The 71,269-nt window shown below is 36.9% G+C and overlaps 6 protein-coding genes and 1 non-coding gene across 9 annotated transcripts; 3 read left to right on the top strand and 4 right to left on the bottom strand.

The window, feature by feature from the left end:
* The first annotated feature begins 6,814 nt into the window (after positions 1 to 6,814).
* On the top strand, positions 6,815 to 13,398 carry LOC120002090 (probable phospholipid-transporting ATPase 4). 3 transcript variants are annotated; one of them, XM_038850672.1, is made up of 12 exons: positions 6,815 to 7,069; positions 7,172 to 7,233; positions 7,499 to 9,433; positions 9,520 to 9,630; positions 9,830 to 10,106; positions 10,193 to 10,281; positions 10,373 to 10,445; positions 10,534 to 10,743; positions 10,914 to 11,039; positions 11,872 to 11,970; positions 12,122 to 12,313; positions 12,460 to 13,398. In XM_038850672.1, exons 3-12 carry the CDS (start codon positions 7,620 to 7,622, stop codon positions 13,129 to 13,131), a joined length of 3,663 nt encoding a protein of 1,220 aa, XP_038706600.1. In that variant the 5' UTR covers positions 6,815 to 7,069; positions 7,172 to 7,233; positions 7,499 to 7,619; the 3' UTR covers positions 13,132 to 13,398. The 3 variants fall into 3 exon arrangements, with proteins under 3 accessions (XP_038706600.1, XP_038706601.1, XP_038706602.1); XM_038850673.1 differs by having other exon boundaries at positions 7,521 to 9,433; XM_038850674.1 differs by having other exon boundaries at positions 12,513 to 12,719.
* A 930-nt stretch (positions 13,399 to 14,328) lies between these two features.
* LOC120002432 lies at positions 14,329 to 15,206 on the bottom strand. The gene has a single exon (XM_038851212.1). The coding sequence runs from the start codon at positions 15,038 to 15,040 to the stop codon at positions 14,666 to 14,668; it is 375 nt and encodes a 124-aa protein (XP_038707140.1). The 5' UTR covers positions 15,041 to 15,206; the 3' UTR covers positions 14,329 to 14,665.
* A 3,387-nt stretch (positions 15,207 to 18,593) lies between these two features.
* LOC120002705 (eukaryotic initiation factor 4A-2-like) lies at positions 18,594 to 22,064 on the bottom strand. The gene is made up of 5 exons (XM_038851476.1): positions 21,905 to 22,064; positions 20,610 to 20,679; positions 20,385 to 20,491; positions 19,608 to 20,038; positions 18,594 to 19,475 (listed from the first exon to the last, which is right to left on the bottom strand). The coding sequence occupies exons 2-5, from the start codon at positions 20,675 to 20,677 to the stop codon at positions 18,840 to 18,842; spliced, it is 1,242 nt and encodes a 413-aa protein (XP_038707404.1). The 5' UTR covers positions 20,678 to 20,679; positions 21,905 to 22,064; the 3' UTR covers positions 18,594 to 18,839.
* On the bottom strand, positions 21,048 to 21,141 carry LOC120003184. The gene has a single exon (XR_005469304.1). It is a non-coding gene; the product is annotated as a small nucleolar RNA snoR98 (small nucleolar RNA).
* A 2,150-nt stretch (positions 22,065 to 24,214) lies between the features above and the next one.
* On the top strand, positions 24,215 to 24,925 carry LOC120002613. The gene is made up of 3 exons (XM_038851372.1): positions 24,215 to 24,298; positions 24,341 to 24,497; positions 24,582 to 24,925. The coding sequence occupies exons 1-3, from the start codon at positions 24,215 to 24,217 to the stop codon at positions 24,923 to 24,925; spliced, it is 585 nt and encodes a 194-aa protein (XP_038707300.1).
* A 14,621-nt stretch (positions 24,926 to 39,546) lies between these two features.
* On the top strand, positions 39,547 to 46,052 carry LOC120003108 (dihydrolipoyllysine-residue acetyltransferase component 2 of pyruvate dehydrogenase complex, mitochondrial-like). Its single transcript, XM_038852025.1, has 19 exons — positions 39,547 to 39,746; positions 40,244 to 40,337; positions 41,365 to 41,441; positions 41,664 to 41,761; positions 41,854 to 41,894; positions 42,605 to 42,660; positions 42,732 to 42,806; positions 42,921 to 43,013; positions 43,211 to 43,450; positions 43,570 to 43,642; positions 43,855 to 43,955; positions 44,229 to 44,314; positions 44,393 to 44,468; positions 44,791 to 44,858; positions 44,944 to 45,010; positions 45,097 to 45,192; positions 45,302 to 45,404; positions 45,502 to 45,597; positions 45,691 to 46,052. Exons 1-19 carry the CDS (start codon positions 39,708 to 39,710, stop codon positions 45,759 to 45,761), a joined length of 1,650 nt encoding a protein of 549 aa, XP_038707953.1. The 5' UTR covers positions 39,547 to 39,707; the 3' UTR covers positions 45,762 to 46,052.
* Positions 46,053 to 50,690: 4,638 nt separating this feature from the next.
* LOC120002346 (mitochondrial import inner membrane translocase subunit TIM23-1-like) lies at positions 50,691 to 51,639 on the bottom strand. Its single transcript, XM_038851068.1, has one exon. It carries the CDS (start codon positions 51,623 to 51,625, stop codon positions 50,909 to 50,911), a length of 717 nt encoding a protein of 238 aa, XP_038706996.1. The 5' UTR covers positions 51,626 to 51,639; the 3' UTR covers positions 50,691 to 50,908.
* Between the last annotated feature and the right edge of the window lie 19,630 nt (positions 51,640 to 71,269).

Below are 71,269 nucleotides of genomic sequence, written 5' to 3' on the forward strand. Positions count from 1 at the left end.
GAGCAAAGATAGGAATAGAATGACAATCAACCTCAGGAACAATTACACACCAAGAAGTAGCAAGTAGTGATAGAAAGAAAAATGCGCAAAGCTCTCTCAAACAACGTATCACTACCAAGCAGCAAACAAGGTGGCATCCATCGCCCACAGGAATCTAAGTTAGCCCCATCCGCCAAGTTCTTCTCACAACTTTTTTTTGTTTGTTTTTTTTTTTTTTCAGCAACTACACTAATTCAACTACACTAGAAAGCAAGTAAAAGGGAGGAACGAAGTTACCCTAGAAGCGTGACCGTGCTCCTTCCTTATTTGATGGTGTTTAATAGCATAAAGCTAGCGTCTACAAGCCACCCAGCTCCTTCTTTGACACTCGCTTCCCCGGCAACGGCGCCAAAAACTTGACCGACACCAAAGTGTGTGTGTGTACTTACCCCAAGTGTAGGGTATCGTCAAGTAATAAACCGGTGAGTCCGGTATCGATCCACGAGGAAGCAATGCAAATTTGAAGTGAATGATATGCAAATGACTAGCTAACACTAATAAACACAATGAATATCAAATAAAAACAAGTAAAAGAAATGGGCCGAATGACTCGGTAGCATAAGCGATTTTGTAATCAAAGTGAGCACAAAGTGGATTTAAAACAATTAATTAAAAAAAAACCTAGTCTCTAGTCCGTCCCGGTGGCTACTCGGTTCTCATACTCAAGGTATCATTGCAAACACACACAACCATACACAATGCATTGTGTGATACTATCAATCATGCATATGCAAAGAGAATTGGGATATAAGACTTCAATTCATGCATGTAGGCCATCGGGTCTCTTAATCTACGATGAACGCAAAGGGATAAGCACCTAATATTATGGATTAATGTTCCCCCTTGGGGCTCGGCTTGGCTAACACCCTAGTTTCACACTCAAAGATCAATTAACCATAACTCTCCCATGCACATTCCTAAATTAACCCAAAACTCCATCATCAATACACATAATTAATAGCTATGCAATGAAAAACTCAATTAATTAAGGAAATCATGCAATGGGTTTAACAATTCTCAATCGAACACATTAGATGCAATCCCTAGACTAGACAATCCAAGAATACAATCAAATATGTCATTCCCATAGATCCAATCACACAGCTATCACGAAATTAAAAGAGAGAAATCGAAGCTACGATTCTTTGAGCATACCTTGAGTAATCGAAACCTTGCACCCACCGTTCGGGACTAGAAACTAGAAAGAGAACTTAGCCACTCATTATAATGAGAATAAACATCAATTTTATAGATGAAAACCAATGTTTACAATCAAGATCACAAGAACTAAGTAAAATCCTAGAGAGAGAGAGAGAGAGAAAAACAATGGAGGCAAGAAGTTGGAGGAGATGAATTGTGAGAAGGAAGACCCAATCTTAGCGTTTTCTCCTCTTTTTACAATAGAAATTATCTATCTACCCTTATAAAGTCGTTCCCCATTGGTTACAAGCATGAGTTACCCCAAATACCCTTAAAATTCTAGTGCAGGAAAATTGCAGTTCCGCGGTAGGTGTCCGGACGGGTGTCCGGACACTTCATGCATACATCAACTTTGAAGCCTCTGCCTCAATTTGTGAAGAAAGCGTCCGGACGGCACTTGAGGTGTCCGGACGGGTGTCCGGACACTTTCTGAATCCCAGCTTCTTCTTTCAGCTCCAAAGGTGATCAATTCAGTCATTTATGCCCGATTTCCTGCAAAACCAACGGGAAACATGTATAAAGAGTAAAATTACTTTATTTTAACACAAATGCATTACTATAAGCACTAGAACCTCCTAATTAGATGATATTAGGACCTCAAACTAGAGGTCCGATCAGTTCGTGAAAAAGAAAACTATGGGCAGCGGAGAACAACTTAAGCTGATAAAGCTTTTTCAAGATCCATCGAAACCAAGCACGCGTCCACCGTAACCTTCCTCAATTGCCTCTGCTTATGATCCCAGCCCCTTCAAGACTTCTGTGTAGACCTTAATAACCCATCAAAATCGAAGATAGGTCCACCGCAACCCTTCAAAATATCTAAACTTTTATTTTTATTTTATTAAATTTATTATTATAAATTATTTTCTATTTATTTTAATTTGTTACCAATGCATAATACATCTGTATGTAATTTCCCACAACAATTTTAACATCATATATGCTTTCAGTAAAAGTTAAATCAAACACTAACAACATTTCAGACACCATATTTGCTATCATTTTTTACCACAAAAATATATGTTACTATCAAAATTGTCTACCAAACGAACCTGTAGTACCCGGTTTTCGTCCGGCCCAAAAAAATATATATATAGAAAAAATTAAAAAATTGAAAAATACAATAATAATAATAATAATTCAAAAGCCCGTTCTGGAGCCCGTAATCTCACAAAAAATTCAAAGCCTATTTCTTGAACCCACAAACATGCGAAAATCCTAAAGCTCATTTCTTGGGTCATAAGCCCATAAAAATTCAAACCCAAACCCAATACAACAAAACCCTAGGAAATATCTAAAAAATAGGAGAATTAAATAAAATAATAAATAAAACCTTTAAAAAGGAAAGGTGACACCTTTAAGGCTTTTGCAAAAACATTGGAAAATACCAAAATATTAGTTTCTTAGGAGAAAATAAATAGGGTTTGGGGGGACATTTTGGTAAAATGATGAAATAGGGTTTTATAGGGATATGGTATAAAAGAAAGAGAGATGGTGGGAGAGAGGGGGAGCCGCACAAAAAAAAACAAAGAAAAAGGGGCCAACAATAGTGAGAGCCGCACAACACACAAAGGGAAAAGGAGAACCGGGAGTAGAAGAGAAAGGGAGAATCGGGAGAAGAAGAGGATTTTGCTTCCACCAGTGTCGTTGATCTGAGAAGGTGGTAATGAGCTTACCCTTTGATTTGATTCCACTTCTTGTTTTTGTTCTCCTAGTTCTATTCGTGTATTTGTCGGGTTCCATCTTTGAAATAACATTAATCTAAACATATTTTTGGTCACTTTTCTGGTTTCGTTTCTTTGATCATACTTAGCATCTCTTCTGGTTGTATGTTCTGTTTTTATCTCCGCATCTTCTGGTCCTCTTCATGAGAAGGCAGATATATACTCTCTGGTTGATGCTTGAACTTAATATGTTGTGCCGCTGTTTGGTTGCTTTGATCGGGTTAATCTGCTATGTTAATATACTGCATATATCTGGTTAATATACATGCTGATGTCTATATATGCTGATGTTTATATATGTTTATTTGATGACTGGTATATATATATATATATATGTATGGTGTGCGTGGTATGTATATGGTGTGTGTGTATATGTGTGTGCAGAGTGTGTGTGTATGTATAGATTTGTTTATGTGTATATACATATATATATAGTGTGTGTGTATGTATATGCGGTTTGTGTATACGTGGTGCGTTTATATATATATACATTGTGTCCGAGTGAGTACATATATATCGTGTCTGTGCATAAATATATGTGTTATATGTGTACAGATTTCTTTGTGTGCATATACATATAGTGTATATATTTGTGTGTAAATATTATGTCCTTGTGTATATATATACATTCTGTCTATATATGTTGTACGTGTATATATGGATCTGTTTGTGTGTATATACCGTAGGTTTATGTGTATATTTGTACATGTGTTTATATATGTATAGGGAGGTATACATGGGTTGGTGATGATTGTGTATTATATTGGATATGTTTATATGTGTAAATGAATCTTTAAATATGGATTTGGTTTGATATTATATTTGACCCCATTTTTTGTGTGATTGCTTGTTGGATTTGGACCGGGTTTGATCCCACTTTGGCCGAAGGGAATACTTAGAGGATTTGGGCTGGATTGAAGCAATGGGCCTCTCGGGTGAAATTGGATTTTTATACATTTTATTATTTGTCATGTATAATTGTAAAGTGTAAGTCTTGTAATAGTGTAACAAAAATAGTGGATGTAAAATAGAAAATGCATACATGATATTCTAGGATGCTAGAAGCATATAGACATTAGGAAATGATTTTTGTGAATGATGATTGCATTAGGATGCATGCTTAGGACTTTGATCTCTCACACTATGCCATGATGCTTAGATGTATGCTAGAATTGTTTGAATGCAATGAAAATGAATGCAACGCGTTAGTCATTAGAATTAATCCAAGCCGTCTCACCTTAATAAACACACCAAGATTAACTTATGGAACCTTTATGTTTTGTTTAAATACCAAGGAGCCTTCAAGATATTGGGGTTCCATCGGCATTCATCCAAAACATTTGGATTTCGTGGACCCGGAAAGCAAATATGTTTTTAGGGATTAGGAGAATTTATTTAAGGACCCAAAGGGGGTTTAAAGATATTTGGCCCGTCCGATGGGCCTTAAATGGATTCTTTCTTTTCTCATGAAGAATATAATTGTGAGTAAGGCTTGAATTGAACCTTTTTCATTGATTGTGGGCCTTTTTGGTGCATCAACCAAGTTCCCAAAAATCTCTTCTCCAAAACCATCAAAACCCATTCCAATGTTCCTATCTAAATAGCCTTTTTTCCAAATCATTCAAAACATCAAAACCCACTCCGATATGGACTTTTTCATCAAAGACCAAGTAAAACGTTTTCGGCCAAGCCGGGAATGGCCGTAGTGATCCCGTGCACCTTTTTATTTCAACAACCACTTCAAGTGGAATTTTTTATTAAATGTTTTCGGCCAAGCCGGGAATGGCGGTAGTGATCCCGTGCATCTTTTTATCCAGAACCACTTCAAGTGGAATTTTTTATTAAATGTTTTCGGCCAAACCGGGAATGGCCGTAGTGATCCCGTGCACCCTTTTTTTATCAAAGACCACTTCAAGTGGAGTTTTTTAAAACGTTTTCGGCCAAGCCGGGAATGGCCGTAGTGATCCCGTGCACCTTTTTTCCTTCTTTTTTATCAAAACCCATAAAAATAAGATTTTTAAAGTCAAATCTTGGTCTAACATTAATGGAATATTTCCACTCATTTGATAATACATGATTTTCCAGGCATATGGAAAACTCATTAAAACATTTTGGACATACAATCATTCCTCAAATCAAAGTAGAGCCAAATAGGAAAACATTGTTGAAGGTAACCGTTTTCGGGAGTTGTGGGGTGTCTAACACCTTCCCCACGCTCAATAGACCCCCTTACCCATTTTTCTCGTAGACCAAAATGGATGTCCAATTGCATCCTAAAAATCAATTGGTGGCGACTTCATTGTTTTTCAAGCCGGTTGCTTCAGAACCCATAGTGTGGGCCACAACAAATACATCATACTCATACTCCAAAAATTACACTATATTTAGAGACACACAATTTGTAATTGTGATTATTTTCTGCTTGAAACTCTCAATTTATGATCCATATTTTACCCTCAATCCATGTGAAAGTGTTAGATATTAAAAGGCCCTATATATGTGTATAATCAATGATTATCATATATGTCAAATGAATTGATGATAAAATAATAATTATAAATTGAGAGTCTGTAGCATTGCTCCCACTATAAATGACACAACACATTCCCGTTATGCTCGTTATGAGAATACACTAATTAGTTGAGTTGCTAACATCATTGGCCAAAGTGTGTTCAAAGATGTATACAAAACAAATGTTCAGCTGAAAGCCTGAAACACAATAACATAATTTATTTATTTTTCTTGAAAAAGAGTTGTTGTTAAACTTGTTTAGTCTTGATTGACATTTGATTGGATTTGTGGGAAAGCATAATGTGGATCCCACAACTTATCAATTTTATTCGTTGATTCACAACCATACGATCTTATATCTTACCCTATCCAGCAAGAATCAAAAAAGGAGAAGAGAACATCTAATGATTGTGATTTCAGAAGCACGTAAATCAATCATTCCAAAGGAATTTTTTCCCTTATTTTTTTTAGTGTTTAGGGTTTAGGGTTTAGGTTACGTTTGGTAAAACGATTGAATTGATTTTTAACAATTAACTTATAAGTTATGGAAAAAAAAAATTGTAATAAAGCTATGAAATATGGATTTGGGGCTCCGCAATTCTCTAGAGTCTACAATTCATATTCAATGGTGAAGAAAAAGTCATACAAATTTTAAAAATGAAAAAACAAAAATGTAGTATGATGTGGCACATCTCTCAAGCCATTGGATTTCAATTGTAGACTCTACAATTTGAAACTAATTACGGATTCACCTAATCCATGAAATACAATGTAAATTGTTTAGCGAACTAAAAGGTAATGTTAACTTGAATAAAAATATTATGTTAAACTTTATAATATATTAATATTCTATTTTCTGATTTTTGTAATTTTTATTATAAAATTTATTATATTATTGTGAAAATATTTTTTATAAAATAATTAGTTTAATTAAATATAAATTATTTCAAAAGTGGGCCCACTTTTGTACATATAAACAAAAAAAATATTGTTACAAGTTGCGACGTAAAAAGCGGGTAAGACTGTTGAATCGGACACTGACCTGACCCAGAAGAAGGGAGACGGTAGGTGGGACCCACACAACGGCTGGAGTGGGCAGGTTCGTTCGCTCGCTCTAGCAGCTCCAATTGGAAGGAGAAGGAGAAGGTCTTCTCTGCCAGGTCATACTTTGTAATATTAATTCAATAGTAAGATAGACAGATACAAATCCCAAACACGGTACAGGGACGGACATACCTTCCTCAAATCCACGCAATACTTGTTTTGCAAGTATTTAATTATTATTCATTAATAATTTAATATACAACTAAAACTATAAATATAGAATAGAGAGCAGAGAAGAGAAGAGGGCCCCCCGGAAATTCCTGCATTGACTCTTTCTGATTTGTGATTTTATTCGCAGAAACAGAGAAAATTTTCACACATCTCTGTCCTAAACCCCTGTCCTTCTCTATATTTGTTCTTTCTTCCCTCCTTCCCTCCGTCCTTGCCATTGTTGTTCCTCTTTTGTGATCTCTTCCAGCTCCGCTTCACACTCCGGGAATGGCTTCTTGTTCTTGATTTGTGTCTAAGATGGACGAGACTCCTGATTCCAGGTTTTCTTTTTTATTTTTTTCTTGTGTTGGCTTTGTCGATTCCATTGATCTTTTTCTTGGTTCTTGTGGAGAATGTTTGATTTCTTTCTCTCTTTTACGCAGATTGTTTCGTAGTTTCAGCTGCTAATTGTGCGGATTTATTTATTTATTTCGAAGGAATCAAGGTATGATTGTTCCTATCTTTGTCACTTTTTCATCTTTCTTTCTTTTCTTTTTTTTTTGAATTCTGTTTATTTTCTCTAAATCTAATGGTTTCCCGAAAATTTTAAATCATATTTGGATGAGGGGATTTGAAATGATCCCTTTTAGTGTAAATTGGGTATCATAATATTGGTTTTCAATCATAATGATGTTATTACATTCTGAAACTCCCAAAATATAGTATTTCTTTGTACCAATGTTCCACTTTACTTTTGTGGCTGTTCTTAGGGCTTATAATAGGAGTTTTCAGATGAGAAGGCACCAATAATATGGACACTGAATGCTGAATTTGGCGTTGACCGCTGCCGGCTTTTGGCCATTTATAATATTTGGGATTGAAACTTAAGAGATGGCTAGAGGTAGGATAAGGGCAAGGCTGCGAAGGAGCCATCTCTATACATTTTCATGTGTTAGGCCGAGTACAGTTGAGACTGCAGAGCCACATTCAATCAATGGCCCTGGGTACTCACGAATTGTCCATTGCAACCAGTCTCATATGCACCAGAGAAAGCCTTTGAAGTATCGCTCTAACTATATATCCACCACCAAGTATAATGTCATCACATTCTTGCCAAAGGCTCTCTTTGAGCAATTTCGACGGGTTGCAAATTTGTATTTCCTATTAGCTGCGATACTTTCAGTTACTCCTGTCTCGCCTTTCAATTATGTCACCATGGTCGCTCCTCTAGCGTTTGTTGTAGGCCTTAGCATGGCAAAGGAAGCTTTGGAAGATTGGCGTAGGTTTATGCAGGATGTTAAAATTAATGCTCAGAAGGTTTTTATTCATAGAGGAGATGGTGTCTTTGGTTATAAGCCATGGAAGCATATTCGGGTCGGTGATGTGGTAAAAGTGGAAAAGGATCAATTTTTTCCAGCAGACTTGCTTCTTTTGTCGTCAAGTTATGAGGATGGGATCTGCTATGTGGAGACGATGAACTTGGATGGGGAAACAAATTTGAAGGTAAAAAGATCTTTGGAGGTTACCTTACCTTTGGATGAGGATGAGTCTTTCAAGGATTTCATGGGGAAAATAACATGTGAGGATCCAAACCCAAGCCTCTATACTTTCATTGGGAATTTTGAGTACGATCGTCAGGTTTATCCTCTTGATCCTAGTCAAATCCTCCTAAGAGATTCCAAACTCAGGAATACTGCTTTTGTGTATGGGGTGGTAATATTCACTGGCCATGATAGCAAAGTCATGCAAAATTCTACAAACTCACCTTCAAAACGTAGCAGGATAGAAAGAAAAATGGATTACATCATTTATGTCCTTTTCACCCTCCTCCTGTTTATTTCAGTGATCAGTTCTATAGGCTATACTGCAAAGATAAAATTCGATGCACCAGATTGGTGGTACTTACAACCTCAGGATACTGACTATACATTTAATCCCCAAAAGCCTGCCTTGTCCGGACTTGCACATCTGGTCACTGCTCTCATCCTTTATGGGTATCTTATACCTATCTCACTCTATGTCTCAATTGAGGTCGTAAAAGTTCTGCAGGCCACTTTTATAAACCAAGACATACATATGTATGATGAGGAGACTGGGACTCCTGCTGAAGCACGGACTTCAAACTTGAATGAGGAGTTGGGCCAAGTTGATACAATCTTATCTGACAAAACTGGCACTCTGACTTGCAATCAGATGGACTTTTTGAAGTGCTCCATTGCTGGTACTCAGTATGGCACGCGTTCCAGTGAAGTTGAACGCGCGGCAGCAAAACAGATGGCTATGGAAGAGCATGATCCTGAAGTATCCAATGTCACCAGGAACAGAGGAGACCGAAAAGATTTGAGGGAAAATAATGGATTATCAGAAATTGAGTTGGAGACTGTCATCACTTCTAAGGATGAAAAGGATTGGAAAATGGCCATAAAAGGCTTTAGTTTTGAAGACAGCCGTGTTATGGATGGAAATTGGTTGAAGGAGCCCAATGTGGATGTACTTAAATTATTTTTTTGGATATTAGCACTTTGTCACACTGCAATTCCTGAGCTGAATGAAGCAAATGGCTGCTTAACTTATGAAGCAGAGTCACCCGATGAAGGCGCTTTTCTTGTTGCAGCAAGAGAATTCGGTTTTGAGTTTTTCAAAAGAACTCAATCAAGTGTTTTTATTCGTGAAAAGTATGCTCATTCAGGAAAGCCTGTTGAAAGGTAAGTATATCAGTGAAACCTTTGCTAAATTTGCTGATGTAGTGCTCTAAATCTTTTTCATCTTATTGCCTCTTGGATTCTTGCAGAGAGTTCAAAATTTTAAATTTATTGGATTTTACCAGCAAAAGAAAGCGAATGTCTGTAATTGTGCAGGATGAGGGTGGGCAGATTCTTCTTCTGTGCAAAGGCGCTGACAGGTAATGCCTCTGATGAACATTTTCACATAAAAACTTTTAGGCATAATGATGGTTAAACATATGATAATCTATGTGGAAATAGAATATTTAGACCATGTAATGTTGAGGGACTTTTATGTGTTAACTGAAGTTCTTGTGAGGACTAGCCATTAATGCCTTTTATAGGTCATCACTTGGCAACCATTCTTGAATTTTACAGCATCATTTTTGATCGGCTCTCTAAGAACAAAAGAATTTACGAGGAGGCTACTACAAGGCATCTGAATGAATATGGAGAAGCTGGGTTGCGTACATTAGTCCTAGCTTACCGAGAGCTTGATGAGACTGAATATACTGCTTGGAACAATGAGTTCCATAAAGCAAAAACTTCAATTGGGGCTGATCGAGAGGCAATGCTCGAGCATGTATCAGATATGATGGAAAGGGATTTGATTCTTGTCGGTGCTACTGCTGTTGAGGACAAATTACAAAAAGGGGTATATATTTCCAATGTCTTAAAGTTGTTAATGAAGATGCTGTCCTTTTAGATTACTTGAACTATTTTCATTTCTCTGATTTTTAGGTACCCCAGTGCATAGATAAACTTGCACAAGCTGGTCTCAAGATTTGGGTTTTGACAGGGGATAAGATGGAAACTGCAATCAACATAGGGTTGGTTTGAGAAGTTTGTCCAAACCTTTTTTGAAGTTACTATGTCAAAGATTCTGATTAAACCTTCTTCTTTTTTTTTGGCTTCATGCAGATTCTCTTGTAGTCTGCTTCGACAAGGCATGAAGCAGATTTGCATAACAGCAATGAATTCAGACTCTAAAGAGGTATATTACTTTTGTGAAGGTTCGGATTTGGTTTTCAGGAAATTGATTTCACTTGATGTAGACTGCATTTCTTTTTGTTACCGAACAGGCTGTAAAAGAGAACATTTTGCTGCAAATCTCCAATGAATTGCAAATGATCTATCAAGAAAAGGATCCACATGCTGCATTTGCATTAATTATTGATGGCAAAACCCTAACATATACTTTGGAGGATGATGTGAAGCATCAGTTTTTGCGATTAGCGGTTAAATGTGCATCTGTCATATGCTGTCGTGTCTCTCCCAAGCAGAAGGCACTGGTAGGAAATACACGAATATTGTATATAAATTTAGTTTCTTATATTGTAGAAAACTATATATTTTTCTGTCTTTCCAGTGTTTGAGCTTCAAAGATTTCTACTCATGTGTTACATTATATGTTTGTTTCTAATATTGATCTGTGTTCATCCCTTCAACTCTAACGCACCAGGTTACAAGGCTGGTAAAAGAAGGAACTGGGAAGACCACATTAGCGGTTGGTGATGGAGCAAATGATGTTGGAATGATTCAAGAAGCTGACATTGGTGTTGGAATCAGTGGGGTCGAGGGTATGCAGGTTGGACATTCCTGGATGTCCCTTCAGCATAAAATCCTAGAAAAAAGCATTGTCGCATTTATTTGTTTACAGATATTTCTTAGTAAACCATTTTTTTCAATGATGATCACTTGGAAAACTTAGTTGTCAAAGTGGCCGAAACCTCATGAGTTTCCTATTTTGATTGCGTTGGAAAAAGGGACCACAAATCACTTCCTTTTTACCCTAAATTTGCTTGAAAGGCAGCTTGGTTTGGAATTTTGGTGTTGAGGCCTCTCTTTGTTTTTAACTTTTTCGGGTTAGACTAGAATATAAAACTTGAATAACTTCCAACTTTCCTGGTATTATACCAGAGTACCAGATTTTAGACCAGTTTTGTTGGGTTTTTTTTTTAATTTTTTATGTAGAGAATCACACCTATAGAATGTATTCAAAGGTGGAACTTCTCAGAGCTTTCTCTCTCTCTTCTGTTTCACCTTGTGATTTTTGTCATTATAGGAATATGTTATGTTTCTCAATTGTTTTTTAAAAAACCGAATCGCTCTCTTCTCTCTTTAGATTTTCATAGTATGAAACTTAGCCTTCTTTAAGCAAGAGAGATGTGACAAGGCTTCAGTGTGAATTATTACTTTACAATGCCGGAGATAAGTGAGTGTGATGGTTCAATGTCTCATTTTGTGCCTGACTTCATTAATTTTGTTACTTTTCCTTTTTGATGTCATATAGTTGTGACCAGTTTGTAGTTTTCGTCTTGTTAAATCTTGAGATGTCTTAAGAACTGCAACCATTTTTCTTCTTAGATGCATGCTTCTGGTAATCTCCGCAACTCACAGAAATCATGTATCTGTTTCAGGCTGTGATGGCTAGTGACTTTGCTATCGCTCAGTTTCGATTTCTGGAAAGATTACTGGTGGTTCATGGACACTGGTGCTACAAGAGAATCGCCCAGATGGTAATGTCAAAAACCCTTGGTCAATTCTTTCTTTTTCCTTACATACATTACAAGGTTGCATTCACTGCACCATGTTGATACAAGCATCACAAGAAAATGTGTCATGGTTTCATTTCTAATTATTATTTTAACCAGGATGTTTTGCTTCCAGATTTGCTATTTCTTTTACAAAAATATAGCATTTGGTCTTACTCTGTTCTACTTCGAGGCATTCACGGGCTTCTCTGGGCAATCAGTTTATGATGACTGGTACATGCTATTGTTTAATGTTGTTCTTACCTCATTGCCGGTCATCTCACTTGGAGTTTTTGAGCAAGATGTTTCTTCTGAGGTCTGCTTACAGGTAGGTCTCATCATTACTTCTGCAATGTTTTTATCTCATTCTGGTTAGCTATAGCCTATAATCTAAGACTTGCATATAATATATAGTATTTCTTACTCTAAATTAATCAAGACCATGCAACTGTGAGTATATTGTTTCTCTTGCAGTTCCCTGCACTATATCAACAAGGGCCTAGAAATTTGTTTTTTGACTGGTATAGGATACTTGGGTGGATGGTCAATGGTCTCTATACCTCCCTCGTCATTTTCTTCCTCAATATTATCATCTTCTATAATCATTCCTTCCGAGCCGGAGGCCAAACTGCTGATATGGCTGTGGTGGGTGCTACTATGTTCACTTGCATCATCTCTACAGTCAACTGCCAGATTGCACTTACAATGAGCCACTTCACTTGGATCCAGCATGTCTTTATATGGGGAAGCATTGCGTCATGGTACTTGTTTCTGGCACTCTATGGGGTTATCGCTACTGGGTATGCCTACAAAATCCTTGTTGAAGTTCTGGCTCCAGCACCTGTCTATTGGATAACCACACTCTTGGTAACAGTTGCTTGCAATATCCCATATCTGGCCCATATATCCTACCAGAGATGTTTGAATCCATTGGATCATCATATCATCCAAGAAATTAAGTACTGCAGGAAGGACGTTGAGGATTACCGTATGTGGACTCGGGAGTCGTCCAAGGCACGACAAGAAACCAAGATTGGGTTAACAGCTAGGGTGGACGCGAAGATCAGACAGTTGAGAGGGAGACTGCAGAAGATGCAGTCAAGCATAGTTGTCCAAAAGTGCTCGTCCCGAGTCCTAACGAAGTAGTAGTTGTCCATTGTTTCCACTTTCCAGTTTCATAGGGTTTTTGGGCCAGTTTGCAATTTTATACCATGGCCCTTCTTTTATGATTCATTTCTTAGTCTCTACTTATTTTGTAAGGGAGATTTGGCTGAGAAGTTGGAATCATCACACACAAAGCATTAGGGGTGTTGTATGTATGTACACTATACATGAGATTCGAGAGTTACAGATTGTAAGAGTTAGTCAATATATACACATGCATCATTCCTAACATGGTAAAGTTTTCTTTTCCAGAGGTAATAGGAAATTTATTTTGGTCTTTTCATTTTTCTGAGTTTTAGATCAAGTTTTAGTCATAATTACATGAATGGTCAGCTGCACTTCACCAATCACCATGTATGAGATTGACATGTTTTGTACAACTTCACTGCAGCAAACTGTTTTGAATGTGTTTGGTATTGGTTGCTTTTGTGAAACATGACTAGTAGGTTGACACTTGACAAGCCAAGTTAATCCCATCCAACTAAGTATTTAAAATCGTACAGCAGATGCTCGGAGTGTAAATGTAAACAATTCTCGTGCACAATGCTCATGCAATCGACAGATGCTCGGAGTGTAAATGTAAACAATTCTCATGCACAATGCCAAGCATTTTGTTTGCTGGAGGAATTTGAGTTGATGATCAATGATGAACGGGTTACCATCATGGTAAGAAACAGGTTTCTCTGCAAATTAGAGGAAGCTACCTCAAGAAAATGCTTAATATTTGCCTGTAAAATTGATCCCAGGCAATGAAAGCCATACCTGTTGATCTTGCTTTCAAGTCAAGTAGCTAAAATTAAAGGAATTCCGTTCTGTTTAGTGAAATTCCAGAATCAATTTATCCAGGGAAACTGGAATGAAATAGGTAAAACAGGTGTAAGACTAGTAACATACTCAATATGCCCTGGGAGAAGAGAGGAAACTTTTGGAAGATGATCCAATTTCTTTCATTTGCTTCACTCCAAATATGGAACTACTCTCTATCAATTCCCTTCACATACCGCTTTGAATTTGTGGGTTTCAGAGCCAGACAGACTTCTCCATCATCCAATTGTTCCAACTCAGTATGTATGTCCACAATCAAATAAATGCAAGATTGATTCATGCATTTCTGATAATTGAACTCAAACTCAAGTAGAAACAGCAGAAGTAGCTAACTTGATCTACCAAAATGAGGGATCAAGAAATAACAAGTCCACTGATATAACAAACCATAACCATCAGAGTTCCAGGTCACAGAAAGGGGCAAATGTTGGATCATTTTTGAAGAAAATGATTCTATTCCAAACCCTACTAAATCTGTAGACAGATCTTAAGATTATGCAGTCATAGATTTTGGTCCTCTAATCAGCACCCAAACAAGAACAAGTCACAATCAACAACTATATAAGTGTAAGAATTTAATAAAGCTCAAAGATTTTCAAGATTTTGATTTCAATTCACATAATTAATAACACACCAAGATTCAAACTTTATTTAAAACTCAAAAAGAAAAGGAAGAGGAAAAACCCATTTATCACCTCCATCCATAGACAACTTGGGTATAAGTGTCCTTGATCCACCTAAAACTCTTCCTAAAAGATCCCTTCATTTTGCCTTCCACACCATAAATCTTATACCCAGCAACTCTCTTCTTCCTCTGCAGCTCAGGATCACTCAGACTCCATGCTTTTGCAGAAGAAGAAGAAGAAGACCCAAATGTGCTTTTGCTTTTCTTCAACTTCACTTCCTTCCCAACTTGATTTGGTTGACCATAGCTTGCACTGTAGCACCTCAGGTCCTGCATACTGGTAGGTCCAGCAGCAGCAGCAGCAGCAGCCCCCCTGCCTCCATAATAGACCTCCATTTGCATCCCCCCATCCCTGCATGACTTGGATCTGAAATCCTCCATGAAAACAGCGGAAGAGAAAATCCCACAAAAGTTCCGGGGGATTCAAGAATTGGGGGTTACAAAATTGAGAGTAAAAAAGATGAAAAAGACGGTCTCTATTTCTTTGCTTTGTATTGGGTTTTTCCTTTCTTTTGCTTTGTCTATGTGGGCGGTGACGAATGATGATGTTTATGTTCCTATCAATTAGTACTATTACTAATTTATTGTCATTGATTTCCTTTGTTTTCTCCTTAAATTTGGAAAATAAATAAAAGTCAGATAAAGGCTAAAGCTGCCTTGTTTGATGTCTTTTTGTTCGGGTTTTTTCATGGCTAAATTGCTAAACGTAATTTTGTGGCCTACTTGGGTCTTTTTGGACCAATTCAACTTTTGTTGTTAATGCTTTGGACTTTGGAGTCTTGAATGAATGGGGCAGCTAGAAGTTGACATTTTGTTTTTTGACTGGTCTTCAATGGACATGTGCTAATATACATTGGAGTGAAAACTAAGTTCTTCTAGAGAGTTTTTAATGATAATTTATAAAAACCAAGTTCATGTAGTGAGTTTTTAATGATAATTTATTATGTTCCACGAATAAGATTTCAAAAAATCCACTCTCATATATGCCAACAATATTATCCACTTTGGGTTAAGCGTATTCCGTGAATGTATAGATCCCACACGACTTTATTCCTCCTTAGCCTAGTTACTACAGGCTGAAGCCCAACTCACTATATTAGGAAAGAGACTTGTTAATAGTAAGCGATGGGCTTTACCCATATATACCCATCGACATGTTACTTTGACTATTAAATGAAATTGTTTTGTTGTTTATGTGGCATGACAATTGCCAAAGTGGAAATAAAATTTTAAGAAAAAAATATATATGTGCAAATGACAAAATCATACCCATACCTTTTGGATCAAGCGGCTAATGAAAATTCCTAAATTATCATCCATATCATCTATTCTGTACATAGATCCGTTGTCTAGGTGCATCAACTTCAAATTCTTTCGATGACAAAAATAAAATTTTAAGTATCTTTCAGTAACAAAAGATTTAGTTAATCAATTGATTAAGTTTTCTCAAACTTCAAATTCAATCTTCTAAACCATACACTTTCATCGTCTAGGATTTTGGTTTAGGCTTTAATAAAAGTGTTGGCTCAACGTCAAAGCTTAAAATTCAAGCAAGAATCAAGTTAAACCTGTTTATCATGGTTTGGTCAAACGAGATAAAAGATTTAAAAACAATAAAAATATAGTGTTAAAAGCATGCATCATACACTAAGCACTAACATCAATATTATTGATGACACTAAAAAAAATATAATATACACCAAACATATTAGATAGTTATTGCTGAAACCAGAAAATACCCTATACTATGAGAGGAAGAAACCATTACTTACAAAGTAGAAAATTAAGTCTTAGTATTCAGTAATCTTGATTACTAGCAAAGGGAATATGAGAACTCTCTCAACTCTATGTCAATGCATGTACTAACTTGAACGTCAGAAAGTTTTCCTCAAGAACCAATTCGGAGCCTCCATAGCTCATATGTCTCTTGTGTGGGTAACCAAAGATTAGACGAGCAATTACTTCCTAGTAGCTCGTTTGATCATCTTGATATGTAAATAAAACCGAGCAAGTTTTTTGGACGAGATCAATTATATTTATCAAACTTTATCTGAAAAATGATAATTTGTAAGTCGGTGGAAATAGTTGAAGGAACTAATTATTTGATTTATACAAAAAAGAATTTATTTGATTTGACGTTTGGACCTTAGAGGGCGAAATAATGGCATATTATTAAAATAGGCAGAAGAAGTTTGACCAGGTCACCTCCTCCTCCCATCACTGCCATCAAACAATCATGTCTGCTGGCCCTTTATGCTCATGTAATGTTCCCTTGAAGTTAGGTATACTAAAAAAAAACAAATGTAGGATTTATTTTTATTATAATGGTAGATTCAACCTTTTTATCTCTTTTTTTTTTCAAAGAAGCCTTTTACTGTGGGGAATTCTCTAGGCTTGGGGATTCATCCAACCCACATTCAGGTATTGTGTATTCCGGACTAGGCATATACTAAGAAAAAAAACAAATGTAGGACTTATTTTTATTATAATGATAGATTCAATCTTTTGATCTTTTTTTTTTCAAAGATGCCTTTTAATGTGGGGATTTTTCAGGGCCTGTGGACGCATCCAACCCACACTCAGGTATTGTGCGTTCCGAATTAGGCAAGGCCACGACTCTGATCCACGCATCTACGTCCATCAACTCCATACACATTTATTTCAGGATAATTTACTATCTTCACCTCCCTCATTGCTAGAACCCATGGCTCCTTAGAGTTGGGAGAGTGAGTACTCAACTTACCATATAGACTAGTTGATAACTTGGGTCCCATCTTTATATCTTTATATTATTGTGGATGAAAAAGAATAAGTGATGCTTAGTCAGCATATCACGTGTCACATGGAAAAAAAAATAAAAATCTATGTACCAGAGCTTTCTGGAAGTAACCATAAATCTAATATAAATAAAGAGGTGAGAAAATATAATTTCCAGCCCCAAGATAAATCACAACCTAACTTTCAAAGACGTCACGATATTTCAAATTAGACGTTTGATCTTACCACGTCGGTATGGAGGATAAGCTCAGTAGCCAAAAAAAAAGTCTCATCTTTATCACCAGTCGACCTCTATATAAAGGAGCACCAGTTGATCTCTATATAAAGGAGACTAAGGTCAACCTAAGGCACGTAGTACACTCTGCAATGAAACTCTTGAGAATAGACACTAACTTGAGGGTCGGAGTGTCCCCGACCATCAAGGGCCGCCCATTCATTTTGTTCTTATAGGTGTCAGGAGGTTCGCCGTTGCATCACAACCCTCTCTGCTGCTAATGCGTAGATCGTCTAAAAAATTACATCCACAATTACAAATATAAATATGAACCGACTAACATAACAAATCCCAAAATCCCAATAAACAAATAAATAGGACAATATCTCAAAAAGAGGTTTGTCGTTACAACCCTCTCTACTGCTGACGCATGGATCGTCTACAAATATAAATATCAACCGACTAACATAACAAATCCAAAAACCCCAATAAACAAATAAAGGGGTCAATATTTAAATAAAAAAAAAGGCAACCACAAAAAACAAAAAAAAAATCATCAAGACAAAATTGGTATTAAAATTTTTTAGAAACAAACAACTAATCTAAAAAGCAAAAAACGTCCCTATATATTTTGCCAATATAACATTTATCATGTGATCATCATGGCTAACAAACTGTACCCATTCACTACATGAATTTAAGCAAAATATGAAGATGAAACTAATTACAGTAATAGATGCTTAAGAAAACTCAATTAACGACATCATCTTATTGATCTAAATAGCAAGCAAAGCCTCATTGCAAATCAAGCTTCACTACTCAACAATGGCATTGCATAATTGCCAGCAACCGTTGGAAGCAAGATGAGATCAAATCTCAAAGTTCAGGGATAACAAAATTCTGACTTCCAAAGGTTTTTTCAACCCTATGACACAAATTCCATGCTTCAAAACCCAACTGCTCTTTATAAGCATAAGATAAGAGGGGAAAGAAAATCAGTACAAATCCTTAATGCAACAAAATTTGATCTAATAATAACATAAACCCACCACACAAGAATGGGAGGAAAACTTATGTCTCGATTAGGACCCATACAATGAAATTGCCATTATATATTTGAAGAATAATATGAAAATAAGATGGCAAAATAAGAAACCCCTTCCTCCATAAAATTCTAAAATGAGCTCTTCAGAGGAGATCAGCGACATTTGATGGGAGCTCCTCGATGACCACATTGTAGAATTTCTGAATGTCAAACAGCATTCTCTCGTCATCCTTTGTCACAAAGTTAATTGCAACACCTTTTCTTCCAAAACGTCCACTTCGTCCAATACGGTGAAGGTAGTTTTCTGGTTGAGTCGGCAAATCGTAGTTTATGACCAGGGAGACTTGCTGCACGTCAATACCCCGAGCCAAGAGATCGGTGGTGATGAGAACACGAGAAGAGCCAGAACGGAATTCACGCATAATAATGTCACGAGTGTTCTGATCCATATCTCCATGGGTAGCTGAGACAGTATGGTCACGGCTTCGCATCTTGTCAGTCAGCCAATCTACCTTGCGACGAGTGTTCACAAAAATAACACTCTGGGTGATGGCCAGAGTCTCATAGAGATCACAAAGAGTCTCAAGCTTCCATTCTTCCTTGTCAACATTGACGTGAAATTGCTTGATACCCTCAAGAGTGAGCTCATCACGCTTTACCAGAATTCTCACAGGCTTGTTCATAAACTTCCTTGTAATCTCTAAAGCTTCAGGTGGCATAGTTGCAGAGAACACGCCAACCTGAATTTTTGATGGCAGCAGCTGGAAAATGTCATAGATCTGGCGGACAAAACACCATGATTAGAGCAGAAAAATAAATGAAAACGCAAATAAACCTAACATACAATAGCATTTAAACAACTCTTCGAGACTGGGAAGAAGCAAATTTGAGACAATAGTAAAATGACAAACCTGGTCCTTGAAACCTCTTGAAAGCATTTCATCAGCCTCATCCAACACAAACATTTTAATATAATCAGGGCGAAGGGACTGTCTACGAAGCATGTCAAACACACGACCAGGAGTTCCAACTACAACATGCACACCAGATTGAAGAATGCGTTGATCCTCTCTAACACTTGTTCCTCCAACACAAGCATGAACCTTCACGCCAAGATAATCACCAAGTGCTCGCATAACCTTCTCAATCTGTTGCGCAAGTTCCCTGGTGGGTGCCAAAACCAAAGCCTGGCATTGAATCACATCATAATCAAGTTGCTGCAAAACACCAGAGCAGAAAGTTGCCGTTTTCCCAGTTCCAGACTGAGCTTGTTGAATGACATCCAGACCCTTGCAGAATGGAACAATTCCCCTTTGCTGAATTGCAGATGGTTTCTCAAAACCTTCAGAAATTTTCAAAAAATTATTATCGTGTCTTCAAAAAAGAGACAAAATAATAAGAATAAGAGAGCAAAGGCAAAGCCAATCATCTAGGATTCACTCAATTACAGAGCTAATCAGTATGTTCAGCCACCTAAAAACATCGCAAAAAAGAAAGGGTATGTGAACGTAAAAGCATAATTCTCAAATGATAATTAGTTAAATGATTATGAGCTTTGATTAAACATAAACTCCATGCGTCCGCAGATTAACATATCAACTAATTAAGCAAAAAAGTATTCAGCATTCTCTAATTAAGCACAATAAGAAAAGAAGAAAATATGATAAAGAAAGCCATTCTATACCTACCGTATGCATAAATGCCTCTCAAGAGGTTCTCTAGCAACCCCATTGCATCAAAACTGTCATAGACCTCATCATATGATGTGAAGAAATCTTGTCCATCGGTTGAGAGACTGCATCAATTGTTTGAAAAAACAATGATCAAAAATTCATATCTAATAAGAAGTTAAGTGGATAAACTTGTTTTTGTGTGTGTGTGTGTGTCTGTGAGAGAGAGAGAGAGAAACTTACAGTTCACTCATTCTGTTATCAAATTGACGAGCATCAAACTGTGATCCTTCTGGTGCCAATCCTGCCATGACTGAACATATAAAGCATGCATCAGTTAACTACTGATAAAGTGTGTCTTAAGAAGCACAAGATAATAAAAGGGAAATATACACAGTGGCAAAGACAAAATTTCAAGTCAATCATGAGCAGAAGTTAATTCGGTTTTCACAGTTTCATTGATAAAATTGCCATTGTCCATCGAATAATAAAAAGAAAAAAAGCACCATCTTCTAAAGAGAGAACAAATGGCAAACATAATTAGTGATTTCAAGGACATTACAAAAGAAAACACAGGTTATAAATGCAAATACTTCTCTACTTCCTGTCCCGAAATGACCCTTGTTCTCAGGGGAAAACAAAAAAGAGGCCAAAATAGGCCAAAGAATTTTGTTAGAGAGAAAATGTTACAGAAGAGCCAAACTTGCAAACCAAAAAAAAAGGACTACAAGCATTAACTTCTATTTTTCGATGGCTATCTGACATGAAGGAGAATACTCCAATACTCCTTGACCACCTAATCCTCCAAATTTCACCAACACAAGTAAACAAAAATCGAGAATACACCTGGTAGACTTACAGAAACAAGGCAATACCACTTGAAGTCCACTTATGAGAGCATACAAGAAACAAGGCAATACCACTTGAAGTCCACTTATGAGAGCATACAAGAAACAAAGGTGGAAAAGGGTAATGTAATATGGTACTTAAGGTTGCTCCTATTGAACAATTGACAAGTCTCGTAAAAACCATCAAATCTACCACCTAACAAGATTATCACGCACCAAAAAATAACCAAAACGAAAATTCTAACTTAAACCTGTTAAAGGAAGATAAAAAGCAAACCAGTAAAAGTCAGAAAGCAATCTCTTGTCTGCCTATGTTTTCATGAAATAATACGAAAATCATCCACAAGCCCGGATTTAAAATCAACCATTAGCCCATATCTGATTTAATTCCCAAAAGTTAAGCTTTATCTACAAACATAGAAAAAAAAACAAAAGACTGGATCTTCTACTCCAATACTGGCTCCCACTCAGCTAAACTAGTCCCACAATCCTCAACAAACCTTCAAAGCGCAAATCAATGAAAACAATAAACAATAGCAGAAACAAATCAAGCAGAAAACAAAAAAACCAAGATCCCAAAAGACCAAATCATAAGAATCTAAGAAAAAAAACACAGATACATCAGAAAGAATCTCGAAAAACACATCCAACCAAAACAAAAATATAATGGACAAAGAGATGGAAGAAGACCTGATAGTGATCGATTTTTTTTTCGCGAGAAAGAGAGTTGGTTTGTGTGTTTTCAGAGAGCGGAACAGAAACTAGGGTTTATCCCAAACTCCTCGGATCTGCGCCGTGAGGAGTTGAAGGATAAAATGTTGTTATATTCGACCGTGTCTAATTAGGTTTTCCACTATGTATGGGTCTGGTGCCAATCTTTCGTCTGGTTTTCCAGAAATGCCCTTCATTTTCTCCGAATTATTTTTGGTCTCTGTGTTTCTTGAATTATTCATTCCTTGCATGTTTTTTTAAAACTTTTTTTTCCTAAAAACGAAAAATCACCTTCTAAATTAAATAATGCAAATTCTTTTAATGTATTTGAAAAAACTCCAATACTTCTATTTTGTTTTGTTTCAAGCGTACTTGACACGTATAAATTTATCCAATACATACCTGAAAGATACTGAGTACGAAATCTCATATTAAAAAATAACTTTTGTTTTTCAAATTATAGCACATGCAATGATAATTTTTTGTTTGGGACACACGTTTTGCTGATATGGTTGAATATTTTAATGAAGTGGCTAGACCAACAAGATGTATTTAATAGTTTGGTACAATGATGCAAATTCACTGGCTTTATTTTTAGTATAATAGATATGGGACCAAATATTGATTTTTGGTGTAAATGTGAGTGTATTAGAAGTGAGACCACGTGGAGAGCAAACATGGGGCATGACAAATTTCATTCTCCCATGTTGGTCCCAACAAATTTGGACCAAGAAAAGTGCATCATTGTGGTACACTTTGAGCCAACTGAGCCAGCAAAAGTGCTTAACTAGGCCAAGAAAAGTGTATCATTGCAATTGCTCTTAAGTTTAGCTTTAGTAAACTCTCCACCAAAACTTCGATTCTAACTTGAAACTTTTTAAACAAATTATCTTTGGTCATACGTATCTCCGCTTCTTTTATCTTGTTGATTAAGTTTCTAATACTATTATGATAAATTATCAATAAATCCCTCATGCAAGTCTTATAAATCAATAAGAGCATGTCCAACCCAATTACTCAATTTGGGTGGATAGTTTCCCTATTTTAAGTAAAAAAGCTATTTTGGGTTATCAATTTTCTAACACCCTTCCAACCACATACCCCATTTTATCATCACATCAAATATTTTAATATTTTCTAACATAACTAACTTTAACTACCTTCAACTTTAAATTATTATAACAATACAACTAATTGTGTTTTAACATTAATAATGTTGTCATATAGATTAATATAAATTAATATTTATATCATAAATGAATAATTTTAAATTATTTCGATATTATTTATTTAAAAAATAATATTTAAATACTAATTATTTAAGCTACCACTTATTTCAGATACCACATTTCAACTATTATTCATTCACCACCACACATTTCATTTAATCACCACCACACATTTTAGGTACCATTAAGACATTCATTCACCACCATACTTATCAATATCCAGTCAAATACTTATCATCCACCACACATTTCATTTAATTATCACCACACATTTCAACTACCATTTACATGTTTATTCACCACCACACATTTCAGATTTCAATCAAATATTTCCTCACCACCACACGTTGTAGTTTGTTAGTTTCCAATCAAACATTTATTCACCACCACACATTTAAGCTCACACAATAAAGTTTCTTTTGCCTATAAATAAGCTAATTTGTTTTATCATATTCACTCACTTTCAAATGTAACCTCATTTTCACTCCGTTTTTCTTGCAAACTTCAACTTTTCATATGGCTTGCCATAATCGTTTGGTTAATATGTTACTCAAGGAGGACGATGCCATCACTGATGATTTCTCTTTGCTCACAACTTTAATCATGGAGGAGGAAGAAGAGCATCCAGCTGCACGTCGTGGTTCTATGCCAGGTCATGCTGTAATTCATCGTGGTTGAGCTGAAGGTCATGAAAGACTTTATTGTGACTATTTTGGTGAAACACCCATATACCCTCCCTACCTATTTCGAAGGAGGATTCGAATGAATAGTTCTTTATTTCTCTGAATTTTAGCTGTTGTCGAAGGATTTGATCCATATTTTGTGTTAGAAAGAGATGCTCTCGGCGTGCCTGGTTTGTCTCCTCTTCAAAAGGTATCTGCTGCACTAAGGATGCTTGCTTATGGAACATCTATTGATTTTGTAAATGATTACGCATGAATTGGCAAAAGCACTACCATTGAAAGCATGAAAAGGTTTGTTCGGGCAATTATTGCTTTACTTCATGAACAATATTAAAGATCACCAAACAATGAAGATGTGAGCAAGTTACTAGCTATGAATGAAAGACACGATTTCTCTTGAATGCTGGGTAGTATTGATTGTATGCATTGGAAGTGGAAGAATTGTCCAACTACCTGGCAAGGTCAGTATACCGGTCATATTCATGAATCGACCATTATTTTAGAAGCAGTTGCTTCACAAGATCTCTGGATATGGCATGCCTTTTTTGGTTTATCACGATTCCTTTCCTTTATTCAATGAACTTGTAGAAGATTGTGCTCCTCCAATCAACTACACAATTAATGGAAACAATTATTCGATTGGATATTATCTTGCTGATGGTATATATGTATCATGGTCAACATTTGTCAAAATTATTTTAGCTCTGTGAGGAAATAAGAGACAACCATTTGCTAAATCTCAAGAATTTACTCGCAAAGATGTTGAGCGAGCATTTGGGGTACTTCAATCTCGTTTTGCTATCGTGCATGGATCGACACTTTATTGGGAGACTGATACTTTGTCAGATATTATGATTGCATGTGTAATACTACACAATATGATTGTTGAGGATGAGAGAGATAATTATAGTATCCATTTCAATTATGATACAATTGAAGGATACACAACACCAAATGTTTCACATATACTCATCCCAAACACTCTGGAGTACTTTCATACATATTATCATATGAGAGATAGACAAGGTCATTCTCAGTTGCAAACGGATCTCAGTGAACATCTATGGCAACTCTATGGTGGAGATTAATTATATTAATATTTGTGTTAATGTTGTAGTAGTGTTGTATTTGACTACTTAATTTTCTGTTCATGTGTGTTCTATTTCTTTAGTAATTTAAATTACATATGTTGTATTGAACTAGTAATTTAATGTATTGAACTACTTAATTTAGTGTGTTTCACTTCTAAAACTATTAGTAGTGGTATTAGTAGCGGTATTAGTAGTAAATTTTTAATGTAAAAAATTTAACTACTACACCACTTGAGCATACTTGAATTGAAAAAAACAACTTCATGCAGAAGATTCTACTAAACCACATTGCATAAAATTCGGCTAATCTTGGACATAGTTCAAACGATTCTTCCCATAGTCACAAAATAGATCAAATAAAAAACATGAAATAAGTAGTGTGAAGATTTAATATATTTATCAAACTTAACCTCTCAATACAATGTTGTCTTATTTATATAACCTAAGGACAACTGGTGTCCAGTTATATCAAAGCCTAAGGACAGTTGGTGTCCAATGATATCAAAGTATATTAGTTACAAAAATACCCACTGAATACATATATAGATATATGTCTAATACGCCCCGTCAATCTGGACGGGGTGGAACAATGGACAGATTGGTCCGGAGAGAGATAAAACGAGATGAAGCAAGGCCTTTGGTGAAAACATATGCAAGTTGATCCCGGGAGGGAACATATCGAACAACAATATCACGTTGCAACACTCGTTCACGAACAAAATGGTAGTCAACACTAATGTGTTTGGTGCGTTCATGCAAGATAGGATTGGCTGTGAGATAAGTGGCACTGATATTGTCACACAAAACCTTGACGGGTTGGGGAAGAGAAACCCCTAAATCACGTAGAAGATGGCGTATCCAGATCGTCTCAGCCACAGCATAAGCTAATGCTCGGTATTCAGACTCAGTAGATGACCTGGACACGGTGGGTTGCTTCTTTGCTCTCCAGGAGATGAGATTTGAACCAAAAAATACGGCATACCCACTGGTTGAGCGCCTACTATCTTGACACCCAGCCCAATCCGCATCAGTGTAGGCTGTGAGAGAAGGAGTTTTGAAAGTGCGCAAGTATAAACCATGATGTTGGGTGCCTTTGAGATAGCGAAAAATTCGCTTGACTGCCTGCATGTGAGCTGATCTTGGAACATGCATAAACTGAGAAACAACATTAACTGAATAAGCAATGTCAGGTCTGGTCATGGTTAAGTATTGAAGAGCTCCAACCATACTTCTATATTCAGTAGGCTCACAAAGTAACTCACCATCCAAAAAAGATAAAGGAAGTTTACTAAACATGGGAGTTTTGACTGCCTTAGAAGAAGCTAGAGAAAAACGATCAAGGAGATTAGAGAGGTACTTTTGTTGACACAAAAAAATACCATCAGACTTACAAGTGGCTTGAATGCCAAGAAAGAAGTGAAGATCACCAAGATCTTTCATGGAGAAGTGAGTGGAGAGAGTGATAATGAAGGTCTGAATAAGTGTAGAATTATTACCAGTTAAGATAATGTCATCCACGTACAATAGAAGCACAAGAACATCTTTGGAAGATCGAAAAATGAACATAGATGTGTCTAATGTGCTACAAGTAAAGCCATGAGAAATGAGAAATGTGCTAAACCGGTGAAACCAAGCTCGAGGAGCTTGTTTAAGACCATAGATGGCTTTTTGTAATTTACACAGATGATTGGGAAATGTGGGATTTAGAAAGCCAGGAGGTTGTTTCATGTAAACATCCTCAGAAAGATGACCATGTAAGAAGGCATTTTTGACATCTAATTGACGAATGATCCAATTTGCCGATAAGGCAAGTGAGAGGACAAGTCGTATGGTTGTAGGTTTGACAACCGGGCTAAAAGTGTCATGAAAATCAATGCCAGGACGCTGATGGAAACCTTGAGCGACCAAACGAGCCTTGTATCTCTCAATGGAACCATCGGAGTTATATTTAATTCGAAAAATCCACTTACATCCCACAATATTTTTAGTGGCATCAAATGGAACAAGAGACCAAGTGTCATTAGCTAGCAAGGCATTAAATTCCTCAACCATAGCTTTATGCCACTGTGGATCCTTAACTGCTTTACTATAACAAGTTGGCTCAACACTATTGATAGTGGCAGCAAGAGATGGAAGATGTTTTGATTTGGAAATTCCAGATTTAGAACGAGTGATCATTGGATGACCAGATGATGGTGGTGGATTGGGTGGCAGCACCAAAGGAAGAGAATAATGTGTAGAATTAGGAGGAATTGTAGGTGCTGAGGGAGTGGTCGTTGTTTTAGTCATAGCGATAGTATGATGAAGAGAGGAGGTGGGACTAGGAGAGGATAGTGGATGTGATGGAGAGGGATTGGTAGGGGGAAACAAGGCCTGGTTGGTATTAGGCAAGGATGGAACAAATGAAGAATAAGTGGAGGTGAGACATGGGGAATCAGACCGGGAAGAGGAAGAAGTAGAGTGTGTGATGGTAGAGTAGGGAAATTCATTTTCATGAAAGACAACATGACGACTGATATAGACCCGACGTGTGAGAGGATCCCAGCAACGGTAACCTTTGTAATTTGTAGCATACCCCAAAAAAATGCATGGAAGAGATCTAGGAGATAATTTGTGTGGGGTAGTAGGACTCAGGTTAGGAAAACAAGCACAACCAAAAGTTTTGAGGAAAAGATAGTTGGGCTGTTTGTGAAAAAGCTGTTGAAAAGGGGAAATGTTGTGAAGAATTGGAGTGGGCAGACGATTGATTAAATAGATAGAGGTAGAGACAGCATCGGCCCAAAATTGAGGTGGTAAGTTGGAGTCAATAAGTAGTGTTCTTGCCATTTCAATGATATGACGATGTTTCCGTTCGGCCCTGCCATTTTGCTGAGGGGTGTGAGGACATGATTTTTGGAATTGAATTCCAATGGAGGCAAAATAAGTATGAAAGGCACTGTTGTCAAATTCCTTTCCTCCATCACTTTGAAAAGTTTGAATTTTACGACTGAAAAGATTTTCAACTAAGAGCTGAAAAGTACGAAAGCATTGAAACACTTCAGACTTAAATCTCATAAAATAAAGCCAGGAGTAACGAGAATAGTCATCCACAAAAATTACATAATACCGATAGCCTACAAAAGAGGAAACAGGAGACTGCCAAACATCTGAATGAATGAGTTCTAATGGGGCAGTAGTACAATGGTTAGTTGCTTGAAAAGGGAGGCGTTTAGATTTTCCCATACAACAAGATGTACATGAAGCCAAAAACTTTGGAATTTTCAAAGCTGAGCATGTTTGCCGAAGAGTATCTAGGACAGCAGAATTTGGGTGTCCAAGTCGGCGATGCCAAGTCGAACAGGAAGGAGCAAGAGAAGAGGTAGCAGCAAGAGCAGAATCAAAAGGTTGAACAAGTCTAGAGCTGATAGGGTAGAGGTCGCCATTACTGGTGCACTTGAGGAGAGGGATCCCTGTTGTCTTGTCCTTAATACAAAACATAGAACCATCAAAAGAGACAACACAGTTATTATCTTGGCAAAGTCTTTTGATTGAAAGAAGATTATAGGAAAGACTAGGCACATGATAAACATTGTGAAGAAGCAAAGGTTTGACAGGAGTGTGAAGAGTTGTTGTGCCAACTTTATTTATATCAAGCAATTGTCCATTGCCAACTAAAACTTTTTGAGAACCAGTGTAAGAAGATGAGTTCTGAAAAATACCTTCATTGGGAGTCATATGAGTGGAAGCACCAGAATCAGGATACCAGACAGAGTCAACAGAGTCACCAAAAGACATAGCCACAAACGAGCGAGGAAGTTCCGTGGAGGTGTAGGCAGAGTTATAACGATGATGACACTGAATAGCTTTATGACCAGGAATCTCACAGATTTGACAAACATCAATACGAGGGGAGGGTCCAAGAATACCAGCTGGGAAAGATGAGTTTCCTGAGTGTCGCTGAAACTGAGAAGTAGAACCATAACCTGAATTTCCTGGACCAGAATTGTAAGAGCCCGGATGTCTGCCACCAGAGACATTGGTGCGACCAGAATAGGCGGGATTATAGCCTCTGCCACGGCGTCCGCGTCCACCGCGGCGATAATTGCCACGACCTCGATAAGAGGGTTGTTGATCCGATGAGGTGTTGGTGGCAGCAAGGGCTTTTTGATCCAGAGAAGAAGAAGAAGTAATATCCTCCATGCGCAAGCGCCGATCTTCATAAGCAATGAGCCGACGTCGGAAGTCTTCATATAAAATATCACTATCAAGATTAGAGATCATTGTCACAAAATCTTTGTAATCAAGGGTCAAACGAGCCAAGCCTTGAGCAATAAGATCAGTATCTGTGACAGAGAGATCAAGCTCACGGAGTTGATCAGCAAGAAATTTGAGTTCTCGACAGTAGACTTCAGCAGATTTGGTGTCTTTACGAAAATTATGGAATTTTTGTCGAAGCTCCAGTTTCCGAGCCATAGAGATATCACGATATCGACGATGGAGGACAGTCCATAAATCTCGTGCTGTTGTGAGCATGTGAACATCAGCAAGCACCGAACGAGAGAGTGTAGCATGAATCCAGTTGCGAACTGTCTGGTCTGTGCGCTGCCAAATAGAATAAGAAGGGTTTGGCACAACTTGGTGGTTGATAGAAGTCAAAGTTGGAGAGGGACAAGGAATGGTTCCTTCAATAAAGCCAAGTAAGTCATGTTGAATAAGCAGACCACGGATTTGGCTGCGCCACAAGGAATAGTCATCAGAAGATTCCAAAGTTGTGGAGACAATATGAGTGACGTTGGGGGAAAAAGTGGTAGAGGGGATATAAGAAGAGGAAGTGTCAAATGAAGGTGTTGAAAGAGAAGTTGGGAATGGGAGAGGAGAGAAACCAAGGGAGGGAGCGGATAGTGGGGAAGAAAGATAACCAATAGGGGATCGAGCAAGAGTGGGTAGAGGGAAAGAAGTGGTTTGAGCTAGGGAAGGGAGAGAAAATTCAGGTGAAGAAGAGAAGGAAATAGGAGTTAGCATTGTAGATCTGGAAGGATGTGGACTGTTGACCTCTGTGGTGGCCATAGTGGAGGAACCTGATGAAGAGGATAAGAATGAGGCGGCGGAAGCCATGTAGAAGAAAACCCTAAAGGGAAGCCTCCGATACCATGAAGATTTAATATATTTATCAAACTTAACCTCTCAATACAATGTTGTCTTATTTATATAACCTAAGGACAGCTGGTGTCCAGTTATATCAAAGCCTAAGGACAGTTGGTGTCCAATGATATCAAAGTATATTAGTTACAAAAATACCCACTGAATACATATATAGATATATGTCTAATATAGTGTATCCTACAAAACAGCAAGCTAAAATTAAGGATAGTCACAACTCGATCAAGAGTCAAGACTTTGTCTAACTAGTATTTCAACCTTGTGATGCCCATAATAGGTTGCTAAACTCGGAGACATACTAGCAGTGTCAATAGTCATGATTCTTTCGTCTTTCATTGCTTCTTTGGGTCGATATTTTTTCTTTTCAATATCGATCAATTCTTGTTGTTGCACAAATGCTCGCTCATATTGGCTTTCTCTTTTTGTGCATTCTTCATCAAACTTGAGCATGATCATTGTTGAAGTAGTGCTAACACCACCCACTAGTAACTTATGTCCTACCTTTGCCAAAGGCGTTCCTTCGAAAGTGCAGGGTACACTTTCATCTTCTTCTAGATTGATTGTGGACTTGCATTCTTTGTTTTCTTTCTGGCCTTTAATGTGCACCTTATTATACACATTTTTGCTTGTGTTTTTGGTTTGAATTGATGTTTTTTATTATCGAAATGAGATCGGATTATGCAAAAGTTCTATTTTTGTGCACTTGCAAGTATAAATTGAGTTTTGAATTACTATAATTTTAGTGGTTTGACATCTCACATCAGCCTTCTTAGAAGAATTATCCAGGATACACTTTGGGTGATGTTTCAATGCATGCCAACAGTGTAAGAATTGGAATGAATGACCTTTCATACTCTTAAACATTTGTTGAGCCTGCATAATCTGTCCAAAAAGGGTATAGTGATATCAAAAGTAATATGACATATTAATTGAACAAGGCCAGAAGTAACATTCGTACCATAGCTTGCTCAGTAATACCAATCTATTGTCTTGCTTCAATCTTTGCGAAATGTCCACAAAATTTATTCACTTCTCTTTGTAACCTATCCCATTGATGCTGCAGCGATACTTTGGAACAGAGTAGATTCTCACCTTGCTTGTTTTCATTGAAGTATGTGTCAATCCTTTCCCAATAGGCTCCTAGTTTTTGTTGGTTTCCATGCACCACAACTAAACTTGTATTAAGGTAGGCATAAATTAGCAACAAGTCATCCTCAATTGCAAAGTTGGAACTCGTTGACCCCTCCTAGCATTAGAAGGGGTATTTGTAACTGGAGGCATAGTAGGACTACCCATATCACAGTAACTATACTCTTGGGTAACAAAAGGATCATCGATGTTTGATCCTCCACTTAACATATTAGTGAAGTAGCCATGATTTGAGAATCTATCAAAATCAACATGTAGATAGAAAATGATGATTATATCATTATACAACTATGGAATGCATTAGATACAGTTTCAAGGGACGATTCAAATATGTCCCGAACACATAAGTAATGTGAAAGTTGAAACATTTGGTAGGGGCAAGCACCCCATAATCAACCCAACACATCGTAATGAAATTCATGCATTGTAGAACTAATTCATACATGCTAAATAATCTGCAATCAGTTTCAACATACAAATTATATTCTTGCACTTGCATTGTCACTTTTTAAGATGTGGTAAACATGCATAGAGATCATACTTTGAAAACAATTCTAAGTTATATATGACGAAAACACAATTAGCTCTAGTAAAGATCTCATTTGACAAAGATCTCTGGTTCCAAATTGATTATAAATTTGCAATGACAAACATAAAGAGAAATTTGACCCCAAAGAGGATTTGGGTTCCAAATCATAGTAAAACAGGTACATAAAGAAAAGCTCGAGCAAAATCTCAAGGAGAATTTGACCAATAGCTCAAGTAAAACCTCAAAGAGAGTCAAAACAGGTACACAACACAAATTCTGGGCTACCCACAGTACCAAACCAATTAGAGACAACAATCTCATTAGAACAATTACCAAAACCCAAACGTCAATCCTAGCAAAACAAAGACCAAAGCCAAAATAATAAATATTTTCATCCTAATAGCAAATGTCAAACTCAAACTAGTGTAATAATTGTCCAAAATAGAGTCCAAAACAGAGAACCCAAATCTGGGTTTAAAAGCAATATTTGCATAGATTACGCTAGGTTATGGGTTTCAATGAAAACAATGAAAGATATAGGTCACAAAAAGAATTAGAAGAAATATACCTCAGAGAGATCGTTGGAGCAAGTTGTCGGTGCAAAAAAGAGTAGATCGGCTCACACTTTCGTTTTTGTCTCCGAAGGTTTTCGTTTACACAAGAAGGAAGAGAGAGAAATCAATTGCGTGAATAAGAGAATGAAGAGAGAGAAATATGATTTTTTAATTATTTGTCATAATATAGGGAAAACTTTATCTACCCTAGATTTACTATACAAAAATAGAAAAACCAAATTGAGTATGGAAATAGGTTACCTGTAGGAATCAATTAAATGAAAAAGTTTCACCTAAATTAGCTTTTTTCTCATTATAGGGTATGGGTTGGACTTGCTCTAAGGACTTCATTAAAAATATTGTAACAATAATTCCCTAGATTAAAATTTAATACATTATTAAAGTTAGATCTAAATAAGATAAAATTTATATAACATATATGTGCTCTTTCATATAACATATATTTCCTAATTTTTTGAATATGCTCTCTCTCACTATTGTTTTCCTATCATCTACAATTTTCTTAACGAAAATGACATGTAGTCCATGGGAGCCCAAATGTTTATTCCATTAATTTAATCAATGGAATAATTTTATTTCCACTCTTTTATCTCAGAATTCATTATTCAAAATTTATTGTTTTAATATAGATTCTATTGTTTTTTAAAGTACGGTGTAGAAGAATTCATTATTTTAGTTCTGATTTCATTTGTTTTTGAAATTCCATTAAAAAAACAATGGAATTAAGATTTACCTGGTAAAACTCTTCGACAATTGATATTGTTAGAAAGAGTTTTATTTGCTGATTTTAAATATGTAATTTTTTTTTAAATCTAATATGTATTTTGAGAGTTAAAACGTTTTAAAATTTCGTTTAAAAGACTTGGGCTACCTAGCACTACTATTTTCTTAAAAATTGCCTCTGTTTCTTTTAGATCTTCTCTTTCTCACTATCATCTTCATATTATCTGCAACCTTCTTCCTCAGTATCACCATTGTTTATTCTTCTCAAATCCATATCAAACCTCAAGATTTAATAACTTAAACTTGGGTCTCAAGGTCGTTTGAAGAATCGTTCATCCTCACGAATATAAGACGTAAATTCCTTAAGGTTTGAAGATTTTCAAGATTTGTTGTATTATATATTAGTGTTTCGTTGTTAGACATAGATTATCAATTGTGTTTCAGTAGATCAACTGAATGTGCTGAAATAGCAAGTTCTAAACTTTATACTTGTTAACTTTGAAATGATTCAACTGGATAACGCAACAAATCAGTAAACAACCTGTAGGATAAATTTGGCTCATTTTTATCACTCTGCTAACAGTAGACATTAAAACTTGTCTGAACTTGTGTAAGATTGGCTCATGTTAGCCATTTTTTTCACTCTTATACACACCAGTCATAAAAATTGACTCATATTTATCACATATACTCCACAACATGTCTAAACCAATGTAAGATAGAGAAACAAAAATGATGCAATAGTAGAGATTCCCACTGCCCAACTATAACAACTATACACCGATTTGCTCTGATACTGACATGTAAAGAAACTAAAAAACCAAGAACAAGTAAGCTGTAACATGTGATTTGCACACCCAGTGACATTGCTCAAAAGCTACTAATTTCGGAGTAAAATGCCATTGTCATCAAAAATAAATAAAAAATAAAAAATAAATAAATAAATAAAGCTTTTACAAAGCTTTTTCCTGTACAGAAATTGATTGTTGGCTGATTGCAAACTCAATCGGGTAAGCTTTCCCATGTACAGAATTTGGGTTCGATGAGATGAAGAAGGGGTTGAATCTTGGTTCTATGAGGAAGGAGTAGGAACTATGGTTAAGGTGGGTTAAAGTTGGTCCCCCTTTTTTTCCATGTCAGCGTGCCAACTCAGCATTATGATGGCTGAGACAATAGTAATTGGTTTTTGTAAAAATATTGAACTCTTGTTCAAGACCTTGATTGATACCTACACTTTCATTGATGTCCTAAAAAAGTTTCTTCAAATTTCCACGCACCTCATCGTCTCTCTATTTTTTTATATTATTAGAAGGAAATAACTTTGATTTAAGGACCGACAAACACAACACTAAGATGTGTAAAGTTTGTTGACAATCAAAACCCTTGAGACAACAATACATTGAACACACTTGTCAATAATAAACAAAGGTAAAGATACAAGGCTCTCATCCTGCTCAAATTCAACCTGCTTCCAACCTAGAACACGAACATAAATAGACAGATTCGAAAGAAGTTATGAATGTAAACGTAATTATGAAGTTATGAATGTAAGCATAATTATTTTTATTTTATTTTATTGTCCTTTCCCTTTTAAGTTCTAACTATTTATTTATCATTATTATTATATAAATTTATGAAATTATTTTTTAAGTATTAATCATTATTATATCTAATCCTAATTTTTCAGGTGTTAATCATTAGGTTATCTAATTCTAATTACTATTATTATTATTATTATGATTTATAAATAAATTATTTATTTAAAAATATGCGGTTCAACCTTTGATCATTTCGAGCTAATCGATTGAACTTTTGAAATTCATGTGAACTGAATTGTACTACTTATAAAGTATCAAGAACAAATTTTACATTTATGTTTTGTACTTAGATTTTCATGTAAATTTATTGATCACTTTTGATATATAAATTATGTTAGTATCGTCTCATTTTGTGATTTTTTTCAATAAAGCACCACTATACCATGTCGTTTTGGGCACCAAAATGACTAGGACAGAACTTGTCTTTTATTCCTTCACGTGCGACTCCCACTTGCCCCTGGTCCTTCACGTCTTCTTTTAGCTCCAGGTACTATTTTATCTCCAAGTCAGCTCCATCTCCTCTTTTCTTCTTATTTGTTTTTTTTTTCCCTTTTTGTCCATTAACTTTTACCTTGCCTTTTGTCTTTTAGGAAACTCTACAAAATCTTCTCCTTATATGATTAGGATGAGCTTAAGGTAACATTGATTCGTGAGCTTTGAATCTCCATGTCTTGATACAAAGAAAACATTTGTAATATCCATGATTATTTTCAACAAAAAGATACAAAAATAAGTGTAAATTGAGGTATAAACAGGAGTTAAAATGTAAAATATGACACTATCAAATACCCATACTTAATTTTACTCATTTTCGAGTAAAACAGATAAAGATAAAGATAAAGATAAAGATAAAAATATATAAATATAAGAAAACTAACTCACTTACATAGAACATATCTCTTTAAATCCCTATGTGTTTCTAGTGGGCGAGTTGTAGTCTCGTGAACATTAAAACGACATGCACAAACATTAAAAACAAAAAAAGAACACACTAAACTACTCCTAATCTTTTCAATCATACTCAAGCACTAAATAAGTCTTAAAAACTAGTAATTAGCTAAAGAATTTCACAAAGAACCATGCTTGAATATATATGCTTAGAATTAGGTCAATATTAACATAACACATCTCAATCGAAATAATGGAAATTCAAACTCAATCTCAACTTCTCACAAGGAATACTCTCAAGTTTTTCACTTAATATAGTGGTGGTAAGATGTTTACACATAATAAATCTCAAGAAAATAGTCGTACCATATGCTTGCTTGTCTACCCTTTTTACACTATCAAGAACATATATATAACTCCATGAATTAAGAGATCTTTATTCAAGGTTCTAATGGGATCATGGGAGAAGGTAAAAAGAAAAGGTGGTATGAAAATAACAAAAATTCTAAGGAACTAGTAGTGGACATAACATCTTGGGGCATATATAATCTTGTTGGCCCATATCACCATTCTTAATATTTAGTACTCTAGTAATGCTTCACAACTTTAAATTTTATTGCATTATGTACATAAACTTGTTTGTCTTCCACTCAAATCAATGTCAAACCTACTAAATTTGTGTTGTAATTCACTTTTTTCACTTTTTTTTTCTCTTTTCTTAATATATATGTATATATGTATTTTTTTTTTCTTTTGACACATCACATGTTTGACATCACTTATTCTCCACCAAAATCCCAAAATACACATTAACTCCCCCAAACTTGAATCTTTACATCATCATACTCAACATACATTAACACTATCAACACATGAAAAATCTCATAGCATGCTTTACTAATCCCTTAGAATTAGAGTAGATAATTATTTTTTGGGTTAAAGGTCAAGTAAATGAATTTAATGAACAAAAAAGCTTGCACATTTCTAGTGGATAAATACATTAGGATATAAGCAATTTGACTATCGTGGTATCATCCTAATGCCTCAATAATATTCATCTCATCACATGTATCAATATGGTCCCAAAACCACTATGCAAAAGCTTAGCTGATGTCCTATCCGCTCCAAAGTGACCTCCATATGAATAGTGGTGGAAAAATCATAGGATACTCACTTGTTTGGAAGTTAGAACACATCATCTTAAAACATGGTCTTCACTCTCATCTTCTCTTTTGTAAACTCTTATCCTCCCTGTTGAAAGTGAATTATTTGAGATAACCCATTCTAAAGAGGCTTTCAATTTCATTATTAAGCTGTCTACAATTGGTAGTATCATGGCCATGATCCTGGTGGAACCTACAGTGCTTATCTTGGGGCATCTTGCCTAATAGAGCTCTTTTCTTATTTGGCCACTTAACGAGGTCTATATCTCTGATCTCTATTAGGATGTTACATAATAAGGTGTTGAGTAGAATATTGTTGGTGTATCAAGGACAAGGAATTTCATCAAACTTCATTTATGCTTAGTCGACTCTTCCATGATCCTTTTTTCCACGTGTTTTTCCATTGCCTGGTGGTTGTCTCTCTGACTAATCTTTCTTATCCGAATTCCTATTTCTGATTGAGGATGATGTGGTATTCTTGAGTTTTGCCAATGATCTCGGTCGATTTGATGTATTTCTCAACCATGGAGATGAGCTCATCCATGTCATATGGTGGCCTCCTAGAAAGGGAATTTCTGAACCCTTATGGTGAATTATTATACTCAATACTACGATGGCTACTATAACTTGTAAATCTGGGATGTCCAAGCATTCTAGTGTGAACCTGACGATGAATGCACAAAGGGTTTAATCCTTATATTATCTTATGGTCATCAAGTTGAGGTTCGTCTTTCTCGGCTTTCTTGCACTAGAAAATTGTATCATAACCTTTTGAGATAAGTTCCAAAAGCTAGTGATGCTATGACGAGACAGGTTCATAACCAATTCCTCACAATTCCAGTCAATGACACTAGGAAAGCTTTGTAGATAGCTACCTCATTTGCCCCTTGAAAGTCTATTATTGATTTGAAACCTATGACATGATTGAAGGGATTACTCTCCGCTTCATATTTCTTCAATGATGAAACCTTGAAGTGGACAAGCATCCCAATCTTCTGTAGCTCGGGTGACAGTAGCGTCAGCAAGCTATCACAAATTGTATGCGAAAGTGCTCATCTCTACATGGTTGCAATCTTTCGATCCATCATCTCCTCCATCTGCTTTCCGACATACTTATTGTAGGTCCTCCATAATGGGGCTTGACAGGTTGCCTGAGTTGGAGCATCTATCCTCCTCATTTTAAAAAGGAGTCGAGTTCTCCTTATGGGGTGTTGATGTATATTTATCTTTTCACCTAAGACTTTGCACCTATTGTAGGACTTGGGCGAATTGCTCCTGCTTGATTGGAGTGTTCTTCTGCTCGGGGTTATTCCCATAAGGGTTTCTCCCCTAAGGAACACTTGCCCCAAGTTGTTATCAATTTGTTGCTGAGCTATAGTCTTGACAATTTTTACTTTGAAAAGTTTTGTCGCTTCCCACGAAAGGTGTTAAACTCATGGCGTACAAAAGTAGCTTCGTATTGGTGCCATATCTGCTAGTTGGACTAACCTTAGGAAGTGTCTCTTCAAATATGCTTAAATGACATGCATAGTAGAAAAGGTGAGTTATAGAGGCCTCGAATTTGTTTTTGAGCGGACCTCTCTGATGCTCACCTCTATTCACATGCTATTAGTGGACTAACCTCAGGAAGCACTCTCTCTAATCTAGCTATCAAGAGTGCATGGTTCAAGATCATTTACCATTTTACCCTAGCGGTGGAGGCCCCATTTTCTATGAGTTAGAGAGTTCTAATTTTTGTAGGAGTAAATATCTTCCTTATTTTTAAGTGAAGTTTGAGGAGGGTGAATCTCATCCTAATCCATTTCATAATCGGAGTAGTCTTTTTTAGGACTCTCGGTTCCCCTCAATGTTCGATCACCCAAAGTTTTCAAGGTCATGCTGCTCGGTTTAGTATTGAGATGTCTTCTCGGCTAATCCATATAGCTTGGATGTCATTTTTCTGGCTCATCACCTCGGCTCTATCTTGATTGGAGGCTCGGGTGAGCCTATACAATATATCGGTCAGTATGTCAGCTCGATATCTTCATGTCACGTGTCTTCTTTCCAATGGAGGGTGATTTTAGAATTATCACATATATTTTATGCAGTCAATGAATGATTTAGCTCTACAATATCATTGTTCTTACAAACAATTATATATTTAAAAAATATGTGAAAATAATTTAATTATTGGTATCATACTGAACGCTGGGAAAAGATCCTAATACAATTAGTGTTTGAGAATGGAATTATACATACATATAATCCTTCCAACTAACATAAGTAGAAATTGAGCACCTTTTGTATGAGAAACTATTGATACTTTTATATACTATTCCACATAATTATTTTCAATTTTTTTAGATAATTTTTTCCTAGACTTCTAGAGAGGGCATAATCTCAAACTTTTGATATGCAAAAACTATTGATATTTTTTTTTCATTATTTCAAAAAAATAATAGTCTAGCTAATAAAAACCTATTTCATCTCTAAAAAAAAACTATTTTATCATGCTACCTTTAGTCAACTTATAAATCAACCCCCAATTGTTACCCTTAAATTCTTATTTGTTTATCTTAAATTAATTATTATAATCATCCATAATTTTTTAACAAAGTTTGAGATTTATTCTTTATTATTCCCTTGATCACGTATTCCTTGTTCCACAAAATTAAATCCTTTGAAATCCATTTACTGTGAAAATAAGCATCTACATAAATTCTTTATTAATTTTTTTCCATTAAAAAAAAATTCTTAATTGGATTTTTTTGAAAAAGAAAAAAACTGAAAAGTTAGGATGGGCAAAAAGGTCAATAAACAATAAGAAATAAAAAAAAAAACGCAAATTAAAAGTCTCCATTTTTTGGCTGCTAGGGCTGTGACGGCTGTCTGCACGAGCCTGCGCAAAGTGTAATAAGCGAGATCTCTACTTCCCCCAAACCCTTATTACACCTTTGAGCACTAGCTAGTTCATTCGCTTCCCATTTTCGTTTTGGTTCTGGTTTGTTTTTGAATAATCCATTGAAGGTAATCAGTATGTCGTACGCATCTCAGATCATCGGTCACTCGAAGAAGGTAATGATCAAATGAAATTCGATTCTGTTTCTGTTTTACCAGTTTACTCATGCATCAAATCTTGTCTGATTCCTTTTCTTTTCTTTTTTTTTTTTTTCCAATTTTGATGGTATTGGAATTAGATGATGGCAGATACTGGGTTTGATTATGAAATATATATATGTCATTTGCTTCTTTCCTTCTTCTTGTTTTTTTTTGATTATTTGTATTCTGGATTCATTTGCGTTTACTGTATTGATTTGATGATATTTGTAGTGTGGTACAAGTCGAAGCACTCAATTTTATTGTTAACCCCTTCATAAGCTTATCATTTATTGTTAAAAAACTGTGATGACCGGTTACAGTTGGTATTTAGAAATGTGGGTACTCCCTTGTTTGATCCGAATGCTCGTTATATTGTTATCTCCTTCATAAGCTTATCATTTATTGTATAAATTTGTGGGATTTATTCCTTTTATTCTAAATGTAGTTTTATGAATTTTCTTTTTCTCTTACAGGTACAAAATCTTCCTCAGTTTCTGTGGCAGGAGAAAACCATTTTGGTTCGTCGGTTTTCTAATGGTGTCCATACCTATATTGGCAAGAGAGATGGTAAGTTTTTCTCTTAATACTTTGGCTCCCGTTTCTTGCTTTTATAGCTGAAGTGTCCGCGTCAGCTAGAACTGTCTCTGATTTGAGTAGCTACTTAAAGTGGTCAATGTAACCCTAGCCTGCCAAAGGGCGCAGGTTTGAATCACCTTCCATTGAACAATGATAAAAAAAGAATCCTCTCCGATTTCCGCATTTTTTTTTCCTTTTTACGATCCAATTGCACAAGAGTTTAACTTATTTGGTAATCTACTGTGTTACATCTATAGAGCTTATCTTTAATAAATTCCTTTGCAATAGATTACGTTTACTCTAACTACATCTATATAAATTGGCATCTGTTTGTGCAAAAGTTTGCACGCGTAGTTTTTGGTTACGCACAAGGATGTAGCCCTTTCACATGACAGGATAATGGGCCTATCAAAATAGTAAAATGATATTTGACATAGTTTATATGCAAGTAGTTTTTGTAGGACCCCTATACACAAATATCAATTCTTGGCTTGTTCCTGGAAACTTGTAGATCTGGTTCAGGTTAGATAATGAGTCTCACTTTATGTCTGTTTGAAATTTACATGGTAATTATCACGGATCCGTTAAAGCTGCTGCTGATTTAAAATTATAATACAAACAGACATCTACAGAATTTAACTTTAATGGTCAAACCCATTAGAATTATTGAAGGCCATTAGGGGGTTAGGGAGTGGGTTATCTCGCATCAATGAATTTCACAGGCTGCAGTTTATTCTTGAAATGCTGTCATGAATTTTTGACACCGAGTTGGAAGGAATTTGGCTTGTTATGTACATATTTTTTGCTAGGCACACCTATTGCATTAGTCTTATTCATGGTTGCATTAGTCTTATTCATGGTGACTATACCTGGTGAGTGGTGTTTGGTTTGCATATCTTGTTTTGTAAGTCAGGATACGCATTGCTTTATGGAAATAAGGAATTTGGCTTAATTTATAGAGTTCTGATATGTTTAATTACTTTTTTTTATTGCTTTAAGAAAATTACGTGTTTTACAGATATATTGAAGGTTCGTCGGCATGGTTACACCTCTGTGGAAAGACAAAAGGGTCTTAGCACTGCTGCTAATGGCGCCGTATGTATATCCAGCTATTGTTCAGATATCGCCACCAAATCCTTATTTATCATCAATATGCAATGTGAAATGCTATTATACATAATTGTAATGGGCACTATCATTGTGCATTTTTGACAAATCATTTATGCTTGTTTCTGATGTTTCTTTAGCAAATTAAGTAATCATGTTCTTATTAAGTTAGACACTGATGGTGAACACTCTCCATGTCTTGTTCTATAGGCATCACCGTTAGGTTCATTTGAGAAAACTGTTTCAAGAGGGACAATGGTTATGGGAAATGCAATGGCCAGACCGCTATCTAACGTTACATTTTTGTGGTATATTTACTTGTTTCTTCCTTTTATTCCCCAAGTCAATTCTTTTTCTTGATGATCGGAGTTTAATGATTTTTCTTGTTTCATGACATCAGTTCACAGGCACGCTTAATAAGAGGATTCTCATCGGGTTCAGGTGCAGTTTTTGATTGCTGTTTTCTTCTTCTAAACTCTAAACCCTAATCCTTTTCTATGTACTACTCTTATCTGTAGCTTAGTTTATACTCTCAATTTTCTGAAAGTTCAATTGTTGCTGGTAAAGCCCACCTCTCTTTTTCTACCGTCTCTCTTGTATTTAATATTATGTAGCTCTTTTCTATTGTTATATCAATTGCATTAATGAAATTAGTTTTTTTTTTGCCATTGTTAGCATGATAGCATCTATGTTCTTTCTTAAGCTGTTTGCTTACAACTCTGCTATTCTTCATTAATGTTTGCTTACAACTCGGCTATCCTTCTTAAACAAGTCAAGCTAAAAAAGGGGAATGAGGATTTAAGAAGTCTTATTAAGGGTGCAAGGCGCAAATGACTGTCTATCACCTTTGGTGCAAGGCGTGCGCTCTAATGAAGCAAGCCGCAAAAAATAATACGTGAAATATTAATTTACGTAATTATTAGAAAAATGGAGCATTATGATGTCCCTTCCAATTTTTTCTTCTCCAAACTCTGCAGAACTTGGAGAAAAGAAACAATTTAATTTTTTTAAAAAAATTTAAGGATTCCAATTTCACTGGAAAAAAAAATGACCTATTCCAATAATGATTTTTGTTATAATAATTTTCCTTAATTACAAATTATTGCATGATTTCACACTAACTTGTAATCAATTATCTGAAACTTTTGCAGGCCTTCCGCCCCACCAAGAGATTGGAATGCCTTCTCTCTCACCCACAATGACTGAGGCATGTATCTTCTGACGCTTGTTAGAACCTAATCTTTCAGGGTCTTCTAAGTGACATTTCCCAAAATGCAGGGAAATATAGCAAAATGGCTAAAGAAAGAGGGTGAGAAAGTTTCCACCGGCGAAGTACTCTGCGAAGTGGAAACCGTAGGTTCTTCGTGCTGTTTTTTTGTTAAGTTTAATTAAATGAACAAAGCTAGTGTATGTCTGTTTATCATGTCATAATATGATTTTGACTCCAGCTTTATTTATATATTTAAGGATAAAGCAACTGTTGAGATGGAATGCATGGAGGAAGGGTATCTTGCCAAGATAATAAGGGGTGATGGGTCAAAAGATATCAAAGTTGGTGAGGTATTGATTTTATTTTATCTTTGCTTTAGGGGAATAGTTTGTGCACTTTTTCTCCTTTGCTTTTGTTCATATAATATTTGAGGGCAGTGCTCTTGGCCTTTTGTTGTTGTGTACCGTTGTTATTTTTTCGATGGTATGTATTAATGTTTCTATGTTTTATCTGTTCCTTCTGATAAAATGCTTCTGTTCTTCTGTAGGTAATTGCTATTACTGTTGAAGAGGAGGAAGACATTCCAAAGTTCAAAGATTACAGCCCTTCAGCATCTGATGGCGGCACTAGTAAAGCTGAAGAGCCATCTACCCCTCCACCTAAGAAGGAGGCAGTTGAGGAACCAATCCACTCACCAGAACCAAAAATTTCTCAGGCCAGTCCAACTCCTGCTGGAGATCGCATTTTTGCTAGTCCTCTAGCAAGGAAAATAGCTGAAGAACACAACGTGCGTAATAAAAAATGCTTTTGACATTTCCCCCTTCTGGTTGCAATCATACGACACAAATGTTGAGGTCGACCCAAGCCTGATGTACTTGTTATTGATTCCTTTGCTTATGAATATAGGTCTCTCTCTCGAGCATCAAAGGAACAGGTCCTGATGGAAGCATTATAAAGGGTGACATTGAAGATTACTTGGGTATGTTGTTCATAATTTATTGGAGGATTGATGCCATTCTTTAATCTTTTACTATGCCTATTTTAGCATCCACTACTGTTATTTATTTTTTTTAAAAATGTTTGCTCTGCCATGCAACTGCTAAACTTTTATTGTCCTGTTTTTCCATCTCCTTTTTGTTATGTAATACTCTTTTGCTTTTTTATTTTTGGAAACTGTCTGCTGCTACCCAGCTTCTCGTGGGAAGGAAGCTCCAGCTACGATGCCTAGAGCTAAGGATGCAACAGCTTCAGCATTAGATTACGTAGACATACCTCATTCTCAAATAAGAAAGGTAATATCAGGAATCATGGTATGTCTGTAGCCAGTATCGAACTCTCAACATTATATCCCAAATCACAAGTTGCTTAGGTGATGGTTTCATCATTCTTCAAGCTTTGCCTTTTTTTTGGTTCTAATGTAGTTCCCCCCTTATTTAATTTTCACTAAGCGAAGACAGACAACTTGCACCATCCTTATGTTACAAACCAATTATCAATCTTTATGTCCATTCTTTATTATTCCCAGTCAAAAGTTCTGATGGCGATTTCTGGTATAACATTAACAGATCACTGCTTCACGGTTATTATTCTCAAAGCAAAGTATTCCTCACTACTATTTGACCGTGGATACATGTGTTGATAAACTTATGGAGTAAGTAATGTGTTCTCTTAAAAATTCAAGCTCTTATTTGATTAGTTGTAATTATTTTAACCATTACTTTGTTTGCAGTTTGAGGGCCCAACTCAATGCATTACAAGAGGCCTCTGGAGGGAAACGGATATCCATCAATGATCTTGTGATTAAGGTATGTGAGAATGCTTGTACCTAATTCTCAGAAGCAATTGTCACATTCCATGGAATACTGAACTATCTGGGAGATATTGTTTTTTAATTGGTGATTAAAATGCGAATTTTCTGTTTTGTGTGGTAGATAATTGTGCATTATATTGTAATTACAATTAGTGAAACCAAGTACTCAAGGAAAGGGACTTGTCCTGAAATTACAGCTTCTTTCTACTGCCTTTTGTATTATATATATCATCATCGGGACCTTGATTCTGAAAAGTTTGTGCCATTGGCTTTGCTGTTCCAAAGTTTTGATTAGTGGAATTCCAACATAACTGCAGGCTGCTGCCATGGCTCTTCGAAGAGTTCCTCAGTGCAATAGTTCATGGACTGATGACTTTATCCGCCAGTAAGTTTGTCGTAAGGACATTCTGATCGTTGTTCTTATTACTTTTTTATATGACATTTTCTACTTTGTTTTGCTTCTAATCCAGGTATAAGAATGTTAATGTCAATGTCGCAGTACAGACAGATAATGGTCTATATGTCCCTGTTATTAGGGTGAGCTAATATATGTACAAGCCAATTTATTGATGAATTGCGTGTTTCATTGTAAATTTTAATATGAATTTATGTGGCGAATGCAGGATGCAGACAGAAAAGGTTTATCTACAATCGCTGAGGAGGTCAAGCTTTTAGCTCAAAAAGCCAAAGAAAACAGCTTGAAACCAGAAGATTATGAGGTCAACATTATGTTTCTGAGCTAGTAACTTTAGCCTCTCTTTTTTGTCCGTAACGTCAACTGTTCAAAAAGGGTATCATGTTGTAACAATGAATACTGGGCTTTTACAGGGGGGCACATTTACTGTATCGAATTTGGGAGGGCCATTTGGTATCAAGCAATTTTGCGCCATCATTAATCCTCCTCAATCTGGCATTCTTGCTGTTGGATCTGGTAAGATGGGACTTGATATACCTTTTTTTTTTTGTTCGTTCGTGGCAAACTCATCATTTTATGTTTCATATCTTCCTCTTTCATTTCTGCTGAGCAGCTCAAAAGCGGGTTATTCCTGGTTCGGGTCCCGATCAATTCAATTTTGCTTCATTCATGTCGGTTACACTGAGCTGTGATCACCGTGTTATAGATGGTAAGCATCTCTGCTGCATTATTTTGTAATTTTAACTACTTTTTCAACTTTGATTTGATGTTATGTGGTTAATTCATCACCCCCTGTATTTAGGTGCAATTGGTGCCGAGTGGTTGAAAGCGTTCAAAGGTTACATCGAGAACCCAGAATCAATGTTGCTCTAAACATTTGTTGCCTCCTTTTCTTCAAACGCTCTTTTTGTAGAGTTTTAATTTCAAAAGGGATTCCCATGCGACCCAAATAGTTCCAGAGTTTCATCATGTTTTGCAATTTGATCCAGCTTTTGTGCTATTCGCTCCTTCCTGTTGCGTTCCTCTTGGTAACGTAGTCATTAATTTGTAATAAAAGAGGGATTTTTGTCCTGCTGACCGACACAAAAGTATGTGTACTTATCCCAAGTGTAGGGTATTGATAAGTAATAAAACCGGTGAGTCCGGTATCGTATTCACAAGGAATGAATGCAAATATGATGGTGAATGGTATGCAAACAATTCGCTAATACTACTGAACGCAATGAATATTAAAATAAAAACAAATAAGAAAGGTAGTCGAATGACTCTCGGTAGTATAGGCAATCTGTAATCAAAATTAAACAAGATTTGATTTGAAACAATTAATTAAAAACTTTGTCCCTAATTCATCTCAGTGGTTGTTCGGTTCTCATATTCAAGGTATAATTACAAAAATGTACAATCATAAACATACATTATGTGATACTATTGTTGCTAGTTAATTTACTCCAAATCTTCAACAACAAATATTGTTGCTAGTTAATTTACTTTCGCTTGACATTTGCTGCCCAAGATAGATGCTCTTGATTTTGTTTCTGCTAGAAATGACGAGACCCTTTTTGTGAGTGGCTAGTAGGGTTTTCTGTCAAGGAAAATAGGCTCCCTCACTTGGTTATGAAATTGGTATGTGATTTGTTTTCTGTTAATGTCTTTGTAAACATCAGGCTCAGGTTTGATTATTAACCAGAAGCCACAGTAATTTATCAACGAACAGAGGATAGAGTTTGCAGAAGATTTAAGTTGTTCATGGCAGCAAGTCGGGTATCATTTTCAACTGCATGAGAATGGAATACAACACCTTTTATTGACACGACTGTTCCATAAACTGCAGGGCTCCTTATTTTTTTGCTAAAAACTACAACAAACGCAATGCAGAGGAGTTATACCTACAAGCATCATCAATGTAATCGATGTATGAGCGAGGCTGCATAAATTTGCTCACTTTCGCAAATTGAATATATGAACTCTAAGTTATACCCTTACAACTCTATCAATATATCACATTGTAACTCTACTACTAGGTCACATATTCGCATATATAGCTTGTGTTAGGGTCTTCTACAATATCTAGTTGAATGATACATAATTTTTCAATTCCAAAGTCTTGTGTTTACGCTCATACCAAACGACGTAATCCATAATTACTATCATCATTCTTTAATACAACCAAACGTATTATTGTAGTGATCATTCTCATTCTCATTCACATTCCTACACCAACCAAACGAAACCTAAGAGTTTAGCTGGATTCAGAAATAAAAATTATGAAGTTACAGTAATACCCACTCAGTCATCCAATCGAACTTGTATAAACTATGAAGTTTGAATAATTAAAATTCGGCAAACACTTCCTGACCTACAAACACAGTAATATCCCAAACGAGTGGAAGAATCTCCCAACCCAACTCCCTCCAATCCCTCCCAACACAACCCCATCAAACTCATTTCCCAAGCAACTAAGGGCAAATGCAATGGGAATTGATTTGCTGGGCCAACATTTTTGTTGGCCCGGTCCCACCTCTATTACACAAAAAGTCAAGTCAAACACGTATTCTAATACAGCCACATCAGCAAAACACAAATTTCTATACACTTTTTCTTCCCACACACTTTCTCTTTCCACCCAACCCAACAACATTCTATTCCTCCATATTATCCACAACAAAACTACACCAAAACATCAAATATCAATACATCCACATCAACAAAACACTTATCCCAATACAGCCACATAAGCAAAACACATTTTACAATACAGTCACATCAGCAAAAGATAACATCTTTGTTGGCCCAATACCACTTCACCATTGCATTTGCCCTAAGCAAGGCCTAAAGGTCAATCTATTTTTATTCCTATGGTAGAAGATAATTGCCTCAAGTTTTACACACATCCCATTAAATAGAAAATGATTATGCGCATCAAACCTAGAGAAAGGAACAAGGACGAAGGAAAATATTTCATTACTTAACTAAAACTCATAATCATTTAAATTCTCACTATTTACTCAATCAAGATCCAAAAATTGATGGGAAAGACTGCATAGTCAATATACACACCGCCAGTTCGGTTTATGTAGGGTATAATTTTAAAAAATAAAGATCTAAAGGAGGGGTAGAAATTCTAATAGGTTGGCACAGCTGTAGTATGCATGACTAACAGATTTAGTTATTTATTTATTTTCGAGAAGTCAAAAAAAAAAAAAAAAAACCATACAGCATGATGTAAAGAACTAAAGAAGAATCAAAGTTTTACAAAAATTCATTTGCTTACAAGCAACTTATGCTTAATGTCAACTTATTATATACATCCAGCGTAGAAAAGAATCAGCCTAAAAAAGATTATACCGAGCACAATTCAAAGAAGAATGTAAGTTTAAACAAGATTCATTTCCTTACTAGCAACTTATGCGTAATGTTAACTACTATTTACATCCAGCCTATAAAAGAATCATTAACATGGACAAGGAAATATTTCATCACCCAACCGAAAATACCAACACTTACTCAATGCCTTGATCTCAAGGGCAAGATCCGCTCAAGCTAGAGCTTTAAAGAGCTTAGCCCAATACAAGACAGTGAGTCACTGAGTCCTGATACAATAGCAATAATGCTCCGTTACACGATAATCAGGCTACATACACTTCCCCGCTCTAGATCTCATAGAGGCAGACCCTGAGAATCACCTTTAATATGCCTAAAATAAATGTAACAATACCAGCCTAATAGAGTAAGACTGTCTCTCTCTTCCTTTTGTTCTTTCCAGGAATGCAACAAATTAAGAACGTCGTTAAAAGTTCAAACAATTAAGAAGGTTTTCACAATTTCACATAGATGTTCATCATCATTGCAAGGATAAATACTGAACATTGTTCAATCAAAATCACACGTGGCAGAAACTGAAGTTCACACATACGAATTGACAAGACACGGTGTTTTTCTTTTTTGAATGGTTAAATTATATTAGAGTACCAAGGAGGAGAAATAGAAGAGCAGGCATGGTGATGTAGCGAATTTGATGACAACAATAAAGAATAGCAGAATAAAGATTTGAAAGACGAGATTAGAAGAAGAGACGATAGAATCGACTCAATTGAGTCTTTAGGGTTAAAACCCAACAGAAAATTCTGTATTTTAATTGAATAAAAGTCTAAAGTCCCCCTATAGCACGAGATGTTACAATCCTTAAATAGAGAAACCCTAAACCACTCCTATTAGGAAACCAATATTAAAAAGAAATCAAACAGACTCCTAATGTACCCCTAAAAGATACTACTTGTTCACCAAGCAATAGACTTCCTAAAATATCATAATAAAACACTAATAAATAACTAATATCGTTTTTTCTCACTAACCTGAAAATTACGATAATGCCATCGATTCTCAAACTTAAATAAAACCCTATAATATTGTCCTAACAATAATACTAGCATAAATAAAAAATAAAGACCTAAAACCAACTGAAAAGAATGTAAACTTCTAAATAAACTATAATTCAAAATCCCATGATTTTTGATCTACATCATACTTCCCTTGTTGGAGAAAACTCGACCTCGAGTTTTAAAGAATCGAAGTAGGAAAGCTGTTGACTTCTTGATCACCACACCCAACATACAAGACCACCTTGAACTCTTGAATAAATCCAGAACCAACATTAACAAAAAGTCTTCTCCATAAGGTTCGTCAAGTCTTTTTGGAATAACAAATGGGTATAAATCAGAAACGTTACAGATTGGGCTGATTTGCAAAACGGCAGCTCAAGTATATTGCACTGTTCACGTCACTGTAGCATAAACAGTGACTAATTTTCTGAATTATTTATTTTGGGTGTTTATTTAATTGTCTAAGCTATATTTTATATGAGGCTTATTATTTACGTATTAAGTGGGTCATGCGACTTTTAATATTATTGGAAGGTTAGGATTTGTTATATTTACATTAGGATGGATGGCTAGGATTTTAGGGTACTAAAAAGGGCTTATAAAAGGTTCTTTTTTAGGGTTGTAGCAGTCAGTTTTTGCTTCTACGTTATATTAAAATTCCAGAACTACGTTCTTGGTCTTTTGGTGCCTAAAATTGGTACTATTATAGTTCCAGCTTCAATTATACCTTATAATCTTGCTGGTTTCTGCTGTTTATTGTGTTTTCTTCTTCTACGCTGCATCACATGGTTATGCAGGACTCATATTTATAATGCACCCTATCAAGTTTCCAGGGTTCAGTCTCACTTCTCATTTCTCATTTCTCAACCCCCATACCCTCCCCGTTTAGATGTAAACCTTATTTTTTAAGCTATTATTTGTGCCTTTTGCAATGTCTAGATGCATAACACATAGGTTTTGGTTGTCTAGTTGTCTACGACGTCTTTTAAGTCATGTATCGTCGTGGTTTGATCTTTCGGTGTTTCAGGTAGTGTCATAAGATAGATATAGAGTTAATGCCCAGGAGAAGTCTTTTGTCATAAGATAGCCAAGCTTGTTTCAATCAAATTGACACGAACTCGTGAACTGGACCGAGCAAACAAATAGAAAACCAAAAAAAACAAAACATCAACCTAAAAAACAACTAAACACTAAGAAAAGCCCATAATAAGGTACTACCAATGAATCACAAGTTTCTGAAGGTGGATAGTTATGCCCTACATACAATACGAAATACTTTCAAGCAAATTTCCCAAGGATTCACCATAGTCTTACCCTATATCTTTCTAATAGCAAACCACATCCAAATTTGAAAAGAAAAAAAAAAGAAAGAGGAAAAATCAACCCACTGCAGGAAGAACCCCACATTAAGTGCAAAGAAATATCGAGTTTATTGTGCACGGTGCTATTGATCATTGAACGAGTTCTCAATAAATTACTACATATTACTGTGATAACAATTTCTTATCAAACTCGGGTATGCATGTCCAACGATGATCATACATTAAATAATTTCATTATGCCATGGCTAAGCATACAGTTACAGCAACATTTCCGACGATTCAGTTCTAATTCTATCAAAAAAGGACAATCAAACCAACCTCAAATTGGAACGTATCTCTTAAAACCTTGCTTCGCAGCCACTGCAGCCCCAGCTGCCACCGCACCAAACGCGCCAGCAACCGCCGCAGACCGAACCCCTCTAGCAGCCCGACACAGGGCCCCTGTCCCAAGCCCCGCGGCAACGCTAGTCCACATATCGTCCCGATCTGTTGCAGCCACCACTGAACTCTCAATCCCCGCATAAATTAACCCTACCACCCCGATCTGGTTGCCCCACGACCGACCCGATTGGCCAGAGGAGTTTAGGATCCGATTGAGCTTGAGCTTTGGCGTATCACCGGGCTCGAAAGACCTGATGGCGGAGAAGAAACCAGTAACACCACCGGCGACGGAGCCAGCGAGATAGGCGGTGCCAGTGTAGAAAGTTAGATTCTCGCCCCAGGAGCGGCGCTGGTGGAGAGACTCCTCGGAGAAGAGGAACTCCGGGGAGGTAGGGAGCTGATAAAGGGTCTGGACGGGGACACTGAGGTCTTGGTAAGGGTTGTAGAGCCGGGTGTGTTGGGAATGCGGATCGGATTCGCTGTCTTGATGAGACATGACGGCACTTGCAGTCGAGAGTGAGAAACGGTGGTGCGTTTTATTATGATTGCGTTGCGTTTTGGTTTGGTTCAGAGAATCAGAGAGAGAGAGGAAGAATCGGGAAGGAAATGCTTGGAACAGAAAGCCAGTTCGGGCCTTACAGCAAATCCAACCCATTGCTCATTTTTGGTACCACAATTTTCTTTATTTTAAGTAAAAAACAATTTTAGATTATCAGTTTTCTAACTTCCTTCCAATCACATATTTTATTTTAACATCACATAAAATATTTTAACATTTTTCAACATAACTACTTTTAATTACCTTCAACTTTAACTTATTATAACAAATGTAATTAATTTTGTTTTAATTTTAATAATGTCACCATTATATATTAATATAAATTAATAAAATTAATATTGATATTCTATATGAATATATTTTTTTATTATTATTTTAAAATTATTATTTTTATAAAATAATAATTAAAGTGCTAATTAATCAACACCACATATTTTGGATGCCAAAAATTTAATCACCACCATGCATTTCGGCTACCATTCCATGATTTATTCATCACCACATATTTTATTTAATTACCACCACACATTTCAGTTATCATTCCATGATTTATTCACGATCACATATTTCAGATATCATTCAAACATTGATTCACGACCACCTATTTCACTTAATAACCACAACACATTTTAGATATCATTCTATGATTTATTCTACACCACACATTTAAGCTACCACAACACATTTGCATTTGGCTATAAATAAGCTACTTTCCCATATCACCTTCACTTCACTTTCAATTCTAGTCTCACTTATACATTCTGTTTTTCTTGCAAATTTTAACTTCCCATGTCTCGTATATGTTACTCAAGGAGGATAATACTGTCAATGTGATGCAATCAAATTGCCCCTTTACTCACACACAGTAACAGTGAAGGAAATCACAAACTCGTTCAGATGGAAAAAAGACTAAACACCGCCTCGTATCAGAGGTTTCAGTGTGATAACAAGTTTCTTCAAGATCCAAAACTACTTTACCCTAGCACGACCCCCAGTACTAAACACCAAGTAACTGGGCTTAAAAGGACTTGGCCCAAAGACTCAAAACAACACTGAAAAAGAAAGTCCAGGCTCAAACAGATACAAGCCCACGAACAGAAACAAGAAAAATAAAAGGGAACACTAGTGTGCTCCTGCATCAACCCCTCTGGGTGGGTGAAAGAAATCCTGCATCTGGGGAGAAGACATTCACAAACTCAGCATAAGTGTCAGGGTCGACCCTCTTCAGTTCTTCTTTAGCGATCCAAGTGCTCTCACTTGCTGGTTTTCCAAGCCATTTTACCAAGAACCTCCTGTACGCATTACCTCTTCTAGAAATAGCTTCTTTAACATCAAGAATATCTTCAATCACTTCAGTGCTAAACTTTGGCAATGGCTGTAATTGCTTAGTTACATCACCAGTATCCCCCATGAACCCTTCAAAAGAATATAAGTCTGCAACATTGAATATAGGACTGATCTGGAACTCCGTAGGTAAATCTATAATATAAGCATTTGGACCAATCTTCTCCGCTACCTTGCATGGCCCAAATTTTCTGGCCTTTAGTTTATGGTATGTTCCTTTAGGAAACCTCTCTTTGCGTAAGTGCACCAATACCATATCTCCCTTTTCAAACTCACGCGATCTCCGATGTGCCTTCGCTGCCGCCGCATAAGCCTTATTACTGTCTTTCAGGGTTCGTTTAACTTCCTCTTGAACCCGCTGAATATGTTCTGCAAATGTTTCTCCAGCTTCACTGATACGAGAATCAAGGGGTAACAGTGCCAAATCAAGAACATGAACTGGTTTCAGGCCATACGCAACCTCAAATGGGGTCATTTTGATGGACCTATTCTAAGAGTTATTGTATGCAAATTCTGCTTGAGGGAGAACTGAATCCCAGCTCTTCATATATTTCCCAACAAGGCACCTAAGCATGTTGCCCAAGGTTCTATTGACCACCTCAGTTTGACCGTCCATCTGCGCATGGCAAGTACTGGAATAAGTTAATTCTGTGCCCAATCTCTTCCACAAAGTCCGCCAAAAATGCCCCATAAATTTTACATCTCTTTTAGACACAATTGAAATAGGCAAACCATGCAATCTCACAACTTCTTTGAAAAATAACTCAGCAATATGGGACGCATCTGTTGTTTTGGAACAAGGAATGAAATGGACCATTTTTGAGAATCGATCCACCACAACAAAAATCGAATCAAATCCTTTCGATGTCCTTGGAAGCCCCAACACAAAATCCATGCTCAAATGAGTCCAAGGTGAGTCAGGCTGTGGTAAGGGACTATAAAGTCCTACATTCTGTGCACCACCTTTCCCTAATTGACAAGCTTGACAACGTTTGACATACTTGTCAATGTCTTTGTGCATATGAGGCCAGAAATAGCAATCATATACCATAGCCATTGTCTTGTCTCTCCCGAAGTGGCCTCCCAACCCGCTGCCATGCAATTCCCTAATAATCTGATCATGTAAGGACCCTTCTGGAATACATAGTTGGTTTCCCCAGAAAAGGAAACCTTTATGCAGTCGAAAAGGAAGACGATCAGCAGCTTTTACCCCTTGCAGGTCACGGGAAATAGGCCAAAAAAAATTATCAACAGCGTATTGGGTAGTCAGTTCCTCAACCTTGTTTGCTTCTTCAGATTTATAACGAATGGCAAAAGTGAATTCTTGGAGATAAGCACTCCACTTTGTGTGCCGTGGATTTAGGTTACTTTGAGAATGTAAATATCGAAGAGATTGGTGATCTGAATAAACCACAAACTCACGATAAGCCAAGTAATGCTCCCAATGTTGGATAGCTCGAACGAGGGCATAAAACTCCAAATCATATGTAGGATAACGCCGTTTAGCTTCTGTCAACTTTTCGCTAAAGAATTCAATCGTGCGGCCATCTTGACTGAGAACAGCACCTATTCCCATGTGTGAAGCGTCACATTCAATCACAAATAATTTCTCAAAATCCGGTAAGGCCAAAACAAGAGCTTCTGTGAGGAGCTCCTTCATCAAAATAAAAGCCTCTCGTGCTGTTTTACCCCACTCAAATCGTGAATTTTTCAAGCATTCAGTTATAGGACTCATCACCGCGCTGAAGTTTCGAATAAATCTTCTATAAAAAGATGCCAACCAATGAAAACTACGCACGTCTCCCACGGATTGTGGGGTCGGCCACTTTTTCACAACACGAACCTTTTCTGGATCAGGTTGCAAGCCCTCGACTGAAACAATAAAACCCGAAAACACAACCTTTTTGCACAAGAAAGAGCACTTCTTAAAATTGACAAACAATTTCTCCTGGTCAAGAACCCTTAAAACACGCCTCAGCTGGATTAAATGCTCCTCCATAGAACGACTATAAATCAAAATGTCATCAAAATATACAACTACAAATAGCCCAATAAATGGTTTAAGTACCTCCATCATGACTCGCATGAAAGTGCTAGGCGAGTTGGAGAGGCCGAAAGGCATAACCAACCATTCGTACAGGCCATCCGGGGTCTTGAAGGCTGTTTTCCACTCATCTCCACTAGGCATTCGGATTTGGTGATACCCACTCCTCAAATCAATTTTGCTGAAAATTTGAGACCCCACAAGCATATCAGCATCTCTGCCAAGCGAGGAATAGGGAAGCGGTATTTGACTGTGATCTTGTTGATAGCACGGCTATCAATGCACATGTGCCAAGAACCATCCTTTTTAGGAGTCAATAGGGCCGGAACTGCACAAGGGCTCTTACTGACCCTAACCAGTCCTTTTGTGATTAGAGCTTCCACTTGTTGTTGCATTTCTTTACGGTGGGCGGGAGGCATCCGATAGGCTGGTAAATTTGGTAAAGGTGCCCCTAGCACTAAATCGATGGCATGTTGCACACTCCACATTGGGGGCAGTCCCCGAGGTAATTCTTCGCTAAATAACTCCTGAAATTCTTGAATCAACTGCTGAAACTCTGGACCAGATTCATCACACTGGGAAGAGTGTTGCTGAAAACCCTCAGACTTGTCACGGCTAACTAACACAAAACACAGCCATGTTTCGTGGCAAATTGTTGTGTAGTCACCAGCCCACTAATCTGAACAGTAGGGGAAATAGGAGCCAAATTAACATGTAAAGGATGTAATGTCATAACTCGCTTACCCACCTTAAATGTATAGGTATTGGCTTTGGTATGGTGGACCATGTCATTATCTTATTTCCAAGGACGCCCCAAAAGAATATGGCAAGCATCCATTGGAACTACGTCACAGGGAGCCGTACTCTCCACTCCATTACTGAAAGAAAATTTTACCATGCAACACTTAGTAACAGGAATGTCACTCCCTTTGCGAAGCCAGACCACTTTGTATGGCTTTGGATGTTTTTCAACAATCATATTTAATTTGTGCGCTGCATCTTGGGACATGATGTTTTCACAGCTACCACCATCCAAAATAACAGTGCACACATTACCATTACAAAGCACACGGGTTTTAAAAAGAGCATGCCTACGCCAACCCTCCTCTTCATCACCTTTGGGGGTCACCATAACTCGTCGGATCACTAATGATTCCCCCTCCACAGGAAAAACTTGTTCTTCTTCTTCATCATCATACTCATCAAATATTGGTGGGTGGTCAGAGCCATCTCCAGATTCATGCTCCAGAAGAGCAATCTTTTTTTGTGGACACACATAAGAAGTGTGGCCCTTTTCTCCACAAGAATAACAACGTATCTGGGAAGAGCTACTGGGTTTATTTCTGTTCTCTGCACCAAAGACTTGAATCTCTTTTCCCTTTTCCTCCATCCCTGTAGTTCTGGTAGTGCGCTGGGCACTCGAAACAGCTCCTGTTCCAGGAAACAAGGCACTTTTCCCTTAAGAATTAATAGGTTCAGGTCGACCAGCAGTGGGTCGTCGCACTCCCAATCGTGAGAGGCGTTGCTCGGCTTTCACGGCATACTGGCGGGCATCGACAAAGGTAAACAAATGTACCAGCCCTATCTCATCTCGCACGGGCTGATTCAACCCTGTCAAATACCTCGATGTCAACTGCTCTTCAGTTTCGTTCAACGCCACGTGAGCCGTTAAATTAATAAATTCAGCCGTGTAATCTTCGACAGATTGGCCTCTTTACTTAAGTAAATTGTAGCGTTCATACAGATCCATTGCATAGTCCGGTGGCAAAAATTGCTTGCGGAGTTTATTTTTCATGTGCTGCCAGGAACTAATTTTTTTGCTTACCTTGTCTTATGCGCTGTTCTTCAACACGCTTCCACCATTGAAGGGCTGCTCCCTTAAGTTTTAGTTTAACAAATAGAACTTTACGATCCTCGGCCATTGGCTTCCATTCAAGGTAAGTCTCAAGACGTGTTTCCCAGTCAAGGTAGTCGTCTACATGTAAATTACCCAAAAAATCTGCTACTTCAATCCTGACACCACCCCCATTCAGATCCAATGCACGTACAAGCCGATCTTCCAAACTGTTGTGAAACTCACCCCGATTTTGATGGCCTCGAGGTCGCTTGGCAGGGAACAGATGCTCTTCGTCTGAATCACTACTACCCACAAGGCTACCTTCCGGTAAGTCCCCGGAGTCACGGTGACCCTCGCGCTGTTGTAGAGCGTACACTGCACGTGACAAATCTTCCACCATCTGGCGCAGCTCGCCCATCTCTGTCTGCTGTGATGATTGGCCACGACCACCACGGTCCCGAGCACGTCCGACCATCTCCGATACCACTTGATGCAATCAAACTGCCCCTTTACTCACACACAGTAATAGTGAAGGAAATCACAAACTCGTTCAGATGGAAAGAGACTAAACACCGCCTCGTATCAGAGGTTTCAGTGTGATAACAAGTTTCTTCAAGATCCAAAACTACTTTACCCTAGCACGACCCCCAGTACTAAACACCAAGTAACTGGCTTAAAAGGACTTGGCCCAAAGACTCAAAACAACACTGAAAAAGAAAGTCCAGGCCCAAACAGATACAAGCCTACGAATAGAAACAAGAAAAATAGAAGGGAACACTAGTGTGCTCCTGCATCACAACGATGATTTTTCTTTGCTCGCAACTTTAATCGTGGATGAGGGAGATGATCGTCCAGCTGCACATCGTGGTTCTATGCCAGGTCATGCTATAATTCATTGTGGTCGAGTGAAGGTTATGAAAGACTTTATTCTTCCACTGACTCAGATCCAAACCTCAATCTCTCTCACGAACGGTGATCGTCGGTTGGAGTGTATTGCGGGAGCGGCAATGAAGAGAGAACTCTTTAGTTTGCGGGAGTTGTAAATAAGAGAGGGAAAAATTTGTTAAAATATTATGTAGGTAAGACCACACATACCCGAGATTTGAGTTAGCCAAAGTTGAAACTCCAAAGAAATAGGTAAGTTTATTGGTTACCCGTTGGAAGCAACAAAACAAGAAAAGTCTTACTTAAAACCAATTTTTACTTATAATAGGTAGTGCGTTGGACTTGCTCTTAGAGCACCGCAGCAGATTACCTTAACAGATCCTGTAAAATACAGACAAAATATCATTTTTCCCTATTTTACAGATTCTCTATCCAACCAATACTGCATCAGATTACCTACCATACTCTCTACTGCGTTAAAATAACATTTCTTTCTCTTTACTTTGTTTATTCTATTAATATAAATTACTTCTATTTAAAATAGTAAATTAATTCCATTTAAAACTGATGACATACAAAACTTTCTCTGGTTCTGATGACGTCACCGGTCAAAAGATGTTTATACTATGTTGAGTTATGTTATGGTATGCTGGGTCGTGCTATGCTATGCCAAGCCTTGCTATGCTATGTCAAGTTCACCCTGCACAATGAAGCATGTAAGCTATGGGAGTCCCCGAGATTGTGCTCAGGGGGACCTCTCTGACGCTCAAGTCAGTACTTAGACAAGAAGGGAGAGTGCTCGGTATTCAGAGCTCTCTTCTCTCAAATTGCTATTAAGTGTGCAAGAGTAGGAAAAGTAGCATGTACCATTTACCTGTGGTGGATGGTCCCCTTATATACTGGTTAGGAAGAGATAGTTGTGAGCGGTTATGGAAGATCGTGGGTGAGGACGTGGATCTGTCGGTTACTCCTCTAGTAACCGTTTCTTTTATGGAGCATAGTACCGGGATAGGTCATTCTATGGAACTGAGCATGTATGCTCGGCGGGGTACCGAGGGTGGTCCTATGGTCATGCCATGGAACTCTTCTTATCGCCCTCTTAGATGTTCATCTTCTGGTATGCTTTGCATTCTATGCCAGATGTGAGGACACATGACATGTTCTTAGTGGAGGTTATTTTTGGTATTATCATATGCCCCCACACTTTTAGTCATGGGCATTTAGTTGACTGGACTGGAAGTCTCATCACTACTCCGTATTTAATGAGAGGATGTATCTTTGGCTGCTTAAATTAAGGACTATGATTCTTGAATTTGAAACAATTTTTTTTTCGGGCCTATCCTACGAGATGCGTGTTCATCCTATAAATAAGACCCATCACTCTCATTTTTTCCCCACATCTTCTCACTCTAAATAAACCTTGCCTTGGTGTTTCTTTCTCTACCCAAAATTTAGTCTTTGCCGAGCATATCATGTTTACTGAGCATCCATTTGCCAGGCTTTGTTTACCCTAGCATACTCCAAAATTTCTGAGCATTTAATGCTCTTTAACTAATCATTAACATAAGCACAATTGTGTTTTTTTTGGACCTAATAAGCAAAGACAAAAAAGTGGTCTCTTTGAATTTTGTTTGCAATTTTGATCGAGCAAGTGGTGTGGCGACGAAGCTTTGTCCAAGAGTGGGTGTGCGTAGGAAGCTTTGTCCATAAGTGGTTGTCCTTTCTCCGAGCCTTGCTTACATCAAGCTCTCCATGTGTCCTAGCACATCAGAGCCCGAACACCGATCAAGTATGGATTTGAGCGGTGAATTGAGGACCCAATCACACGAGGGCCCAGGCATTTCGTGCACTCAAGCAGTTGATTTCGTGGAACCCAAGCATCCTGTGCCCAGATCTGACCTGATCCAAACTTTTCTTCTTCTGAGCATACCTTCATCAAACTCTTATTTGTGTCCAAGATCTTTTTCTACTCATATCTCGAAGGTGAGTCATGTCCTCCTTTTCGAATTTAATAGCTTCGGGCTTATCATCTTTGGGTTCAGAATCCTAATCCTCAGGTTCTCCTCCTCGAAAGAAGAGGGCTTCGAAGGCTTAGGGAGGTATGAGGAAGAAGATTCGTCAATTCGAGACTAGTGAGACTGCTGCCTCTATGTGGTCTTCTCCGCTCTGATTGAGGAGCATACCAGGGTGACGTTGACTAGTCGTCCTCAGGCTTCCTCTTCTTCGGGAGTTTTAATAGTTCCTCTTCTAGTTGACCAGTCACGCCAAACACTCTCCTCAGATAAGCAGCTGATTCACGTGCCTAAGTAGCAAGTTTTGGTGAGTGATAGTGTAACAACCCGCCCCTTCAATACCAGTAACATTTTGTTCGTTTTGGGCCCAACTATCCCTCACGGCTTGGTCTTCCAAGGAGGTCACCCATCCCAATATTGTTCTCGTAGAAGCACGTTTAACTATATAGTTTTTATGGGATTTAGTGCCACCACTCCAAGGAAAACTGATTGTTACTAGTTTGAGAGTTTGGCCTATTATATTATGCACTTCCCCTCAAGCATTATCCGATGTGGGATAGTGGACATGCCTTATGTGCCACTCATTGTACCCCACTTAGAAGTCATACACACACGTGCCGACACATAAAACCGACATTTCACCCCTCTTAAGAGGGTCACGTCCTCATGAGTGCACCCACGTAAGACTATGAGTTTCACACCGACCTAACCCATTGGCTTCGATACCATTATAACAACCCACCCCCTCAACACCAGTAAAAATTTGTCAACTTTGGGCCCAACTAGCCCTTATGGCTTTGTCTTCCCAAAAGGTCACCCATCCCAATATTGCTCTCGTAGAAACACATTTAACTACAAAGTTTTTATGGGATTTGGTGCCACCACTTCAAGGAAAATCGATTGTTATTAGTTTGAGAGTTTGGCCTATTATATTATGCACTTCCCCTCAAGCATTGTCCGATGTGGGATAGTGGACATGCCTCATATGCCATATGTTGTACCCCCCTCAGGAGTCGTACACGCACGTACTGACACAAAAAGCCCATATTCCACCCCTTTTAAGAAGCTCACGTCCTCGTGAGCGCACCCACGTAGGACTATAAATATCACATCGACCCAACCCATTGGCTTCGATATCAACTGTAATAGCCTGTCCCCTCAATACTAGTAACACTTTGTTCGCTTTGGGCCCAACTAGCCCTCACGACTTTGTCTTTCGAGGAGGTCACCCATCCCAATATTGCTATCGTAGAAGCACGTTTAACTACGTTGTTTTTATGGGATTTGGTGCCACCACTTCAAGAAAAACTGGTTGTTACTAGTTTGAGAGTTTGACTTATTATATTATGTCCGATGTGGGATAGTGGGCATGCCTCATGTGCCACACGCTATACCCCACTCAGGAGTCGTACACACACGTGCCGACACACATAGCCCACAGACTGTGTGCACAATCCTCGGATTGCTGAAGAGATGATAGCTCACCTTTTTGCCCCTACTGATTTGGAGAGGATTTCACCACTTCCTTTTTTGGAGAAGCTCTCTCGTGGGAGTGTTTCTCTTATGGAGGTATGTTCTCGTTTCGGATTTCTTAATGCTCATAATTCTTCATGTTTGGAATTCTCTATGTTCAGAATTCTCGATGCTCAGAATTTTTCGTGCTCAGATTTTTGCTATAGTCAGATTTTTTTCCATCCTCTAATTTCTTGTCATCCTCGGATTTTTTGGCATCCTTGAATTTTTGCCAATCTTTAGATTTTTGCCATCCTCAGATTTTTCCTATCCTTAGATTTTTGCCGTCCACGGATGTTTTGGTAGGTCAAAAATTTTTCTAACTCTTTTTCTTGTTTATCATGCAGGCTGTGTCCATGTGGTCAACTCTTCCTGACCATTTTGCTGCTATGGCCAAGAATGAGACTATTGCCTTGGAAAAGGCCAAGGTTATTGTTGTTAAGGCCAAGCTGGTGAAGGCCAAGTTTGAGGTGGTCAAATATAAATATGAAGTTGTTGCTTTGCTCATTCACTATTCCTCAAGGGAAAAGAGAGATAACAAAGAGATTGGCAATTCGAAGGAGATGGTTCATGCTTTGGAGGATGAGAATAAAGAGTTCAGTAGGACCTTTACGGATGGCCTTCGTGATGGTGGAAGACTAGAGGGTTTCTTTACCTGGAGAGTAGCTTCGAAGGAGGCTAGGAAGTTACTCATCAAGGCCATGCTTGATCCCAATCTTCTTAATCCAATTTGCCCAACTTTGAAGAGGTTGGACGAGGTTGAGGAGACCTAAGAGGATATTATCAATCTCTTTCACCTTGTTGAACAAAGGCTATAAAATAATTCTTTCACATCTTTTAAGGATGTGGAAGATGATGAGACAGAGGAGGTGCCTGCTGGTGATCAATATTCTCATCAGGATTCATCCATTATCATCTCGGATGAGGGTGATCGTCAAGCAACTATTCCTTCTGCTCTTCTAGCTAATCCTCTTTTAGTTGAGCACCGTATGACCGAGGAGGTCATTCCTGAGGAGACTACTTTCGGGCTATTGTGGATTAGACGCTCTCTTTTTTTATAAACCATGTACTTCTTGCTTTGCTATGAATAAAAGCTGTCACTTCTGTTTGTTTAATACATGTTTATTTTTATAAGCATTCAGTATGGAGGACCTGGGCTCCAGTTATGCCTTCGTGCTAATTTTCTAAGTGTAAATCGAGCATGTCTGTGCTGCTTGGTTATCAACACATAAGAAATTAAGAAAAAATTTTAAGTGTTGGTTTTTGACAAGGACCGAGGGTCCATAAGGCTTGGTTGTGCTCTCTTAAAACTTAGAAAAAAATTTATGAGCATTGGGCGAGGAACGAGCATGTTATGCATATGATTCTTCGACGATATCGGAGCATGTTTTATGCTTTGGGTCATTGGCGAGGATCGAGCATATTTATGCCTCAGATCTTTGACGAGGACGGAGCATGTTTATGCTTTGGGTCCTTATTGAGGGCCGAACATGTTTATGCTTCTAATCCTTCAAAAGTGTCTTTCCTTCATTTTTGGCCTTCTCTTCAGCTTGCTACCAAACTCTTTGGTTTGGCCACTTTTAAGACTTGAATTATTTCTACGTGTTATATCGAGCATGGTATGTCACTTGAATTTTTTCTAAGTCTTGTAAGTGTTTGTCGAGGAGGACTCCTAGATCTCGTTTGTGCAAGGGTTCACCTCGCTCATTTTGTTTTTTACTTGGAATTTTTTCAATGTGTTCATTTTGAACTTGATGGTTCTCCCACAAAGAATTTGTTCCAAGTGTAAATGTTTGATCAGGAGCATTATCTTCCTAGCCACGTGGTTTCATACCGAACATGATCTCTTTTTCCTACTCCTTTTGTTTATCATGCGAAAGTTTTTACTTGACAATATTCAATCTGGAGTGTCCTCTTCTGAGCTACCAAGCTTCTGCTTGGCTTGAGCTTCTTTAAGAGGATCCTCTTCTAGGCTAGCAAGGATGTGCTTGGTTTTGGCATTTTCGAGAGGATGACTTGTTCTTGGATGCTATCGTGCATTGAGATGATGCTCTTAAGCTACCGTGCATTTGCTTGCTCTTGGCTTTTTGAGAGGATCCTTCTCTAAGCTACCAAGAATTTGATTGGTTTTGCCTTCTTTGAGAGGATGCTTTTCTAAGCTATAGAGCATTTGCTTGGGTTTAGTTTGTTTGAGAGGATTGCTTGTCTCTTGGATATTCTTGAGGTGTTCAGCATTCTAAGGCCTTTTGTCCCTATCTTTGCTTGGGTCTTCAAGCCAGTATACTTCCTCTTTTAGGATCTCAATGACTTTGAATGATCTTTCTCATACTTCTCTTAGCTTTCTGGGGTGTTTATCGGTTCCCTTAATCTGTCTCAACATTAGGTCTCCTTTATCAATTTTCTCTCATTCACCCTCTTATTGTATTACCGAGTTGTCCTCTATTTGTATAAGGTTGGTTGGACTTTAGCATGTTCCCTCGTTTCTTCATGTAAATCGAGGTAGTTAAGAAACACCTTTTTTTTTCCCTATTTGGTATACTGGGTGACCCACTGTGTGGGGATCCCAATTTCGAAGGGAATGAGGTCATCTTCCCGAAGAAGAGAGTGAAATGAATCTCTGTAGTTGATGTTCTTGGAGTAATTCAATAAGATCATAGCATAATAGAGAACTCTTCTACTCATTTGGTGAATAGCATGAGTTGTGGATAGTCGTCATCTCACTCAGTAGGAGACATGACATAGCGAGGTGCCTCTAGCATTTGTCACAGCTTTTGATGAGCTAATTAGCATTCTCTTTCATAGTCGGCCTCTAGTATCCATATCTTAGCACCTTATAAGCCAGTGCTCATGCCCCCAAGTGGGCACCACAAATGATATATTTCGTTTCTCAGGGTTCAAGGCTCTCAGATAAGGTAAGATGAAAAAAATTCGGTATTGGACCTCATGTATGTGAGAGTACTTAGCTGCTCTCATTTGGATGCTCTTAACTAGATCCTTGTCTTTGGGTAGCTTACCCTCAGAGATGTATTTTTTGTTGGGGTCCATCCAGGTCAGCTCAACGTTATTTTTGGCCATATTGAGCTCGAGAGAGCTCATCCACCTAGATTGAGGATGATTTTTTGGCTGAGCATGTTGATGCTAAGCGAGAGAGAACATCAGCTTTTGTGTTCTTTTCAAGTAAAATTTTGTTGAACTCCACATTTGGGATCTTCTCCGTGCTCACTACTTTTCCTCTTCTTCATAGTGAGGATTGTTATGCTCATGCTCTTGTTGTAGAGGTGGAGGTTGATGAGTATTTCTCATCTTGGTGAGGGCGTCCATCAATTGTATGATCTGGATGAATTGTCTCTAAGTAATCAGAGCATTGAGATGCTCGGGTTTATGAACACGAGAATGTTGAGCATCATTTTGAGGGGCTTCCTAGAGAGCATTTTTATGCTCTGGACCTTCTGATGCTCGGGGGCACTCTAATGCTCGGGCTCCATAGCTAGAGGATCATTTGATTTTTAGGACCAGTTGTTGACTTCTTCTAACCATTTTTACATTTAAGAAACTTTTAGTTTCGTTTATACTAAGTTATGTTATGGTATGCTGGGTTATGCTATGTTATGCCAAGTCATGTCATGCTATGCGAAGTTCGCCCTTCACAATGAAACACGTAAGCTATGGGGTCCCCGAGATTGTGCTCGGGGAGACCTCTCCGACGCTCAAGTTAGTACTTAGACAAGAAGGGAGAGTGCTTGGTGTTCAGAGATTTTTTCTCTCAAATTGCTATTAAGTGTGCAATAGTACGAAAAGTAGCATGTACCATTTACCTGTGGTGCATGGTCCCCTTTTATACTAGTTAGGAAGTGATAGTTACGAGCAGTTATGGAAGATTGTGGGTGAAGACATGGATCTTTCGGTTACTCCTCTAGTAACCGTTTCTCTTATGAAGCATAGTACCGAGATAGGTCGTTCTATGGAACCGAGCGTGTATGCTCAGCAAGGTATCGAGGGTGGTCCCTATGGTCATGCTATGGAACTCTTCTCCTCACCCTCTTAGATGTTCATCCTTTAGTATGCGCTCCATTCTATGCCAAATGTGAGGAAATAAGACATGTTCTTAGTGGAGGTTATTTTTGGTATTATCAAAAATAATAGATTAAAGGAATAAAATGTATTATTTTATATTTAGGGAAGTGAATAGTGGTTCTTTAGATGTAGGAAACTACTGTTCATGTTCTGTAAAATAGGGAACCTCTAGGTAATCTGATGTAAAGCTAAATTTTGATAAGTTCTCTATAATGGTTCCCTATTTTATAGATAGACCCACGTTTAGACAATCTGATATGGATGCTCTTACATATTTGATTCTGTTAGATCGGTTCGATCCGTTGTCGATCACATGCATATTATTATTAAGTAAATCATTTTTTAGGACACCTATCAAATTTATTTCCATAAGCAAAGAGGCCCCTAAACTTCTAAATTAAAACTTCATATTTTTAGAGCATGTTTGGTACACCCTTTCACCAATGAATAGTAATATATAAATGGTCATTGCCTTGATGTGTGTAATGGTCATTCTCATTTCATAGCTCATGAATAGTGGGTCATTCACATTCTCATGGGATTGATCAACTATTAATTTTTTTTTTACTATTATATTCATTTTAATTGTTTTATTAATAATGACCCAAATATTTTTTAAAAATATCTTAAAAATAAATATAAAAATAGAATATATAATAATTCAATAATATAATACTTGATTTTATTTGACAAATTATCATGACTTGTTGTTGTGAAATATTCGCAAGCGGACAAAATCGCACAAGTAATAAAGAGTGAATAGAGTATCGTCCCACAAGGATGTTTTGGTAATTTCAAATTAATGACAAAATAAGCAATTAGCACACTAAAATGACTAGCGAATTGTTGATTTGGTTTTTACCTAATACTAAACAAGTGAATTGAAAGAAAACTAAGTAAATGACACTTAAATGATTAACAAAGCAACAACCCAAAAATTTTGTTTCAAGCAAAGTAAACACTAAGGTTCCTAATTTCACCACTTCTTATCCAACTAAACTCCATTGGTTCATTAATTCTCACTTCTCAGTTTAGTTGTTGACAATAGATTTCCTAAATTATCCAATGTTCTATTCCTAGATACACTGAAAGTATCTTCAATAGAATCCCTGTTATTCCTAACATTCGGTTTCATATCAAAAATCCCTTAAGCATAATGGAAATCAATTAATGATTGCATAAGTCTTGAACCTATATTCCTATGGTTCATACAACCTATGTCTTCTATGGACTCTTGCAACCCTAGGTTTATCCTTCCGGTTTCAACCTAGACTAGACATCATTCAAATGGTGATCAAGCATTTGAAAGCAATAAGCATATCCACAGAAAATCAACAACATAAAAAGAGATTCAAGAACAAGAAACCAATTTCATTTAATTTTCAAAGAAGGGTTCCATTAGGACCCTTAGTTAGAGGATTAGTTCCTCATAACTAAGGACTACAATACAAAATCAGAAATGGCAGTCATTAAAATACAAGAATAAAGAGAAAAGAAGGAAAAACCCCTTAACCCCCTTGCGCTTGCAACAATGGCTGCTGTAGAAAGATCTCCCCCAAAACCCTAGGTTTTTGCTCCAAAGGTCAAGTCCCCTAAAACCCTAGAAATCTAAGCTTATATACCCTCATAACTCTTCAGTCGTTCTATCTAATAAGTCTGTGCCGTTTTGAGTGGGACCATTTGGATTTAGAGTGAGATTGTTGTTTTGCTAATCTCCAGAATCCTTGCGCGATTCTGGCCGATCGATCGGATAGAGGTCCGATCGATCGGACTTTTCTTCTGTCTGATTTTGCTTTCTTGATGTCCGATCGATCGGATTTTCTCTCTGTCTTCATTTCTTGGCTCTTTTCACTCCAACTTGCTCATTTTCTTCCATATTCGCCCTTACACCTGAATTACACAATTAAACACTCTTTAGGCAGAAATAATCTAAAATAACTCTAGAACAATGCAAGATTTCATGTAAAATGATGCACAATTATATGAATATAATTGGCATATCACTTGTATATGAAGAGATATATACATAAACACGTAAAGATATTTTGGCCAATAAATACTTCATTCTCATTCCATTCCAATAAATATTTTGCATACCAAACATTGTATTCCATCATTACTATTAGTATTCTCGATTCAACCAAACATATCATTGTAATAATCATTCTCATCCCCATTCCCATTCCAATTACCATTATCATTCCCTAGGGCAATCAAGTGAATCCCACAACATTAAGGCCCTGTTTGGTTCGTTATACTATGGTGATAATAGGATTCTCATTACAAGTAATCAAATTATGAAAATCGGATTACTAGGTAATCTTATTAAGTTGTTTGGTTGATAAAATGTATTTGTAATGTGATATGTGGTATTTTTATTATTGCTCTTATATAGATATATGTGAAAAGAAAAGAAGGTATATAGGATATGTTTGACAGACCATTTTGAGTAATTTATGCTCCTAAGAGCATGTCCAACCCTCTTATTTATTTTTGGGTACATAGTTTCCCCTATTTTAAGTTAAAAGCAATTTTAGGTTACCAGTTTTCTAACACAATTCCAATCACATACCCCATTTTAATATCACATCAAATATTCTAATATTTTTCAATATTACTTTTAACTACTTTCAACTTTAACTTATAGTAATAAATACAAAATGTCCATGACAAAGCGAGAAAAATGATTAAAAAATATTGAAGTTGACATAGGTAAGATTGAGCCATACCTAGATTTGAGTTACCAGAAAATGAAAACTAAAAATAAGTAATGTTTTAGGTAACCGGCTGGAAGGTAAAAAAATAAAAAAGGATACCTAACTGGTTTTAGGTAACCCATTGGACATGCTCTAATTTGGTGATTAGCATTTCACTAACAATTTCAGGACCATTTAAGTAGCATTCCAAAATGATTCTTAAGAGAATTTTTTATAACAACTCGACTTTTGATGACCAATATGTCCTACCTTTATTATTGAACTGTCAAATTACCCCAACTTAACCCTAGGGTTCCCAACTCTCACTCATGTTACACACCGTCTTCTCCTTTGTTAAAGCAGCTTCTCCTTTCTACTTTTAAAATTATCTAGCAAACGAACTCACAATTAATATAAAAGATTTACATTTAATTGCCAACACTAAATTGTAATATGTGTATATATATAAATAATAGATCTGAAAATGAAATATATATTTATGTATGTAGATATATATGAGATACAAATATCTAAGGACACAACTGTAAATAATTTATAATCATTGGGAATATTTTTGTTCAAGGAACAAGTGTTTAGTTTTGTAATTAGAATACCAGATTTTAGATGGTATTAAATTTCATTATTTTTTTAAGGATTCTCATTACCAAGTAACCCGATTCACTAAATTTTACTTTAAGGGTCCGTTTGGAAGGGAGGATAGACTCTGTATTATCCTTTAATGCAGTTATCGGGTGTTTGAATAATTTTTAAAAATCTCGAGATAATATAACTTTATCCAAAAGTGGTTCTTATACGATGTAAGCCGTATAATATTAAAACACCTTCAACTCATTTTAATTTTATACAGAGCGCTTCGTATAAGAAATATCATGTCAAATGACAAAAAAAACCCTCACTCTCACTTTAAATAGAAAGACAAGATAAACCCTAGAACAATACTTAGCAGTCAAGGTGATCCCTCTCTCTATCCCTCTTTGACTATATTACTCTCTTTTTAATCAAACACGCAAAAATTTATTTTCTTATTTCAAGAGAACGTTGATTTTCCGCTCGAAGGGAGAAGATATAAGTAATTTTTTGGAGATAAATATATGATTCAAAGATGTTATGCAATTTTGATCTTGGGATTAGCTTCTACCAATTTTTTTGTTGTGCTTCAAAGGTCTAGTAATTGGTATGCTATTTGGCTGATGTCTGATTTCTATATGCTTATGTACTGGCTTTCGTTGTTGCTTGGTCTGCTCTTCTGTTGACGTCTACAAGTTTCTTCTTGCATTGATAAAAAAAGATCATGCAATTCATTTATGTATTGCCTAGATGGGAGGGATTAGCATCAGATTCTAGATCTTAGGAAATGCAATTGTTAGAGCTAATGGGTTCAAGGTTCCAGTTGGTAAGAACTATCAAAATCTTATGTTATTATATTACATGTTAAGTTAAACATGTATTCAACTAATAATTTTAAATTTTCAATAGGATATTATTACCTAGTATATGATGGATATGCAAATTGTGAAGGATTTCTTGTAACTTATCGTGGTACCCACTACCATTTGAATGATTGGTGAGGTAGTGGCAATGCACCAGCAAATGCAATAGAGTTGTTCAACTACAAACACTCTTTTACACGGAATGATATAGAAAGATGTTTTGGTCTTATCAAAACGCGATGGTCCATGTTAAGAAGTCCATCTTTTTATCCCATCAAAACTCAAAATAGGATTATAACAACATATTGTTTATTTCATAACCTAATAAGGACTAAGATGCCCACTGATCCAGTTGAACAAGAAATGGATGATGAAGGTGCTGCTGTGAATGATACAAATGGAGGAAACATTGTAGCCCTTGATTCTAGTGATCAATGGACAACATGGAGAAACAATTTGACAGAAGAAATGTATAGTGAATGGATGAATGATCATATGTATGATTAGTATCTTACTAGAAGTTTTATGACATTTTTTTTGTGTCTTTTATGATGGAGACTTTTATTTGATTCTATATTTTAATTTGTTGGCTATTTGTTTAATATATTTTAATTTGTAAAAGTTTCAGATATGCATTAGTTTTTTCTATGTACCATTTGTTTGACTTGCAGGGATGGATTCTACTCGAAATTCTCAAGCTACTAAAGAGAAGAGATTGTAGACAATGGAAGGATGAGGAAGAGAGTGCACTAGAGTGAATAGCTTAGAAGAGTGCTTTTTGAAGAGTTATAGGTATGATAATGGAACTTTCAAGCCCCAAGCTTTTGTATTTATGGAGGAGTATATAAGAACATTTTTTTGCTGAAGCTAGTATAAAATACAAACCTCATATTAAATTGGCTATTAGAAGGTTGAAGAAGAATTATAACATTGTCAAGGATGCAATAAATATGAGTGGATTTGGCTGGATTGACCAGCTGACGATGGTTGTGGTAGACAATGAAGATGTTTGGAAAGCTTATTGCAAGATAATAGTTTAATTATTATTTAATATTATACTCATTATTTTATATGATTCATGTGTTAATTGTGTTTCTTTATTGGTGTAGAAAGAGCCTGCAACTAAGAAAATGAGGAACATACATTTTCCTTTATATGATAGATTTGGAGACATTTTTGGAAGGGATAAACTTACCAAAAAATAAATCCTCGAACACAACCTTGATCCGATTCAATCCTCTACCACGACACTGAATAAACTAATATCAACACCTTGCTCGACAAATCTTAAAACCTGACAACACTACATATCAATCAATTAGGAAATTTATCTAAATCAAACACCATATTAACCACACAAAAATGGAGTCATCCAAGAACCTTACATTTTCTATAACTCAATATTCTGAGATACTCATTTTTAGAAGGTTTGAACAAGAATGAATCATGAAGAACACCACCCTTTTATAGATCAAACCTTCTTAAGTCCATTAACCCTTTGGAATACCTATCAACTCCCTTTATCTTTACAACCACTACCAACACTCTTAACCAAAATCTTAATCACTCCACTAATATCTTAAACAGACCCTTTTATTTTATAAGAAAGTACACTAATCATCATACTCTTAAATCAACTCAAATAACTATATCTGTGATAGGTGCTCAAACACTTACCCAAGGTTTTTGGATAGGTATAACGTTTCACGTTAGTTGAGTAAAAACTCATATTTTGGGCATAGGTGTCCGGACAACTTAGGTGTCGTCCGAACACCGTACCAGGTGTTCAAACACCAACTATGTAAAAACTCATTTGCTTCAACTTATGTTTTTCATTTCTTTCATGCTTTCTCACAAATAGAATTTGTTTCACTAATTGTAACAG

The sequence above is a fragment of the Tripterygium wilfordii genome, chromosome 7, assembly GCF_013401445.1.
Source record: "Tripterygium wilfordii isolate XIE 37 chromosome 7, ASM1340144v1, whole genome shotgun sequence".
Classification (NCBI taxonomy): Eukaryota; Viridiplantae; Streptophyta; class Magnoliopsida; order Celastrales; family Celastraceae; genus Tripterygium; species Tripterygium wilfordii.

Excerpts from the sequence above, each read along its gene's own strand:
- LOC120002090 (XM_038850672.1), top strand. The coding sequence starts at position 7,620 with ATGGCTAGAGGTAGGATAAGGGCAAGGCTGCGAAGGAGCCATCTCTAT. Across the intron at positions 9,631-9,829 it reads CTGTGCAAAGGCGCTGACAG|CATCATTTTTGATCGGCTCT; the intron begins GTAATGCCTCTG and ends TGAATTTTACAG. Across the intron at positions 10,107-10,192 it reads AGGACAAATTACAAAAAGGG|GTACCCCAGTGCATAGATAA; the intron begins GTATATATTTCC and ends TCTGATTTTTAG.
- LOC120002432 (XM_038851212.1), bottom strand. The coding sequence starts at position 15,040 with ATGGAGGATTTCAGATCCAAGTCATGCAGGGATGGGGGGATGCAAATG.
- LOC120002705 (XM_038851476.1), bottom strand. The coding sequence starts at position 20,677 with ATGGCAGGATTGGCACCAGAAGGATCACAGTTTGATGCTCGTCAATTT. Across the intron at positions 20,492-20,609 it reads GATAACAGAATGAGTGAACT|TCTCTCAACCGATGGACAAG; the intron begins GTAAGTTTCTCT and ends CAATTGATGCAG. Across the intron at positions 20,039-20,384 it reads GAGAGGCATTTATGCATACG|GTTTTGAGAAACCATCTGCA; the intron begins GTAGGTATAGAA and ends AAATTTCTGAAG.
- LOC120002613 (XM_038851372.1), top strand. The coding sequence starts at position 24,215 with ATGAAAGACACGATTTCTCTTGAATGCTGGGTAGTATTGATTGTATGC. Across the intron at positions 24,299-24,340 it reads TTGTCCAACTACCTGGCAAG|AAGCAGTTGCTTCACAAGAT; the intron begins GTCAGTATACCG and ends CCATTATTTTAG. Across the intron at positions 24,498-24,581 it reads TGGATATTATCTTGCTGATG|AATTTACTCGCAAAGATGTT; the intron begins GTATATATGTAT and ends CTAAATCTCAAG.
- LOC120003108 (XM_038852025.1), top strand. The coding sequence starts at position 39,708 with ATGTCGTACGCATCTCAGATCATCGGTCACTCGAAGAAG. Across the intron at positions 40,338-41,364 it reads CTATATTGGCAAGAGAGATG|ATATATTGAAGGTTCGTCGG; the intron begins GTAAGTTTTTCT and ends CGTGTTTTACAG. Across the intron at positions 44,859-44,943 it reads ACTGATGACTTTATCCGCCA|GTATAAGAATGTTAATGTCA; the intron begins GTAAGTTTGTCG and ends CTTCTAATCCAG.
- LOC120002346 (XM_038851068.1), bottom strand. The coding sequence starts at position 51,625 with ATGGGTTGGATTTGCTGTAAGGCCCGAACTGGCTTTCTGTTCCAAGCA.